Raw genomic sequence first — 72,089 nt, forward strand, 5'->3', positions numbered from 1 at the left:
TTCTGCCACAACTTCACCTACATCCAAGGTGCCCAGAGAAGGAAACTAACTCTGAGGAGATTAAAGCTCCAGAAACACTCACATACATTCATAGTAAACAAAACACCTTTATCCATTAACTTTATTCATTTCAGCTTCGTCAGTCCTGATCCACATGAGTTTGAGAGTCCTGGGTGGGGACCCAAACCTGATCTGTCACTAAACCTCTGGAGAGTAACAGAAGTCAAAGAAAATAAGTGAAATGATTGGTTCTGACATACTAAATAATGAATGACACACACCTCCAGCCTCCAACCCCGGACAGAGCACACGAGCCAACAAAAGAAAAGGTCTGGTTCAAACATTTTAAACTGAAAAGGTTAAATTCGTGTTTGGGAATCAGCAGGTGTGCCAGCCAGGTAAGCAATGCGAAGCAGAGGCTGAACACAGAAAGGCGGCGTTCAGCGTAGGCGTGGGGACCAGAAGTAGCACATGGAAGGTGAGCGTATCGTGAGAGAACGAGGTGCGGAGCGTGCTCAGTGCAGCCGTCAGATCATCTCCCAACACGCTGAGTCGTCCCGACACATGGCGTCCCCGTGCTGGCGGCGAGCCGTGTGTGAGTGGGTGCTGCACAGCATCAGTGGGACATGCACATGGGTGCACATGTGCTCTGCTGTAACAGCCCGGCATGGAAAGTCTCTGAGATGGGAGCGCCGACCTGCTGCGAGAAATTCTGCTTTGAATTTTTACACTTTTACTCTTGCTGACAGTTTTTAGCTTCTTTTATTTTCTCAGGTTGTCTCCTTGTTTCATTTCCTGTTTTACTTTTGCTGTACCTCCATATATGTTTCCCTTCTGTTTCTCAGTGCTTCAGGTTGATTCCTTTGAGCTTATTTGAACTTTCTGTGGGTTTCTGTGGGTTTCCAGGACAACCAGCATGCTTTGTGTATTTCCTTTTGCCTGACCTGATGTCATCTGCATTTGTATCCAGTTGTAGCACAGAAACATTTTTCAACAAAGGCCTTCGGACTGTTTTTCTAGATCTGATTAATAAACATGCTAAATAGTCAAATACCATCTTATGATTACGCGTCTAAGTAAAGTAAAGATAATCAGGCTTATCCTCCCAGGGTGTCATTTATTTCAGTGAGAGGTCTCAGTGAGAGCCAGAGAAACCTGAGAAATTCTTAGCTTGGATTTGGAGCAGGTTCATAAAATGGTCATATTAAGCTTTGGTAAAATTACTTTAATCCCCAAAACAATTGCAGTGAGTAATATCAGGAAACCACAGGCACGTGATCAATAAACTGCCTTCAGCTTCAAAGAGACCCTCACCACCTCACGATGTTTCAGTCCATCTGAATTTACACATAAAGTCAATGTAAATTTCCCCGAAGAACATTGATAACATCTGAATTCATGCAGGTTAAAGTATTTCAACTTTAAGCTACTGCAGAAAATGTCCTTCTTGCTGCCCTCATAAACCCATCAGCTGCAGGACGACCTTACTGACTCCATCGGCAGCACTCTTTGGTTCACTTTTAAACAGAGCTCAGAAAGCGTCCAGTGTGACGGGGCGTGGGGGGGCTGCAGCTGACACACCTGAGCTCAATCAGCTCATCACGCCTCCCCTGCATAAAAGGAGGGAACTGGGTCCGGAACTGTTGTTGTTGTTATGTGCAGGACGCCGCTGAAACGCTGCATCGCATGCATGTTAAGACGACAACCAGAAATAAAAGGAAACTGCTGAAAAGTGTTGAAACATGGTTGGATCTGCCATGCACCTTTTACATGCAGAAAACAGAAATCCTGGTAGCTTCTATAACTTCCAGCTGTGGGACTAATACAGGCTAAAGGCTATCTTCTCTTGTCACACTGGCTGCTAGGGAAAAATATTCATGGGCTTTCAACTCAAATGAATTCTCACGTTAGGCGTGAGGACGTCATAGCAACCAGTGAGAAAACCTTTTATTCCAGAGTCAGAATCTTTGAGATGGTTTAATTCTATCGAAGTATAAAGTTTTTCTTTCCACGTTTTTGACCTGTCTTTGGGTTTAGCTGAAGAGTCCAACAATGATCTGCTCCTTTTCCAGTATGCTTTTCCTCGATAAAAAAAAAAAAGTTGGATCGACTGGTTTTCCATTACAATCTGGTACTACCTAACATGTGTGGCTGTTGTCATAGCAACACGCCTGACATGTGTGGACGTCAAGGTGACGATATACCTGCTGCTCGGTCTGTGGCTTTTCGTCAGGTTTTTGTAGCATTTCCCTCGTTGTCGGATTTTAAAATGTTGGCTTTGATTTTCACAAACGAGACGCTCTCATGACTCATCGAATGACGCTACCGACCAGCCACTTGGTGGCATGCGGTCTGACGACGTCACATTTTAGTACCTGGTACCAGATACTATGGCCTAATGGAAAACCCTGAAAAGCATGGCGAACCGTGCCAAGTTGATCTGAGTAGGTACCACCACAGACTTTGTAGCTCTTTGAAAGAGGACTGGTGTCTGTCAGAGTCCAATAAAAATAGCGTGCGGGTCGTTTTTAGCTCCTAAACTGGGTTTCAGGTACTTTTTAGCAGCTAAATCTAAACAGTGGTGGAAAGCGACACAGAAGCCACAAAGGTGGAACCACAGCTATTAGCATCCTGCAGCTTTAAGATTTCATTGTTCAGACCCAGAAGATTCATTTATGTTTATACAGTCTATGGTTTACTTCCTGCTTTATTTTGAAAGTTTGTTGCTCGTGTGGTTTTCTTCCCTCCTTTCGTCTTCCTCCTGCTCTTATTAGCGTGTGATTATTATCCTTCCTTCTGATCTTCTCCTTTGGTCTGTTAGCTTACTGTTCCACCCTCTCTGCGGTTTCTAAAAATAATCAAACTGCTGCAGCTTTGGTTTGTCATAAATCAGGAGGCAACGTGACTGTCTGCAGTCAGTGTGAGGTTTCTGTAACTGTTTGATTAAACACACTTTAAATGTTTCCCGACCACTGGAGGCGTTTATATTCACCAGTGAGCCCGCCAGAGCTCTGAGCTGGAAACCCTCAGAGAGGAGGCCGAATGTTGGACAGATGGAGCTCCTGTCTGTGTCAGCCTGTCATGGCCACCCCACAGTAAGTATGTCATCCTACCTCATTTCCCAGCTCACAGCGGGGCGGGGGGGGGCAGCACCAGGCTCCTCAGAGGGGCTCTTTAGCCGTTAATGGGCACAGTGGTGAGAGCGCTTTTCTCCCCCTCTCACTGTGGGGCCCTGTTAAAAATGCTTTCACCCATTTTATGTGGTCACGGAGGATTCATCATGGCTTCACGGACAGGTCGCCTCGCCCCACATATTCAGGTGGCTGGGCTGCAGGAGGCTTCTGAGAGCCCCAAATACTGGAGCTGATAATTATGGCCTATATTGTGCAGTGACCTGGCACCATGCACTGAATGCACAGGTGTCATCCTGCTCATCGTCACATGATAAGATGTATGTAAACAAGCCCACACAGGCAGCAGACTGCAGCTGAAGTAGCTACCGATGTGCTGTAAGTACAGTTTATTAGAGGGTTATAGAGGCTGCCGTGCACACACCTGGGGCTTTATGCATTAGCCACAGGAATATTAATTCACGTGTCTCTTCAGGTCATGGTTTGAGTCCTGTTTCAACGTTTTGTCGTTCACTTTCACTCACAGTTTAGATTTAGAGAACAAATATGACCTGGTGAGAGTCAGGCACTAGGAGAGCTGCTCCTCTAAAGAAAGAGTGTGTGTGTGGTGGCGGTTTGTCAGCAGTGGCCTGAACACACGGTTAGGTTTAGGGTGAGACGGCCGAAATGATGTTTACCCGGTGCGTTTAAACGGGACACTATGGTGTGCTCTACACGCATCCATGTGGCATGTGTGTGTCGTTAATGCCATAAATCCGGATCATGCGACACGGATGCCACAGGGAATCTTTGAGTGCTTCTGAGAGACGAGCTGAGGACATGGAAATGTCTCAGTCAGTTAATAGATGCTGATTTTGCTTTTATCATGTTCTGAAAGATGGCGAGCACTCGCTGATTTCCACCTCTATTTGGAGCTTCGTTTCTTTACCCCCCAACAGATCAGATGATGACGTGCGGCCTGGCTCGCTGTGATGCTCGGAGGCAGCAGCGTGGGAGGTTTGCATCGGCCCGTGTGGGCAGGCTCGCTGAGCCCCCTCGCTCTTGTCATAGTTACATCCCAGAGAGGGAGGGATGGCGAGCCTGAGTCACGATCGAGGCCTGGCTTCAGTCCACAGGAACTCCCAAAGCAGCGTCTGTTCCTCGTCCTGTTTTCAGCACGCTTTTCCTCCGGTCTGCCGTCCTGACGGTATTCACGACTGTCACGACTCATAGCCGGTCAGGACCTGGCCTCAGATCTGAACATACTGGACTCCCCGCTGTGCTGCTTCTTAGTGAGCGGGCCCATTCCACAGACTTTGGCCCAGTTTTATTTATACAGCACCAGGACACTGGAGGTCTTCTCAGGAAGCTTTGCATTTTAAGGTAAAGATGCTGAAATATCAGACGATCCCCTACACGCAGCACAGGCAACAGCAGGAAGGAAGAACTCCTGACCAGCCCAGTGAGGTTGGTTTTCCAGTTCGTACGAAGCTCTGCGAGTGACGGTGAGGGTCCCTGCAGGTTACAAAGTGCTGGCTGAGCAAAGTTCTTCAGGCGGACTCTGAGAGGACTGAGAAAACACAAGACTCAAAAACTCTCTCTGCTGTCGAGCTTTTAGAAACTTCACCTTACTTTTATTCTGAACGTCTGAATCCTGCTGTGCTCTCGCGTTAGCCTTACCTGCACACAGGTTTTCAAATTATACCAGGGATATCAACTCATGTGGCTCAAAACATGCCAGTTAACCTAAATGACATATTTGTTACCCGTGATTCTAAGTTGTGCGTGAATGGTTTTCTGTGTGTCTTAGCCCTGTGATAGGCTGCCTACCTGTCCAGGTTGGAGGAGGTGGAGTTAAAATTCTGCCAACTCTGTAAAATCAATAACAGTACGACCATAAACGCTATAAAACATGTACGTAGCTTCTGCATCTGGAAAGTGTAATATGGAGTTGTATGTTCTTCTTAAAGGCCAGCAGGGGGCGATAGCTGCGGAGACCGTCTCTCTGCCCTGACCGCTGAATACTGAATGAAACATCAGCTGCTTTTAGGAAATGATGGTCAGAGTCAGGAGGGAGGATTATCCTGGGCGACAGTGGCTGTATCCCAATTCAGGGTCTGCAGCCTTAAAGGCCGCATTTTAAGGCCGATTACGTCACAGCGGTGCGCCGAAGGCTGTCCCAATTCAAAGGCTGCTCGAAATGCGGCCCTCAAATGCAGCCTTCATTTCCCTGAATTTTAAGGCTGTGGCGATGTAGACTTCGTGGCCCAACATATCCCACAATTCATAGCGCGGCAGTCACTGTGGATAATTTTGCCGCAGACGGCAGAAGCGTAAACTGTTAAACGTAAGTACTGAATATTATGTCACTTATTTATGTGCAAATGTTTAATAAGGAGGAACATTAAAACATGACTGTTGGCCACATGTCGGCAAAGTTGTGTGACATTAGTGATGTTTGTACTTTCAGCGTTAACTTGGTTTTAAAGCCTTTAAAATATAATAATACAATAGCTGACCTTAATCTGACAGAGAATGTGATGATTTTATGGATAATTAAAGTCAGTCATATATCCACAAACACAACAAGCTGAAAGTCAGTGATGCTGCTCGGTTTGCAGTCCTGAATATCACGGCACAAGCAGGATTCACTGCACTGTTAATGTTAGCTATGTTATATTGCTGCCTCTGTTCGGTGGTGTCGAGCCAAACGGACTTTAACGTGTGTTTGAACGAGCTGACGGTTCACTCGTTAAGCTGAAAGAAAGATGCTTTAATCACAGGAGTCACACATGTGTCCACTGTACCATCTGGGAACTCTTCTTGTTTAGCACTCGTAATAACACAAACACTAAATCCTCCTTCTCTTGTGCTGTTTTGTAGCAGTGTATACACCTGAGACTGTCACCTGTCTGTCTGTCCTGCACTCTCTCTCTGTTTCTTTCTCTCTGATTGTGGAATAAAAGTATGAACATGTATTTAGAAGTTACACTTGTGTTTGAATCCTGCAGCTTATCACACATTTGATTTCCATGTGTGACAACTGCAAGTGTCCAGAGTGAGGACAGACTGAGGGACCCACTGCTGCACATCATCTGTGAGGCTTTGCACCCCTGATGATCCACCAGGACAAACTCAGCAGTGTGTGAGGAAGAGGAGGAGGAAGAGCCAGCAGCAGCTGACAGATGGAGAGAATAGACAGACTGTTCCCTGTTTGTGAAGGACTGCTAGGAAAGTTTAAAATCACTAATTGTCTGTCCTGAATCAGTCTTATTAGGTAATGTTCAAATAATGTTATCATTCCAGTGTTTTCAGTGTGGGAGAAAGTACTCAGGGCCTTCAAGTTACACACTATGAAAGGCAGCAACAAGTTTAATATTCAGAAACCTAAAGTATGTATCAGCAGCAGAATGGAGCTAAAAATAAATGTTTGTTTCAGTTTATGAAGCTTTGAGTATTTTGGATTAGTAGCACTGCTGTGTTTGTTGCATCATATTGCTGTAATTGTTTATATGCTTTATATATTCTGAGGTAAGTTGATCTATAGTGTTACATCATATTCTATAAGGATGTTATGTGTTTGTTTACTTTCTGCCCAGTTTGACCCATTTAGCAGAAGTCAGCCTGTTTAAGGCTCTGATATCTATTCTGTATGACTTAAAGCAGTTATGACATGGTCTGATTTTCTCACCCAATAAAGGAATATTTCATATATCAGTCTACTCTTCATTCTATCAGAAACAGTTTTCACAGCTCGTACATTTTGTTTTTACACATATATGTAAGCATTGAGCCAAATTTAGTAATGCCAACATACTGAAGGAACAACATTTGTCTCTTATATATGATACATCTATATATACACTGTCAAAGAAACTTGTCTTTAAGTGATGATTTAAGGTGATAGGAAATATAAATAACTGCAACTTGAATCTTTACTGAAGCTCAGTATTTGACACAGAGTTCACTCACATGAATTTCACTCACATGTGCTGTACCAGTGTACCTGCACATGTGATGTGTCAATAGAAGTGATTTGATCTGAGAGTTCAAACTCACTGCTGTAATAACTTATAATGATTAATATAATAACTATAATATTGGCCATATTATATTTACACTGACTTTAGTCTCATGAACAACATTAACTAATTGTTATTTACTAGCTAATCTTAAATGACTGTTCAGTACAGAAATGAAGCCCAACAATCATGTTTTACTGTCCTGTGGTCTCAGCCTCAGATACTTATCAAATCACACAAAGCTCATGTAGAAACAAACAAATGACCAAAATATGTTCTCCTTCATTTCTGTCAACCACACGTTTCCAGCTATCATGGTTGCTAGGCAACCTGGGCAGCGCAACGGAGGCTGGACCGTCCCATTTCACAAGCCTCGCACTTCCGGCCTTAGCGGTCTTTGAGTACGCGGCCCTTGAGGATCGTTGAGGCTGCGTACTTTAAGGCTGCAGACCCTGAATTGGGATACAGCCAGTGAACGCACTCAGCTCGAGGCTTCAGGGCGCGACTCCCCAGTTGTGGGCGTGGTCAGTGTACTGGAGGTTCATTTCCTTTTGCAGGTAAAATTTAAACAGACCAGTAATTATATCCTCTGACCCGTCAGCACTTTTTATTACCACAGACACACAGTCATGTAGTTTTTATCACACACACTCCTTTCCCTCTTTGAAAGTTTCAGTGAAGGTTTTAATAACCACTCAGCCGCTCTACACCCACCACTGTGGCGTCTCACCTGAAGCTCTTATTACCTGTTATCATCGATGAGAAGGAGCTCTTACCCTGTGTGATGTGCAGAGATGGGCAGTAACGCATTATTTGTAACGCGTTACTGTAATCCGATTACTTTTTTCAAGTAACGAGTAAAGTAAGGGATTACTACTGCAAAAACGGTAATTAGATTACCGTTACTTTCCCGTAGGAACGCTGTGTTACTGCGTTACTAAAACCGTGATTTTTTTTGCGAGAATGTCTCATGACAATGACGTAAGCGAGTGCGACGTTCGTGGCAACAGCTGTGTGCAGATCAACAATGGATAATATATCGAGTGCGGGAGAGAGTATGAGCGTGCAGCGTTTAAAGCGTGGAAGTACTGACCTTACTTTGAGTTTGATTCCATAAAAAGTGACAAAAACATTAGCGTCCGCTGTGCGTGGGAAGAAAACTTCTTTTTACAGCGAAAAAACCCCTAAACTTCCAAGCAAGCAGCGAGTGCGCTACCACGTAATGGGAAATTCACAGAGAAACTCGCGGATTCTTCCACTGACCGCTGCGGCACACCTGCACCAGGGCAAACCTCCACCTGCCCCACTCCTGCTTTACAGGTGAAAATAGAGCAACAGGACCGCTGAGTCTTTGATTTTATTTATTTTCTGCTGTGTTTCACTTGCATCTATTTGAAAGACTGAGTGTAAACACAACAAAATATTTTATTTTATGTGCTGGAATGTGCAGAAAATAGGTTTAAATGTTAAACAAATTTCTTCCAGTCAGAGAATGTTGCATATAATTTAATTTTTGCTTGATGTATAAAGTTAAAAGATTAAAACTAATAAAACAAGTTTTAAAAAGAGACTTTTTCATTTGATAACATTTTGTATGATGGATTATGCAGAAAAAATAGAATTGGGCTGAAAGATCTATCGCTTTACCGCCTATTCAGGTTGTAAATCGTGTTTTTAAAAAGTAACTAAGTAACTAAGTAACTAAGTAATTAATTACTTTTGAAAATAAGTAATCAGTAAAGTAACGGGATTACTTTTTGGGGGAAGTAATCAGTAATTAGTTACTGATTACTTTTTTCTAGTAACTTGACCAACACTGGTGATGTGTCAGCTATAATGATTACTGACTGAAGAAAAATCACATATTTAGAAAACAGGGGTTGGGGTTAAAGGTTAAAGGCACTTGGACCTGACGGGGCTCCGCGAGGGCGCCATCTGCCCTGAGAAGCATAAAGAGACAAATCTGTCTGACTCACCATGAGGCTGAAACTGAATGAAGACACAACTTCTCTGGTGTTAACGCTGTAAAGACAGATGTGCTTTCAGCCTGCGGACCATGAAAGAAACAAAGCTTTATATAAGTGTCAGCTGTTGTATTTGACCCCTGACCTGACCGAGTAACACTGAGGCAGAACCTGCCAACACCTCGGTCCCCTCCAACCTCCATGTGACAGATTATCTCCACAGATAATGACGAAACAACTCATCCATATAGCATTATTCATATCTAGTTTTTTGATGTGCATGAACAGTCAATATGTGAGGATATCTTCAGGCCAGCACAGGGGGAGGGGGGTGTGGTCAAACCCAGACTGTCCAACTTCACTAACAGAGCTGCAGGAGGGCGGTGGTCCCTGCTGCCCCTGAAAGATCGCCTCTGTATGACCGGCCGGGTCACGCTCTTATCCAGGCAGGAAAATTCCAGCCTTTATTTGGCCCGAGTGAGCGCGCTGTGGGTCGATACTTGCTGTATTATTGGAATATCGGACACGGACTTCCTACATCTACCCCTCACGTCACAACAATAATAACAATAATAATAATAATAATAATAATAAAAATATGTAAAACTAACAGAGAAGCGAGAAACTAAACCTGAACTAAAGTGAGCTGAATCAGATAAACGCGAGCGGGGCTGTGGGTGCAGACACTGTGTGTTTATGAGTTTGTGATGTTCTCCTGTTGCTGGGTTCGCTTTGTTCGTGTTACTGATGTGTGTTAATATGAAACTGAATAATAACTCAGGGAAACACATTTTACACGTCACGAACACTATTTATGAATTCTTTTCTGTAACGTTGTGTTTCAGGCACATGCTGTTATTCTTTGTGTTACTACCTTATAACCAAAGTAAAGCGGGTACCACAATGGTGGTCATCAACTTTTTCTGGCTGGATCGCTGGCTCCGAGCGTGCTCACTTAAAGAGGGGGGGGGGGGGGGGTTGGCAGGTCACGTGACTTTTCTTCAGCACAAAATGACCCCTGTGAGCACCACCTGCTCCACCCAGAGACGTTATCAGCTGATGATGAGGATAAAATAGTGATTAAAAGGGAATGAGGGAATGAATGTGATTGGTTGAACAGGTGTCCAGGTGTGTCCTGTGTTTGCAGCAGTGTGTCTGACTCCGCAGGGTCATGTTCTGGATCAACACATGAACATGAACACATCATTCAGTGCTTTCAGGAAGCAGCTGCTAACACTGAAAACATGCTGCACATAGAAGCACCATCGAAAGCGTTTCCGCTGATCTCACACTCAAACTCTGGACATGACCCGCTCACCTGTTACCATGGTGATTCAGCAGGTAAAAGGAGAGCCACCTGTGTGACTCAGTTACTGTGCATTACACATTCTGATCGCAGACACGCTCGTGTTATCAGCACCGACTCACAGCAGGAGGCCGTCCGCTGACAGCCGATCTTTAGGCCCCGCCTGGAGGCTGCAGACCACCGCTGAGAGCCGCTCTCTGCTGCTGCTGGCTCTGAATGGACTTCCGGATCTCCACGCCTAATAAACGTGACTCGGCGTGGAGCACGTCACTGCTAACCAGCCACTGAGGAGGCCCGGATTTGGAGCACGTCAGCATGCACGTTCAACAGTGCTTGTGTTGCATTCTAGTGCCGTAGGAAAGAATAGCACGACAGCGTATTAGTGGAAATGTGGAGATGACAGCTGTGGTTTCAGGACGAGCTGCTGTGTCCTCCATAAACGCCTCGTGTGAAACTAACTGATGTGGTGTGTAATACAGCATCGTTATTGTACGAGGCTGGAACCGTCGATAACCTCGCACCTGTCCATCACAAGACAACAAGACACTCCTTTGTAGAAATCCACTCTCCTGAGTTTGAGTCTTTGAGTCTAGGCAGCTTCTGCAGCGTCTCTTCAGCTCCTCCTGCTGACCGCCCCTCATTTATTTTATGACTTTAATCATTTATTTTCTCGGTGCTCTTTTTTCCATCGGTCCATGAACGCAGCCTGAGCTGTGGGTAAGAGGGCGGAGCATGCGCACTGAGCCAAAGTGTTATGAAACAAAGTAGCGCAGCAGCGGCTCGAGGTGCAGACAGTCAGAGGGACCCAGCGCTCAAACACATATACCCCGGCACAGCTCCCCGCTCTGCCCGAAGACATGCTCCCGTCCCTGGGCCTCACATAGATGTCGCCTCCGGGGAGCCAGCACAAGGTGAGCGGGTGGGTGCGGGTTGGGGGGAGACGGAGGTCGGCGTAAACAGCGCCACCGGTTACATAAGCTCCGCTCCGGTGACCCCGTTTCTGGGGCCGTAACGGGTGTGCCGTCCCGGGCAGGTGTGTGGGGGGTCTCCCCGGTGTGTGAGAGGCAGGTGGATGTGGTTTGGATTCGCACCGGTTTTATTCAGCCGGAGCTGCGCTGAGGCGGAGAGCCCATTCACAAAAAACTCCGTGACCTAATTTCCATTTGGAGAGTCCGTGAACGCATCTCAGCCTGTTGGCGTGCCGAAAGCTTCAGCGTTTATGTTTTCATCTTCATCGCGTGGGCTGAGTGTGAGGATGAGAAGTTCAGGCTGGAGCCGCTGGACATCCTGAAGGTCAGAAACGTCTGAGATCCGCCGACTAATCACAAGAGCGGAGCTTTGACCGCAGGCATCACAACCTGGATCCCAGGATTCATCCCACAGCTGATCTCTGAACCAGCAGCTTCCTGTGCTGGATTGATCGGGGGTCTGTGTGCTGATCGGGGGTCTGTCTGCTAATGTTTGATTGAGTCGGGGGGAAAGTGGGTCAGTGGGAAGTTTGTGTTGTTGTTAGGAGGAAGTCGGAGCGGCGCTGCGGGTTGAAGAGAAGGTTCGTCCCAGAGATGATCCTTAAGCCGGACATAGTGCAGACCCGCAGCACAGCTGGAAAAGTTTACAGACCAGGCTCAGATTATAATCTTAGAGTGTCTGGGACATCTGGAGGAACGTCTCCTCTGCTGCTGAGGAGGAGCAGCAGGAGCTCCGACCTGCAGCCCAGCGGCACTGCCTCGCCCAGGTGCACCCTGGGATTGTCGTCATCATTGTTAATATTCTTGATATTGAAAGTGTGATGATGCTGCTTAAAGCTGGGGGAGGGGTCAGCTTGGATTAGTGTTTTATTTGATCTGACCTCAATAAGTTTCAGCAGTTAAAAACTCTGTTTTGTCTTTGTACGTTTATTTCAAATCAGCCTGCATGGAAGCAGTCTGGACTCACTGAGGGGTGATTGAGCTGCTCTGGTTTCCTGGTTTTGGTGTCGTCTGTATGTTTTTCATGCAGAACAGTAAAAAAAAAAAAAAAAAAAAATTCTGAGACGAGCTCAATGTAAAAAAAAAAAAAAAACACTCAAAATATTTATAAAACAAAGAAACACATCTTTGTAAAACTGTGCCCTCAGTGAAAATGAGCCCACCACACTCCGACTCCTCCTCTGAAGCGAGCCTCCAGCTTGTGATTGGCTGAAATATCTCCTCCACGCTGATGACACTGTTTACATCACAGGCGCCCCTCGTGTCTGTTTGCCGGCTGGCTGGCGGGCACTCGCTCGGTGCCAGGCAAACTGACTGTCGTTGCTATTTCAGACGCCGCAGGGCAGGCGTTGCCACAGAATGTGTCAGCGGACCTGATTGGCTGGTGACAAGTGCAACGAGCAGGTGCATCAAAGGTAACAGGAAGTCCTGAACGCCGTGGAGCTTTAGCAGCAAGCAGATAGCAGGAAGTGTCCTCCTCCCTTACCAGCACCAGCGTGTTTCTGTGACAGGTGAACATTTCAAAAGAATGAGCTCACCTCATGTTGGGTGGAGCTTTCTAACACCTGAGCCAAATACAAGCTGTTCTTCCCTAAACTGTCCACACAGACAGAAAGGTTTGGTCCGAGCACCAACCTGGGTCACCTGACTGAACACCTGACCCAGAGCCGCACCTGAAAGTTCATTCTAAATAATGTTGTGTGTGTGTGTGATAAACAGGTGTGCAGTGTTAGGCGTGCAGCAAACGTCCAGGTGTGGAGACAAACACCACACGCTAACCATGCGTCCATGTCTCACAGCTCTGTGTGCGCTCTGAGTCCGTCGTGAGTCTTCGAGGCTCTGAGTTGTTGTTGAGCGCGGCGAGTTCACCTTTGAAAACGAGCTGAGACGAAACAAAAGGCAGTAAAAGTTGTGGGCGCTGCAGGTAAAGCTCACCTGCTGCTTTGATGTTTCAGTGTCAGTAATCGGGTTAAGTTCTCAGCAGGTAAACACTCTGCTCACCGTTTCTCTCACAGCTGACGGATCCCTGCGAGCACCTGTGGGACAGGTGCGACAGAGGGGGTCGGTGCTGTCCGTCCTTCAGCTCTTTAGTCTGATTGCAGAACTCTGTGATGAGTTATCAAGATCAATATCAGATTATGAGGCGCGACAGGAAGTGAGGAAACAGGAAATGGTTTGAAGATTTTTTTAACCTTGTGCTTTGAGCTTGTTGTGACTGTTTCTACCCACAGTAGAAAATAAAAGCCTGCTTCTATTGTGGCCCCGTCCCACGCCACTGCTCGCCGAGCTGCGCCTTCCACCGCTCGGTTCAGTAGACTCACCGAAGCTTCTTCCTGTTTCCTCTCCTTTCAGAATAAAATGGCCCTAAATTCCATCCACTGGTTCCGGAAGGGCCTCCGTCTCCATGACAACCCAGCTCTGCGGGAGGCGGTCCAAGGGGCGGCCACGGTGCGCTGCGTTTACTTCCTGGACCCGTGGTTCGCGGGCTCATCCAACGTCGGGGTCAACAGGTGGAGGTAAGAGGATTTAAGTTACAATCAGATTATCAGTTATTAATCTGTTATTGAGTCCTATCAGGACGCTTGGTCGTGTTTGGTCATGTGATGCTCGGCTCTGCGTGAACCTGAGATTTTAACCATTAAAGTCAAGTTAACTGGACTTCAAATGATCTGATGCTGAAACTGAGTTTAAAATGGATGTTTTTAAATCGTTTCTGTTTTTCCATCATTCATGTCTTTACTGAGAAACACGGTGAGAGAGCGACGTGTTGTTTAGCAACACTTCATGCTTCTCATCATCTCGCTGAGTCTTCAGTAAAGACAGAAAATCATATCTTTATACTTCTAACTTCCTGATAACAGCACAAGTGTAGTAATCATGTTGCTCGTTGTTCCGCGTGCGTGTGACAAACTTGACGTGTTTCCATGACGATCTGGTGGTCCTGTCCTTATGCAGGAGGAAATGAGCAGACCGGTGCTGGGCGAAGCTGCAGTTCCTTAAGGGGCAGCATGATGTCAGCGTTTCTCTGATGTCAGTCACATGAGTTTTATTTAACGGCAGACGTTTTTTTTCTGTGGGTCGGTGGTCTCTCTGCGCCGGGTTTCACCCGGAGACGCCCACTCAGCTGCTTTCACAGCCGCTCACTCCTGCATAATCCCGGGAAAGGAGGTCAGCCGGCGCGATGAGCAGGTTACAGCAGAAGTAGGTTAGAGGATCGCTGTCCAGGCTGCGTGTGGTCAGACCAAGCGGCTTCACGTGCAGACCGGGGGGGGGGGGGGTTGAATTGCTATTTGTGGTCGCCGCGCAGCACGATCCACCCTGAAGGCAGTGACCCGCTCGTATCCAGCTGACTGCGATGCTAAAAGTGTAAACTGGTCAGCGGTGTCGGCATCGAGACAGGAAGTGCACATGGGTGACGCTCTGTGACTGATTTCCAGAAACTTTCCAGAAATTCCCAGACGGACATTTTTCATTCAAACTAATAAAAACGAATAAAGATTAATAAAAGATGGAGTTTAGAGTTCACGCAGAAACTGCTGGTAGTGTGTTTGATGCCAGTGAGACAAGTTTTATTCTTATTTGATGTTTTCAGACACGAGTTTTTAAAGCTGTCGTACTTTCCTGTGTTGGATATTCACTTTATGATCGCGTGGCATCAAAACCTGCCGTGAGTCTGAGACAGGATGCAGGGACCTGGGATGAAAACCTGGAGAATTTCCAAAGGATTCCCGGTGGGGCAGCAGAGGGAATAGCAGTGAGTTTGTGTTGTTACAGCTAAAATCTGCGTTTTCCTGCCGTTTCTGTTCATGTGACCAACAAACACATTTAAGGTTTTTCTGAGTCAGTCGTAAGCGGAGGAGAAGCAGAAGGACTCGCAGGTTTGTGCTGCAGCTGAGGGGATGTGGACTCTGAAGGGGGAAGCTTATTTTGTTGAGGTTTCGTTTTTGCGTCTTAAACTAAATCTGCAGACTGTGGCTTAGAAGTGTGCCGTCGCTGAAGCCCAGAAACCTGCTTTTATTATGAGTCAGCTGCTCTGAGCTTTAAAGTCCCGCTTTGGGAGCAGATGAATGAGAGCCAGCAGATGTCTGTTCAGCTGCTGTGACACCTGCAGCTCTGTGATGGCAGCCCATCATCCCATTAGCTTCGTTATCTTTACCTGAAACCTCGAGTCACGCCAGGATTAAATGGCTCCATCTCCTGAATGAGCAGAGTCACCTGAGGCTCCGCCCCCGAGCGATGTTTGAAAGTAAACTTGATGGAACAGAACCCTCTGAAGCTTTCTGTGTTCCCGACCCACATCCTCCGTGTGCTGCAGGACGTCGTATAGAGGTCAGAGACGATCACGTTGGATAACCATACGCTGAAACCAGAGAGCTGCCTGAGATGTAGGTTACTGTTAACCCAGATCTAATCTGTGCTGCAGGCTTCACTCAAACAAGCCAAACTAAGCTGAAACGTCCTAAGATTTGACAGAATAAACACTTAGTTCAGTTTTACAAACGACTTCTTTACAGATCATAAAGGTTTTTATATTTTCCACCAATAAACACAGATTATAACAAACATGTGTCAATCACATATTTAAGAGAAGAAGGATCCTGCGCTCATAATTATACATAGATTAGTGTGTAATTACTCTCCCAACAAACTGATTCATTCCCATCAACTTATATTTAATATATGCAAAATACTTGGCCGTTTGTGGAAGCCGCCATGTTCCCCCACCATATTTGAAGGACGTCTCCCTTCTCACTAATAATGTTGACGTATGTGGTTAGAGACCCTCCAGCAGAGGTGGAGGAGAAGAGAGGTCGTAGGCTTCGTGTGCCATCTTCAGACTGAAGGATCATATATTTTATTGTTGGATTAAACGTCTTCAAGAAACTTGAAGTCCAGTCGCTTTCTTTTGCAGCTCCTTAGACCCCCATGACCTGGATGACGAACCTGCACAGACATCTGGATAAAACATCATCCTCTTCACCTCAAGCCTCATGTCTTGAGCTGAAGTCAGGGCTCTAACACACAAAGACCAGTTCAAACCTGCTCATTTATTTTCCATATTGTCACAATTACTTATTGTCTGCAGATTAGACATGTGATCCTCCCGTCTCTAGAGAGCCAGTTCAACAACCACGGCTGGTTATAAGCTAACATTATAGCAGCTAATATTCGGCTGTAGTATCGTAGAAGTCACTTTTTCCCCCAATAAACCGTTTGATTATATTCTCAAATCATATGAAAGTTTATTCAGTAAGAGTTCGAGTCCAACAAAGTTGCATCCACTTCAAAGAAAGTTTCACTAAAGCCAGCTAACAGAGGCTAACGCCGGCTAACAGAGGCTAACGCCGGCTAACAGAGGCTAACGCTACCTAACAGAGGCTAAAGCCAGCAAACAGAGGCTAACGCTGGCTAACAGAGGCTAAAGCCGGCTAACAGAGGCTAACGCCGGCTAACAGAGGCTAACGCCGGCTAACAGAGGCTAACGCTACCTAACAGAGGCTAACGCTACCTAACAGAGGCTAAAGCCAGCGAACAGAGGCTAACGCTGGCTAACAATAGTGCTTACTGATTCAGCGAGTCCTCAAAAGCTCACCTCAGTATCGCTGTCATTGGTCAGAAGTGAGCTTGTGACTGTGTAAATAAAGATGGATGCTGCTCACGTGCATTGACAGCTGAGGTAAACAGCAGGCTGCCAGCCTACACAGCCGGGACAAACACTTGGGGGTGGATCCAGATTCAGAAGCACGCTGGTGGTCATTAAAGGGCCAAGTTTAATGTGTCAGACTAAAACATCTTTGTCCTGTAGCAGCCACCATAGCTTGAATTATGCACTTGAGCTGCTGAGAGGTTTTACACTCTGTATGTTTAAGTGCTGTAGAAGAAGAGTCTGGATGTTTTGGATAACTAAAATAAAGCAAGTGTAAAAACGGAGTTAACCGCTCAGCTGCTGCATTTTCAGAGGGACGTCACAGCTGTACAGAGAACCACTGGATTAAATTCACTTTTGTAAAACAGTGAACGTTTCTCGCAGTCTGCCTCCGCTTCACCAGCCTGCAGCGTCTCATTCACACTGCTCCTCCTCGGCTCCTTTCCTCCTTCTCTTCAGCTCGCTCCTGCTCAGCTCCTGCTCTGCTCCTCCTCGGCTCTATATTTCACTCTTTATTTGTTGGCAGTGGTTCTCTGGACTGTGTTCAGCTTTGCTTCCCCTGCTGCTGTGCTCAGCCAGAAACCCACCGGCACATCCACGACACGTTCTGCATCTTTCATTTAACTACAGTCCTCTTTGTGTTTATTAATCAGTCACAACTGGCTCATGTTAAAGTTCCCTTTATATCTAAATGTGTTTAAAAAGTCACGCCATCCCTAAAAGTCCAGGATGTAAGTGGACGTTGTCTTCCTAAGATTAAATCTATAAAGAGTAAATTGATGTCAAGAAAAGAAATTTGTCCCAAATGTGTAGGTCAGAATAGAAAGTGTCACATTTTGTATATGGCCTTATTTTTATGGAAACGTGCTCAAGTTCCCCACTCGGTTCTGGTTCTGCTTGGTTGGCGAAGGACCGAAGAGGCGGAGCAGTCAGCGTGCACCAGCGCCGTGTGAGTGCAGAGGCTGAGCAGTGGCCTGTTAATGTGGGACCAGATATTTTGCCGTTTTCAGGGAAATGTGAGAGTCTGTGCAGACATGTAGGTTAGTGTGCCAGTGCGGTAAACTTATGAGCGGTTATGTGATGGTGACCTACATGAGGGGAGGCTTTCCCACGTGGCTGTTATTCAATCGTTCACACAGCTGATCGATGCTGGAGGAGCAGGAAAAGATAAAGGAGCACCAAACTAAATAACAGTCTGTTAAACTACGTAAGCGTCGGGCATGCCGAGTGTTCCCTCTGAGTGAGGCTGGCGGCCTGAGTCTACCTCTCCCTGATGAAGAGCCAACGAGCTTGACTCGTCAAACACAGCTGCCATACTGTCAAACTGGACTTGCTGCTTATGGGCTGCGAAGCTTTCCGGAATGAGTCCTGATCTGTTTCAGGTCTGTGATGGTGCTCGTAGGGCTGGGCGATATGGCCTAAAATCCATATCATATCTTCTGTATAACGTAATTTACACACTATAAGGCGCACTTAAAATCTTTTAATTTTCTCAAAAATCGACAGTGTGCCTTATGTATGAATTCTGGTTGTGCTTACTGACCTCGAACCGATTTTATGTGCTACACGATGCGCAGAAATCTGTCAAAAATGTTTTAGTACAACTTTGCTAAGCTACGAAGCCGCACAGCTGGATGGATTGTTGGAGCATTACAGCTACCGTAGTCAGGAGCCTCGCGGAGTAATCTGGGTCCTAAACTCCGTCAGCTTCAGGTCCCAAAGTCAAACGAACACTGCGGCATCACTGAGAGTTACACACTGTCTAAGTTCTTTCATTTTTAATAAAATGATCAGCGTTGCTGCTTTACCAGGTGTAACAATTAAGTTTAACATCCAGGCATCCAAGAAAACAGGATTTATTAAATTTAACTGAGTTAGAAGTTAGCAGGAAGTTAGCTTGCTAGCTTCCACCTAAACATGATATAGCATGTTCTGACTGAGAGATTTCTGAAAAATTCAAACGTACAGCTCTGCTATCACTTCCAACATAAATGAAGACATGAAACTAAACAGCAGTGACGTTTGTACGGTTACTGAAGTTGGGCTAGCTGGTATATAATGATGTGCTACGTGGTAGCTAGCGACACAGCTATGTTAGCATAAACACAGTGAAGCTGGAGGATGAACGCTAACTTTTTTCCACTCGATAAAAGTTAACGTGAGGGTTCCTGATGGTTAGGGACAAATGCAATCTCATGGCAGGATGCTGTAAACGGACCAAACTTCAGTCAGGAGAACAACTGAGATCATCCATCCACAATACCAGGTTAGTCATTAATATACTGCAACAACATGGGAATAGAGCAGCTGCCAGAGAATTCAACATTAATGAATCAATGGTACGGAAGTGGAGGAAGCACAGTTTTTGGCTTTCCCCATCTTCCAAAAGTGCTTTGTCTCTTTGCTATTACTGCCGCCCGGCATAATTTGCAGATGATGTTTGCAGCCGCTGCAATGCTTTCGACCAAAACACGCGCAGCTTGATGAACCATCAACATGCGCTATCGCGGTAGAGCGGTATAGTCAAAATCTCTACCGTTGGCCAAATTTATACCGTTTATACCACCCACCCCTAGGTGCTCGCCATCTAACGTGGACCCAGGCTTACCGAACCAAGCCTGGAACTCCAACTAGAGCTGGAGATATACAGCGCATGAGCCCACCCAAACACAGTGGGAGGGTCTTTGTGCTCTTAAACGTGTTTGTGGCGTTGAGCCTATGGAGGATGAGAGTGATCAGGTCAGAGTTCACTCTGTCACCTGACTTCCTGTAGTGTCTGTGTTCCTGTTACTGCTGACAGAGAAACAAATGCTCTACAACTCACACCTCCTGGACGACAATGATGTAGTGTTACGCACAAAGCTCCAACACCTGATGGGGTTACTACAGTTTGTGAGCCGTTCAGGCCTCCAGCTGATCAGATCTTATGAATCGTCAGCTGAAGTGTTAAAGTGTGAGCCTGCAGAGTGACTCGTGCTGAAGGAATCAGGGAAAACACAACGTCTGGATTTATTTCATGATAATTATGCAGAAAGTTTTCCATGAAAGTGTCAAAGCACCAAATTCATCCAGTCAGGACAGTGTTTCTATTTGCTCTCGATTCAGCCTGTGACTCATTACAGGTGTGTGCGTGTGTGTGTGTGTGTGTGTGTGCGTGCGCGCGCACGCATGTCTGTGTGCACGTGTGTGTCTCTGTGTGCGCGCGTGTGTGTGCGCGTGTGTGTGCGCTCAGACAGGAATGAGGTTACTGGGCTAAGGGATTGTGTTGTGGAGCGGTCGAAGCTGAGTGTGTCTGCTCTGACAGATGTAGGCCAGAACAGTTATATAAGGATGGCTGTACACACACACGCATACAGTGTCACACACACACGCATACAGTGTCACACACACACACACACACACACACACACACACACACACACACACACACACACACACACACGCATACAGTGTCACACACACACACAGCACCTCCCTATACGTGAGCAGCAGTGCGAGCTTCCCCATCAAAGATGCCTGCCTGCTTGAGTGCACGTGGTCATACAGGTTCACTCTCTGCACGTGCACGCTCATGAGGGTGCTCACGTGCGCACACCTAACAGCTGATGGCACGAAGGGGCCGAGCGTCTGGCTGGTTTTCATCCAGTGAGATGGAAACGAGGATTTCCTCAGAACAGTCTTTTACTGTCAGCGTTCCTCCTCCAGGGGGCGCCGTTCTGCTGTTTGTCTTTGTGAATGCAGACGCGTGGCTCAGGGTCAGGATGTTCCCTGCGTGCGCAGGACTCGGGCTCGTAGCCTCTTCACTGTTTTGGTCGTTGTCCTCTTTATTCTCACCGTCTGAAAACGCAGAAACCTCAGTGATCAGAACGTGTTTCACTTCCATGGATTCAGGCACAGAATAACGGAGGCCACACTGAGGGCAGCACTGAGCCTCCTGTGACAGAAACACAGCTGCACACACGACTGCAGAGAAACCACAGCGCTGTGCTGTGTGAGCGCCGTCGTCTTTAGCTCGCTCACAGTCGTTCTTGGACATCAGGTCCGGTGGACTTTTGCGTTTGACTGACTGAATCTGATGACTGCGCTGGTTTTGCGGCCTTGGTCGAGCCGTTTCTGCGCTCGTCGTAAAGTCGACGTCGGGCCGGTTTATTCTCCTGAAATCAGACTTCATGTTGCTCGGAGGCCCGAGTGGCCGCAGACTGAACCGAGCTATAAAAAGAGCAGACGGTGGTTATAAAACCTCCTGGCTGAGTGTGTGCAGGCGCTCACGTGCCGCCGCACACAGATTGGGAGCAGGCAGAGCTTTGGCGGTTTAACGATGGGGTCAGACGGGGGGACGGAGCTGTAACGATCAGACTCTGTCTGGTCTGTTGGACCTGCAGTCACACCTGATCAGAACCTCAGCACGCCCTCAGAGCTCATCAGCTGTGACTGCATGGAGTTCAGACACTACACACATGAATGCACGCTTTCTTTTCCAAAAACCAAGAAACTTCTCAGGGTTTCGCTGTGGCGCCCCCTAGAGGGGGCAGCTGAGAGGATTTGTGGATCACAGCCTGGCTCATTACAGTGAAATGATTTTTATCTGGGTCGGGTTTTAAAAGCGCGAGTTTCACCTGTAGGATCCAACATCTTCCTGTGAGCTGTAATTATTACTAACGTGTTTTCGTAGTGGATAACTCTGAGAGGGCATTTCCAGCTTTGCGGCCCAGCGGGGGAGGGGGCAGGTGTTGGGAATCCCTGGGTTCCTGTCCTAGACGAGGGTCAATGATTTTCGCTTTCTCACGCATCCCGTTTCTGTCCTCCTGTCTCTCCTCAGGTTTCTTCTCCAGTGTTTGGAGGATCTGGACGCCAGCCTTCGCAAGCTCAACTCTCGCCTTTTCGTCATCAGGGGCCAACCAGCCAACGTGTTCCCGCGGCTCTTTAAGGTGAGACACAGGAAATCCTACTCCGGGGTTAGTGCAGTCATGTGACCAGGGCGCTCTGCTCTGCTGCTCCCGGAGCCTGTTGGGAATTCTCTCTCTCTGTTTCTCAGGAGTGGAAGATCTCCCGGCTGACCTTTGAATACGACTCAGAGCCTTTTGGGAAGGAGAGAGACGCCGCCATCAAGAAGCTGGCCATGGAGGCGGGCGTGGAGGTCATCGTCAAAATATCGCACACCCTGTATGACCTTGACAAGTGAGTGAACTTTATTTAACGACACCGTGGCGCGGACCCTTGAGAACACAGCGACGCTGTGAGGACATTCAGGGAGGGTTGTTTCAAACCGTCATGGAGCCTGAGGTCACATGATCACGGTCATGTGTCATGAGTTTCCTCTTTGCTTCTCCGCAGGATCATCGAGCTGAACGGCGGGCAGCCTCCGCTCACCTACAAGCGTTTCCAGACTCTGATCAGCCGGCTGGATCCTCCGGAGATGCCCGTGGAGATGCTGACGGACACGCTGATGGGGCGCTGCGTCACGCCCGTCTCTGAGGACCACGGGGACAAGTACGGCGTCCCCTCGCTGGAGGAGCTGGGTGAGAAAACAAACACACTCACGAGAGAACAACCACAAAGATGGCCGACAGCGTTTCTCGTAGTTGAAGCACCAATCAGAATCTCCGTGTGCTTATTCATCCACGCCCTAAAACCAAAATCCAACAACAAACAGGCGAAGATCGACCAATGATCAGGCTGTGTGTCTGACATCACACACACACACACACTCTCACAGACACACACACACACACACTCTCACACACAGACACACACACACACACACACACAGACAAACACAGACACACACAGACAAACACAGACACACACACACACACTCTCACAGACACACACACTCTCACAGACACACACACACACACACACTCTCACAGACACACACACACAGACAAACACAGACACACACACACACACACTCTCACAGACACACACACACAGACACACACACACAGACACACACACACTCTCACAGACACACACACACACACACTCTCACAGACACATACACACACACTCTCACAGACACACACTCTCACAGACACACACACACACACTCTCACAGACACACACACACACACACTCTCACAGACACACACACTCTCACAGACACACACACTCTCACAGACACACACACACACACTCACACAGACACACACACACACATACTCTCACAGACACACACACACAAACACAGACACACTCTCACACACACTCTCACAGACACACACACACACATACTCTCACAGACACACACACACACACACTCTCACAGACACACACACACAGACAAACACAGACACACACACACACACACACACACACACACACACACACACACACACAGACAGACAGACACACACTCTCACACAGACACAGACAGACAGACACACACACACTCTCACACAGACACACACAGACAGACAGACACACACACACTCTCACACAGACACACAGACACTCTCACAGACACACACAAACACACACACACTCTCACACACACACACAGACACACACACACAGACAAACACACACACACACTCTCACACAGACACACACACACACACACACTCTCACAGACACACACGCACACTCTGACACAGACACACTCTCACAGACAAACACACACTCTCACACACACACACACACACACAGACTCTCTCTCACACACACACACACAGACTCTCACAGACACAGACACACTCACACAGACAAACACACACACTCTCACACAGACACACACACTCTCACACAGACACACTCTCACAGACTCTCTCACAGACACAGACACACACTCTCACACACACACACACACACAGACTCTCACACAGACACACACAGACTCTCACACAGACACACACACTCTCACACTGAGTGTAGCTGAGCAGGGCCTGCAGCGCCCCCTGTGGCAGCTGTGTGCATCACAGCTCCAGTGCAGCTTGTTGGCGTTCCTGCACTGCGTCCGTCGGTCAGCTGCTGCTTTCACACCTGCAGGTTTTGTCCCTGAGAGTTTTAAAGGGCCAGGACGCATTAAACGTGGCTCCTGAGTGAAGCTGTGACGCTTGAAGCTCTTGAGTGTTGCACATTCATCCAAAGCTGATGTGTGTGTCTGGAGTGAAATAATATAAAAGATATTTGGCTGAAACTTTTTTCACTTTGAAACACTGATTTGTTTCTCAGACCTCAGGAACCAGCCCACCCCAAACAGGGCTTTGGCTTAGCTGTCCTCTCTGCGGAGTCCCTCGACTTCATTGTCATATTTTATTTGTTCCTGTCTGTGACTTGGGCACCGAGCCTGAGCGAAGCTCCACAAACAGACATGAAACGCTTGTTGCAGCGCCCTCTGCTGGAGCTGTCTTAAATGCAGGAAAAGAGCTTTCAGCCTGGTGGATCTGATTCTGGACTCATTCAGCTTTAAGGAGAGACTGCAGTCAGCTGATTGATGCCGACAGAAGAAGTCCTCCCATAATTAAACCCCAAAACTGTCACCTGCTCTCTAATTTAAAGCTCTGAGTCGAGTGAAGCCATCTGTCTCTGTCCATTCATGCAAGTACCTGCTGTGGAGCACCTGCTGTGGAGCACCTGACCCCGAGACATTTAAGGAGCTCTGTGCTCCTGAATGAACATGCTGATCCACAGTCTGCTCCCCATTCACAGAAACCTGCTGCTCCACAAAGCTCCGCCTCCATCTGCCACTCACAGCTGCCGCTCACTGACCTTATCAGGTCACGTGTAGAGTGATGCACACCTGCCCAATATATCGCTAATCTGATCCCAATTAAGTAACTTCTGGTGCTCGTTGATGGCTTCTCCTCACTCAGAGTTGAATCTGTCACGAGTCGTGGCGTCAGGCCCACGCCGCTCTCTCACTCCGAGTCGTCCTCGGGTTTGGCAGGTGGGGACACGGTGGGTTCGGTTTCTGCTTCATCCTACAGCAGGTTCACTGACGGGCCGCATCAGAGCAGATCTGATCAATACTTTCACTTCTGATCAATAATGTCAAAAAAGTCCAGAAATGAAATATTGAACTTTTTATTCTGGTGAAAAAACATGAAAATAATTCATCTTCAGTCTTTATTTTCAAACCAATCTGAGCTCGTTCTCGAGAGGTTACAGAAGTGAAATGACGGGGTCGTTTCCCCACGGGGTCGTGACGTGGTCGTTTCCCCACGGGGTCGTGACGGGGTCGTTTCCCCACGGGGTCGTTTCCCCACGGGGTCGTTTCCCCACGGGGTCGTGACGGGGTCGTTTCCCCACGGGGTCGTGACGGGGTCGTTTCCCCACGGGGTCGTGACGGGGTCGTTTCCCCACGGGGTCGTTTCCCCACGGGGTCGTGACGGGGTCGTTTCCCCACGGGGTCGTTTCCCCACGGGGTCGTTTCCCCACGGGGTCGTGACGGGGTCGTTTCCCCACGGGGTCGTTTCCCCACGGGGTCGTGACGGGGTCGTTTCCCCACGGGGTCGTGACGGGGTCGTTTCCCCACGGGGTCGTTTCCCCACGGGGTCGTGACGGGGTCGTTTCCCCACGGGGTCTTTTCCCCACGGGGTCGTGACGGGGTCGTTTCCCCACGGGGTCGTTTCCCCACGGGGTCGTGACGGGGTCGTTTCCCCACGGGGTCGTGACGGGGTCGTTTCCCCACGGGGTCGTTTCCCCACGGGGTCGTTTCCCCACGGGGTCGTGGCGGGGTCGTTTAATCACGGGGTCGTGACGGGGTCGTTTAATCACGGGGTCGTGACGGGGTCGTTTACCCACGGGATCGTTTAATCACGGGGTCGTGACGGGGTCGTTTACCCACGGGATCGTTTACCCACGGGGTCGTGACGGGGTCGTTTAATCACGGGGTCGTGACGGGGTCGTTTACCCACGGGATCGTTTACCCACGGGGTCGTGACGGGGTCGTTTAATCACGGGGTCGTGACGGGGTCGTTTACCCACGGGGTCGTGACGGGGTCGTTTAATCACGGGGTCATGACGGGGTCGTTTACCCACGGGATCGTTTACCCACGGGGTCGTTTAATCACGGGGTCGTGACGGGGTCGTTTACCGACGGGGTCGTTTAACCACGGGGTCGTGGAATAACGGAGCATCGCTCTTTTGTTCCTGAACTAGTCGAAGCTTCTTTCTGTGTCTCTGAGTACCTTGGGTTTAAATTTCACCTGTGCAGGTGTGACTTAAAGGCACAGCGAGCAGGTTCAGGTAATCCAACAGGTCTGGGATGGGAGACAGGTGGGTGGGGTGCTGAGTTCTGATTGGCTGCGTGTGTTTATGGAAGGTTGACCTGCTAAGGACGATGATGAAGGTGAACCGTCTCTTTCAGGCTTTGACACGGAGGGGCTGCCATCGGCCGTGTGGCCGGGAGGAGAGACCGAGGCTCTGACCAGGATAGAGCGCCACCTGGAGAGAAAGGTGGGTACTGCAGCTGATGGTGGCCTGTGGTCACAGAAAGCTCTGAGTGGATGACGTTAAGCAGAAGCGCTGTGGGAGGAGTTCTCAGTGACGCAGCTCCTGTTTTCATTGGCTGTTATCTTTGATGGGGCAGATTAAAGATCTTCAACATCACAGTAGAAGAAACGTGCACTCATCTGTTTCAGTAAACGCATTAGTAACAAATACTGTTCGCTTTCTTTTCTTCATGTTCTTGTCTGTCCGAAAATGTCTTTAGTTCAGGTTCACAGACGTGTGAAACCCTCCCTGCTGCTTTCCAAACCACCCGTCTGTGATTTGGTGAAAACCTTAACGAGGCCGTCTTACTTCCCCTCCTTTCTCTCTCCCTCTCTCTCTCCAGGCGTGGGTGGCGAATTTCGAGCGTCCGAGGATGAACGCCAACTCGCTGCTGGCCAGCCCAACAGGCCTCAGCCCGTACCTGCGCTTCGGCTGCCTCTCCTGCCGCCTCTTCTACTTCAAGCTCACCGACCTGTACCGCAAGGTCGGCCTCAGACTCGCATGTTGCATATTTGTGCTGCCTCAGTGCGACCGCACCGCAGCGATGATCTCATTTATCCACGTGTATGAAGCAGAGCCCATCTGCTGCTCTGCTTTTGTACGAACGAACTCCATATTTACGGCGCTGCAGGCTCGAGTAGGAAGACGAGACAACGCTGTGCAAAAGTCTTGAGCCACCCCTCATTTCTTCACAAACGTTCCTGTAATCTTTGAAGTGCTCTTGAGCAACAGTTGTCCAGAGGTCTTTATAATGTTAAACTCTGACCTCTGTTGTAGTGTGAGGTTGTGCCTGTTGTGTGCAGACACAACCTCACACTACAAACACATTTGAATCAGAAGCTAAAAATAAAGAAGGCTGTCACACAAACACGTTATCTGTGAATCTATGAAGCCAAAGATAACGCAGTTTGACATGAAATGGGATTTTTGGCCCAACAAGGCGATTCCCAAAGAGGGATAATATCATTTTACTATTTCCAGATCATTGCATATCAGTGCAGGTGTGAGCTATGAGTGCACTTGTTGCCAGGTGCAGTGATCTGATTGGTCAGATCTGAACCATCAGAGATGAAATATTGGCATGAAGGCCCCGCCAAAAGGGCGGTGACGTCACCGCTGGGCTCAGGTCGGTGCTGCTGAACCCACTGAGACGGTCGAACGGTGGCCGACTTCTGTGATCAACAGAACGTCGTTGAAGTGAAACACTTTTATAAAAACGATGGCTGAGGTTGAAAGAGTTAAACCCCCCCCCCCCCCGAACGCTTTTAACCCAATGCTTTTGTGATGTTTCTACTGATGCAGGTGAAGAAGAACAGCTCTCCTCCGCTCTCGCTCTACGGACAGCTACTGTGGCGCGAGTTCTTCTACACCGCCGCCACCAACAACCCACGCTTCGACAAGATGGAGGGAAACCCCATCTGCGTCCGCATTCCCTGGGACAAAAATCCTGAGGCGCTCGCCAAGTGGGCTGAGGCGAAGACGGGCTTTCCTTGGATCGATGCCATCATGACTCAGCTGAGGCAGGAGGGATGGATTCATCACTTGGCCCGACATGCCGTGGCCTGCTTCCTCACCAGAGGAGACCTATGGATCAGCTGGGAGGAAGGAATGAAGGTGAGCACATGGGAAGCGGTCATGGTGCAATGACGTGCAGATACTGAAACATGCCGATGAGTCAGAGGGGAACAGCTGACCGCATTACTGCCTTTATTTTTGTGCGTCAGGGTTTAATGTCGTAGGTGTTTTTCCTTCTTCGTGTCGGCCTTATTATTTTGGCACGTTTGCCAGTAACTGCCGTTCATGCTCGAGGAATAAAAACAACAGAGTTAAAACGAAGCGATGTTCCTCACTCAGGTGTCGGTTTATGTTCGCACTTCCTGTTTTAATGGGCTGTGGTTACCTGCTGCAGGTGTTTGAGGAGCTGCTGCTGGATGCAGACTGGAGCGTGAATGCGGGCAGCTGGATGTGGCTGTCCTGCAGTTCATTCTTCCAGCAGTTCTTCCACTGCTACTGCCCCGTGGGCTTCGGCCGGCGCACCGACCCCAACGGGGACTTCATCAGGTGGGTACCTTTCCTTCTATCGCCCCTTGGTGCCAACAGCTGAGCCCGCACCTGGATGGCGCCCTTCCTCCCTCTGTCTCTCAGGACTGCACAGATATTAGAGTGTTGAGGGTCATCAGAGGAGCGCAGTGAGTCACAGGGGAAGCACAGACAGATTTACCTGTTTTAAAAGTAACACCTGTTTCACCTGATGGAACCTGCCAGTTACTGATGACGTCAGTGTCTCACAGTCAGCTCAGGGACAGGTCAGCTGAAGACAGCAGAGGGGGAGAGAGAGATGGGGGGACAAAGGGGACGTCCAGATCTTTGGGTAAGTCAACAAACCAGCGTCCTTCCCTCCTCGTCTTTGTCTGTGTGTCATCAGCTGTTTGTAGCTGTCTGTTCACACCTCAGCACTTAGTCTGGGATCCAGGATGCTAACGACCTCACAGTGTGTGCGTGTGTGTGAGGGACTGTGAACATGTATGCATCAGTAGACGTGTACCTGCAGCAGCGTGTTCATTGCTGCTGCTTTCTCCCCCGTCCCCCCTCCTTCCACTCCCCCCTGTTTGTGATTTTTGGGGGTTGGGGGAAAAGTTCAGCGGTCCCTCTCCCCTTCGTAGATTGTAGCTGATTGCTTTTAAGGTGATTGGCCGTTCTCTTGCCCCTCCACCCAGGTGCAGCCTGCGCTTCCAGCCGGGGCTGCCGTGGATGGACGTTGTTGATGGCGGTTTGTTTCATGTACCTGTGCAGCCCTGAGGCACTCGCGCCCCAGCAGCACCCTCTGAGCAGGTTTATGACTAGGGATGGGTACCGGTATCGCACCGGTACTGACATAAACGGTAGTAACCAGACCGAAAAGCAGCGCACATTTCGGTGCTTTATTTCGGTGCTTTTTTTTTTTTTTTTTTTTTTTTTGAGACGTCATACACTTTGGATTCTAGCCAATCATTTTACCTTTACAAGGATAGTAGGCGGGCCCAGGTACGTACGTTCTTTTAGAGCAGAGCTACAGATTAAAAATGCCCAAGGCGAAGCGCTCAAAAGTCTGGCTGTACTTCACAGCAAAAGATGCAAACTCAGCAGCCTGCAACAAGTGCTTTAAGCCCCACGCCCCCGGTACCGCGAGCAAAAAGGAGGAGATCACGTTTAATCGGTTATAACACGGGGTGAGAAATATAAGTCCAGACATGTGTGGTATCCACAGAAACCTCTGAATCTCAGCTAAAATGTCATATAAATCATTTCTACAACCACCAAACTCAACAAAAACAAGCCATGATTAAACGAGCAGTTATGTAAATGCGCACAAGTCCGCTAAACAAACAAGGCGAACCAAAATTCTCCAGACTTCATGTAACCGGCTAAAGAAAAGCTGGTTATCTTCCAGAGCTATCACCAATTCCAAACACCAAGTTTCACCACACTCTGACCAAAATTCACTGAATGAGCCGCAAAAGAAGACCACAAAAACACACAGCGGCGCAAATGCGCTAAGACAGAAATTGGCTTACCGTCCAGATTTCCTCCGTTATTTTCGCCGGTAGCCGGTAGTCATGTGATTATCAGCAGTTACCACGCCTACCTAGCCGCATCAGAGTCGTTTTCCGTCAACAACCTCCATTTTAGAGCCACCTATAGACACGTGACTGGACAGACGTCAGATGCAGTAAATTTGGGCCCACGTGGGTTTTGGCCTTGGAACGTCTGATTGGTTGAATTAACGTGAACGTGGCATCGTTACTGTGACTCTATTGGCTCAAACAATTAAAAAGAGGTGTCAATCATGCAAATTGACCAAAAGAAACCAAAGTTACAGCCCCTCAGAGTTTAAAGGGCCAGAGGCCAATTAAACGCTCCATGGCAGAAAAGGCCCATTACCATGTAAATGTGTGGTTAATTCTTCAAAAACGTATTTCTAAAAAAAGCATTTTTAGGCATGTTAATAAAGTTAATTAATGTCTGCTCTTAAATACCTAAAAAAATCAACTGGCGTGGTGTCCAATTGTGTGCCAGAATTGGACATTTTTGTACAACGTCTGGATATTCATGTATTGACAGCGCTGTAATTTTTCACTGTTTCACTTTAAAAACATAAATCTTTGCACAGATGATGTTTATATGTTGTTACGGTTCTTATCATTTTGCAGAAAAAAAAGAGACTGCTAAAAATAACATGAGAGGTTTTTGGACGAAGTTTGTGTTCTCCATTCTTTAAGCACCGGTTCGAGCACCGTTTAAGCACCGGCACCGTTTCAAAAGTACCGATTTGGCACCGGTATCGGATAAAACCTAAACGATACCCATCCCTATTTATGACTCGGTGGCGTCTCATTTCGTCAAAAGGGATTCTGACCGCTTGGTAGGGAAATGCAAACGCCTCGCCTGCATTCGTTAGGTAGAGCGTTATGAAGCATTCCACGGAGGGTAGTGAGGAGAGGCGTTGGACCAGCTGTAGCTCTGCCATCGCAGTGAAGCACGATTGGCGCCGGTACTCGTTACCTGCGCCGTGCCACGCGAGCCGGTCCACTGTCCAGGCGCTGGACAAAGCCCCTCGTCAGGCCCTTTGTGAAATGTTCAGTGGCGCTCTGCTTTTGTGAATGCAGCCCTGCCGGCTCAGGTGGACCCGGAGCGGCGGCTGGCTCACTCAGATCACTAGTGCACATGTGCATCACGTAGGGTAAAAAACAGGCCGAGACCAAAGAAGATACAGATCTGACTGCAGAGGATAAACAGCCCTCGCATGGCTAGGCTTTTCCCCAACCATCATCACCGAGTCACATCCATCCAACATCCAACCACATGCAGCAGGGAGAGTCAGCCCCACCCTTTATGTTTAAAGATGTCTGCATATCTGCCAGTGTAGGTGTGAGGTGAAAATCCAAAGCCGTGACACTAAACGTGGGCAGCAGATTGAAGGTTACATCATCAAAGATTATAAACCAAAGATTAAAACACGGCAGGAAGAGAAAGCCCTTATTACCCACGCCACCCGCTGCCCTCCATCGGCCCGCGTGCTGCCGGCAGGTCGCGGATCTTCCTGGCAAAAGGGTTGTGGTCCCTTTTGGTGAAATGAGGGGGCTCCCTAGTGTGCCGGCCCAGAGTGTGGCGCTGTGGCTGTGGGAGAGGACAGTCAGCAGGGGCTTTGGGCCCAATGACCACTTAAAAGACAACCACCACAGTCTGAGGGGCAGAGGGGGCAGATTTGAGCTCTTTTCTCAGTCCACTGCTGTTTGAAGGGGATGGAGGTGGGGGAAGGTTGGGGGGAGGGTGGGGCCAGAGCAGGGAGGTACGGTGGAGGACTTCTGTCATCGACGGCGAGCTCTCAGGAGAACTTCAGCTTCCTCTTCTGTTCAGCTGTGAAGAATGAAACCGAAGAAGAGCTTTGAGCGACGGACGGGAAGCTCGATGGCAGATCTTTTCCACCGTACGCCGGCTCTGGTCCAGGTGGGGTGGGAGGGGTTGGGCGGGTGGGCTCAAAAGTTTGTGCTTTCTAACGGCGTGTTGCAGTAGACGTCTTCCTAGCGGCACCAATCAGCAGTGATGTCTCTAACGACACGGCGCTCTCCGTCCGTCGAGCACGCGTGCGTCCACACGGCCGCACCGCTGCCTGCCCCCACTGTGCCGCTTCCCACAGTTCCACTCGCCCCTCTCCTCCGCCCCGCCTGTGTCCCCTCCTCGGACTCGGTAAGGTCGGACCAAGCGCAGTAGGTAGGTGGCTCTCTTTCCACGACAGTCCAAGGAATCTTCTGCACGTTGTGAGATGTTGACCTCTTGCTGCAGTCTGATTGGCTCTCGCAGCGTCGCTCTGCGTGTGCGCGGCGTGGCTGCCGTCACACCAGCTCACAGTAAATGTTGTTGGGACCACAGCCCCTGGTTTTCCACCACGTTTGGCAGCATTAACGTCTCTCTGAGCGCCCTGCGATGGTTACTGCCCGCAGTGCTTCTCACTCATGTCCTGTAGCCTTACTGTGCAGTGTTGTGCTTGTTTGTAGCTTCGTTCTGCAGCAGCTGACTTCCTTAAAACTTGTAAGCACGAAGCGCTGCAGACCAGCGTGCTCCGGCTGCAGGCCTAAACCTCAGCCAGCTCTTCACACAGCAGCAGCTAAAGTTTTTTTAAACACACATTTCAGCTCATATCTGAGACGGTAGCTCTGAAACATTCAAACATGGCATTTTTTCCTCTTAACCCTTTGCCTCCCTGCATCACCCCCACCCCAATGCACTTTGTACCCCACCTATTGCTGACAGAAGCCAGCATGTCTAATGTCTCCATCTGCTTCCAGACGATACTTACCTGTCCTCCGAGGTTTTCCTGCAAAGTTCATCTACGACCCGTGGAACGCTCCAGAGTCCGTGCAGGCGGCGGCCAAGTGCATCATCGGAGTCCATTACCCAAAGCCCATGGTGCACCACGCAGAGGCGAGCCGGCTCAACATCGAGAGGATGAAGCAGATCTACCAGCAGCTGAGCCGATACAGAGGGCTGGGTACGAGATCAGAGAACATAAAACTTTAGCCTTAAACCACAGCACGCCCAGGTCGCTCCAGGAAGACCGATCGGCTGATTTTATCTACGGTGCTATCAGTAACTTTAGAATATTTAATGAGGCCAAGTTTTATCTTCATGCTGCGCAAACTTTCAGGTCCACACACTCATGTGATTCTTTCCAGAGTTTTGAGTCGTCGTAGCTTCAGGAGTTCAAGAGAGATCCGCATGAAAAACACTCATTCAAAGCCAAACCTGGTTTTTCCTCTGCAGGAGTGTTTTTCTCCTCCCAACAGGTTTTATGTGATGGAATAACCTGCAGTAGTTTGATGTCTGTGACGTGTAGCAGCAGTGTTCAGTTTTATTTATACTACAGTCCCCTCAAGCTGCTTTATATTGTAAAGACCCCACAATAATACAGAGGAACTCCATACGAGCAGCGCTTTGGTGACAGCAGGGAGGAAAACAGGAAGAAACCTCAATCAGGTAAAAGGGTGAGGGAGGGGCGGCCGTCTGAGAGAGCGGTCGGGTTAGTGGAGGAAGACAAAGGTCCAAGACACGAGCACAACCAGCGCTGGTGTCTGAGCCGTTTCTGATCTTCTGCTGGAGGAAACCAAGTGCATTCTGGGTAAACCTTTGGGCTCATATCAGCCTGTGGGAGAGTTGGATGGAAAGTCTCCTTTAAAGGTGACTGTGGAGGTAGAGCAGGTCATTGGAAAGTTGGGGGTTTGATCCTTGGCAGCTCCAGTCTGTATGCCAAAGTACCCTTTGGCAAGACGCTGACCCCTGCAGACAAAGAGCTTGTGTTGGAGTAGAAAGCTGCAGTACAGCGTCGTCTGGCATCTGTGAGTCCTGACTGAGTGCACTGCATTTATAAAACACAGCTGAGGCTTCCAGATGTAACTTCTGCTGCTGAGTACCTGAGGCTTTCCTGATTGGTTAGTGGTCCTGTCGGGGTCAGAAAGCAGCAGGAAGCAGGGAGGACGTGGGGCAAACTATCAAAGTTACGAGTAATATGTGTGTGTGTCTTTCAGGTCTGCTGGCATCAGTGCCGTCCACCAACGGGAACGGGAACGGCGGAATGATGGCCTATTCTCCTGGAGAGCAGCACCCAGGGACCAACAGTTCACACAGTAAGGCCTCCGGACACAGTCCCAGCTTCCAGCCGCTCTGGCAGCTCTGTTGTTGAGTCACGTCTTCTTCTGTGGTCTTCAGCGCCCGGAGTGTCGGGGAGCCCCGTTCCAACAGGAAATGGCAGCGGAAGCATCCTTCTCAACTTTGACAGCGAAGAACAGACCGGCCCCAGCGGCGTTGGACAGCAGCGCCTGCAGCAGCATGGTACATGACACGGACAGCGTCGCCATCAGGCGCCGCAGCTTCCTGTCTGAACTGAGGTCAGATTCACAGTTTAGTGGCACGATGTCGTATTTATAGTGTGTGTGTGTGTGTGTGTGTGTGTGTGTGTGTGTGTGTGTGTGAGATGCAGGATACCACTCAGTGCCAGACGCCAGCCAGAACACCAGCAGCCGACTCTACCACGAGTTTGCTGTGCCTCAGCACCCAGGTACGCCGCGGGCGGGAAGCATTTGAAGTGTTTCACATCAGCTTCGGCTCAGACCTTTATCTCCTCCTTTCCCTTCAGGACTCCTTCTGCACCCCCGGGGCGGCATCACAGGGAAACGGGAGCGCGAGTCGGAGCGTGAGGGGTCGGGGGAAGAAGAGCCGGCGTCCTGCTCCGTGCACAAAATGCAGCGGCAGAGCGCAGAGGTCAGCCCGCCACTCGGCAGAGCTTCCGTCCAAAAGCTGCCAAAACAGTCCTGACACGTAAAACCTGGCATCCCGTGTTTCAGGACTTATTCCTTGTTGAGGGAAATTTAGGCTGTGTGTGAAACAGGAAGAGAGAGCGGCATTCCACCCCGCAGATATGAAGAACTCCTGTGGCGTGCTGGGTTGCCTGCCAATAATCCAGGTGTGTCTCCTCTCCTGCAGGCTACCTAGAGCAGATGGAGAAGAGACCGTCCGGAGTCCATCGAGCCGGCAGAGAGAGGAAAGCCCGACACCACCGCCTGTCCTCCAATCACAGGCGCCTCCTCCTCTTCCTACTTTTCCTCACACACAGAAAACCCCAGCGAGCACACACAGAGGTGAAAATGTGTCGGTTGGCTCAAGTCGGTTGACCTCTGACCTCAGAGGAATGTGCAAAGAAACAAATGACCTCAAACTTTATTTCTAATAAAATAAATAAACCAATAAAAACTTTATTGTCTTAAACGGCTGCCACCGCCGCGCGGCTGCCAGGCTACAACGCGGAGCCTTCGTCACAGGCTTCGGAGAGTCTTCTTCTACTCAAACAGGTTTAAACAGGGAAACACAGCTAAAGCGCCGCCCGCGAGCCACGCCTCGAGTGACCCGAAGCACCAAACGCAGCCTGATAACTTCACTTCCTGAATGTGTAAATAAAGCCTTTTTTTAATACTGGAGGTGCAGCGGGTTAATAAACACGAAAACCTCCTACGTAAGGGCACTGGTTGTGATTCCCCCTTTCACCACCTGGGGCAGCATTTCACCAGCACGTGTCTTCACGCTGTAAATGAGCGCGGCTCACCGCTTCATACATGCGCACGCACGCTACGCCGGGGCTTTGGATGTGGAGTTCCTTCACATCCTGGTGATGCTCCAGTAAACTTTGAGCATTTTTAAAGCAGTTTAGAAAAACAGGATCTTACACGTACTACCTTTATCTCTGACGCTGGCTTCGTGGGAACGCCTTCGACTGCCTGGTTTGTGCTCGCTCGACTTGTATCGGCAGCTAACATCGAATCCAAGTGAAATTTGGACGCATTAAAGTCACGAGTGTCAGAGGTCTTTATATATTTATAGCAGATTAACAAGCCGCCGAGCCCGTTCATGGTCTTTGAGTCGTGTTTACAGTGACGTTCTTAGATTCGAGCCTTCGTGCCGTGGCGTCGTTTAGCCCTCTGTGTGACGCCGTCGTGCACGAGGAGGCGAAGCGTGGCTGAACACTCAGGTCCTGATCTGAGACTTGTTCTGTTTTTGTTGTTGGACCATCGTCCTCGCAGCTTTTCCCACAGTTTTACTGAGGTCGCTTTAGTGTTTGGTCCGACTTGGCCAGTCACATTTTCACCTCTCTGTTCCCCTCACACCTCCGCACATCGTCTCCGAGGTTTCCTTCTGCAGATGTGGTGGTTGAGCTAATGGCTGCGTTCAGTCTCCTCTCCAAGGCGTCACATTTTTCTAAGATTTCTTATAAAAACCAAAAACCTGCTAAACAAAAATGAAGGAAAAAAGACTAAAAACTAAGTTGAGTCAACGCGATGAGACGGGCGACCCAAACGAGCCTCATTCTGTCACAGACAACATTCCTCACACGGTTTCCTGCGGCGCTGCACGGAAGGACACGTGAAGCATGCACGGCTGTTCGGGATCATTAAAACCGTAAATCTGCGCACCATCGGCTTCATGGCCAACAAACAAAGGGTCGCTGGCGTCCACGGGAGGGGGGTGTGTAGGTGGCATCCTCCACCCACCACCAGCACCGCCACTCCCACTCAGAGAATGTACACACACACACACAAACAGACACAAAGATACACACACCTGTTATTACAGCGCAGTTTCAGTATAGTTACCCTGTTTTCTTTTGAGTTTACAGTGTGATTACCCGAGTATTTCTCATGTCAGTAAATATATACAGTAAATATGCTTTTTTCCCACAGGAAATGTAGTAATTATACAGAGTAAATACTTGTAAATATCTGGTAATTTCACTGTATTTGCGTACAGTTACATGAGTAAGGACCAGGCTCCATGTGAGTTTGAATCCAGGCTAATTTACCTGTGTTTAAACTGTAATCACACCCACAACTGTAAACTCAGATAACTCACTTCCTGCTGTTTCACAATAAAAGTCTTCTTCTACTGAACAGCCAGAGGCCTTTATTGTGAAAAGTGTTCATTAAAAAGTAGTAAAGTCCACATCTCTCTCTCTCTCTCTCTCTCTCACTCACACACACACACACACACACACACACACACACACACACACACACACACACACACACACACAGCCTTCATGATGATTAGCCAGGAGAGAACATCCCAGCCTCTGATATCAGCGCCCCCTTTTGTTTAAGCAGTGTAACTGCGATCGCTGACGAGCAAATCGGCTGTTTGGAACTTTGTGTCGCGTTTATGTGTGCGTTGTTGGCCAATCATACTAACAATAATAATAATAATAAAATATAGGTTTGACCTAAATGCCCAAACCGACCTCAGTATTGATGATATTTGACGTGTTAATAAAACAAGTGTGGGAAATGAGGCAGCGTTGCCCCGCCCTCACAGAGCCCAGGTGTTTGAGGTGTTTTACAGGTAAAATTAAAATTCTTTTCTGGCTATTACAGGAATATAAAGAATGTGTGAAATCATAATGTGGACTCGAGTCGGTTAAATGTCCAGCGCACAGGTGCAGAACTGAAGACGCAGCGGGGCTTCAGACTGAGCGGATCCTCACACATTACCGGACCCAGGGGAGGGGCGTGGGCAGGTGTACAGTAGTCGGCATTAGTGCGTCGTGGTCGTGCGCCCTCGCCTTGGGCAGTCACGTGGGGGGCTGATATCGGGCAGGGAGGGGGGCCTTTAGTATTGTAGTGTTTCTGTATTATAGCTCTGTCTGAACATTGTTAGGTTTGATCGCTTTTATCACTGTGGGGGAAAAGTTGATCCAAGTTTTTATTCTCGCTCTTTGTTATGTTTGGTTTCCCTTCACGAAGGCGAAGACGGACGCCATCCATCGTCTCTGTAACCTTCTGCTCTTTCTGTCTCCTCGTGATGTGAAAGGCTTTTTGTGATCAAGTTCATGGCAGGAAATTAAAATTGTTACAACCTGAAAACGTCTCGTCATTCTCCACACTGATCCCAAAGATCAGCCGCACTCGTGGCAGTGTCGTGATTTTAGAACGGTGAAGATCGTCTTTCCTGGTAAATCACCATGGTAACTGATGCTAAAGACCTAGCCTGCGAAGAAGGGGTAAATCTGTTATTTTCTCTGCCCTGTTGGCCCTGACGTTAGATCTGCACTCGCACTCATCCTCATTTCAAACACCTGAAGCACCTTCAGGCTGAAGATCTGAAGTAACCTGCAGCCGGGAGCCTCTTTGATGTGGACACACCTGTCTGTGATAAACATGTGACCCAGAGTTCACCTTTATTCAATTCAGTTTTATTTATATAGCGCCAAATCACAGCAACAATCGCCTCAAGGTGCTTTATATTGTAAGGTAGACCTACAATAATACATACAGAGAAAAACCCAGACCTTGCTCTGGGAGCTCTCACTGAGCTATTTCCAACAGAAACGCCTGCAGGTGTGAGTAATGTTCCTGACTAAAATCCAGTGTAAACACTCGTTTTTGTAAGTCACCTCACGCCGCAGCGTGGAGCTCCTCAGGCAGGACATCTACTGCACAAAGTGACTTGGCTCATACGCATCAGCCTTCCAGCTGCAGACGGTCTCAGCTTTCAGCCCGACTGTGTTTTGTTTCAGAGGTGGCTTTGTGCTAACAGGCAGACAGTGCTGTGGCTCTGGTTTGAAGGAAACACCGGGCAGAATGTTAAAGCTGTGTTTTGTAGAGTCAGTACAGGGTTGACGTTAGTCTCTGTGGGGTTTCTCCATGGCTGACCTCTGGTCAGTGATGTCCATGTGTGATGTGCCTCTGCCTGTCGCTGACACAGACGTGTGCGTATTCACTGGGAAGCGTCTCGTCCCTTCTGCAGGCGGGCAGCCTGGTTGTTCCTGTTTTCAGGGCCGCTGCCCCAGGGGGATTTTCTTTGTTCATGTTTTTCTTCTTTACATGTGAACCATAAACTGTGACACATGCAGGGAGGAAGTACACTGTTGATTAACAGCTCCATAAATGCTACAGACGTGTGGTCAGTGAGCCAGTTGGAGGAACTGACAGCATATCAGATCGTACGGCAACAATGAGGACAGCTGTGGCTTTACTGATATCACCACACGTGCGTGAATGGGAATGTGCACGGTGAGAGAGCAGCAATGAATAACAAACGGGAGGAATGTATGTGAAGAGGAGAAAGGTACACAATAGGACAAGTTCCAAAGGACTTGGTGTTGCTCTGTCATGGATGCTTTGATTTAAAAGAATCCGCTCACATAAAGAATTTCACTGAAACTGCGGTGGCTGAATCATTCGCTGTGAACAAGCTGAGACGGGTTGCACGGTTGCAGTAGATCTGATCTGCCTCCACTCACGATTTCAAAATCACGTTGGATCATAAGAAATGAGCCGCTTTCGTCAGCGCCTCATTACAATTCGCCGATGTCAGGATGTTATTGCGCCCGGAGCAGCACGCCAACTCGTTCAGCAGCTTGTAGTGTTAAATGACCTGAAACCAAATACAGAAGCTGTGGCTTCAAGCCGGTGTCAGATTGCACACATGTGCTTGCATAACTTTATTTATTTATTTATTTATTTTTTAAATATGTTTATTGAGATTTTTTGATATAAGAAAAAAAAAGAGACAAAAAACAACAGACAACACAACAGCAAGGGCTAAAACACACAAATAAGGCAAAAGATTACACTGCAACGACAAAAATACTACTTCAACACTGGCAGTAAACAGAAATAAAACGCTAAGGTGGTAGGCTGAGTTATTGGTGATCGATCAAACAGGACTTTGTTTTAATACATGGTCTAAAAATGGCTGCCACACATCAAAGAAATTGCTAAGTTTGTCCGCTAATGTGTACCTAATCCTCTCCATGTGCAGTAGAGCAGTCAGTTCTGTTAACCACATTTTGAATTGAGGTACAATATCCGACTTCCAGAGAGTCAAGATAATTTTCTTAGCAATTACCATTCCGAACAAAACTGTAGTTTGTGCAGCAGAGCTGAGGTGTAAAAGGGAAGAGGAAGATCCAAACAATGCAATTATTGGGTCCGGCTCTAATGTGCAATTATAGATACCAGAAAAACATTTAAAAATGTCCAACCAATAGTTATGCAATTTAGGACAAGTCCAAAATAAATGAGTGAGAGAGCCTTCTCCAAGTTTACAACGATCACATATCGGACTAATAGAAGGAAAAATCCTGTGCAGTTTAGTTTTTGAATAATGAAGTCTGTGAAGCACTTTGAATTGAATTAACTGATGCCTTGCATTTATAAAGCAAGAATGGATCCTACACAGACTCCTCTCCCACACCTCATCTCCAATTTGCAAACCAAGCTCCTCCTCCCATGCCATCTTCAAAAAGTCAGATTTAAGATTTAAACACTCAGAAAAAGCTGTACACAAAACCAGAAACCAACTTTTTAGAATCCGGGGAACTCAGAAGGACTGTAAAAACTGACCCCTCTTCCGGAAGAGATGGAAAATTAAGGATACTCTGACGAACATAGTTTCTTATCTGTAAATAATGAAAAAAATGTGACGTAGGGAGAGAGAACTTGTTCTGCAACTGAGTAAATTATGCAAACTGCCTGTCAATATATAAGTCTTTGAGAGTAATAATACCTTTCTGTGTCCAGACCTCAAACGAGGCGTCTAAACATGAGGGTGGAAATGCATGATTACAATATATTGGAGTATGGATCGAAGTGTCTGGTAGAGCACAGCCTTTTTTGATCTGACTAAAGATTTTAACACAGTTCGAAACTATAAAATTATTGACCTTGGTTCACGGATTAGAGGACGAAAAAAGAAGAGCAGGGAGGGAACTATTCTCAACCCCAACACTCTCTATGACCACCCACGGGGGGTATCGGCAGACATGACCTTTTTGTACCCTTCCTGCCAGTAAGCAAGAGTTCTAGCATTTGCAGCCCAATAACACAACTGAAACAGTGGCAGAGCAAATCCACCCTCAAGTTTAGACTTACATAGATGAACTTTTGATATCCTGTGAGTTTTAAAGCCCCAAACAAATGGTAATACTACTGAGTCGATCACTTTAAAAAACTGCTTATTCGAAAAAATAGGTAAGTTTAAAAATAAATATAGAAATTTAGGAAGGGAAACCATTTTGATGACATTAATGCGACCTACCATGGAAATAGGGATAGCCCTCCATTTCTCAATGTCCTTTTTCAATTTTTCAACTTGTTCAAGATAATTCAACTTAAAGATCAATTTAGGATCCTTAGGCAAAATAACACCCAAGTATTTCAATCTGTCTGTAATTTTAAAAGGCAAAACTTTCAAAAAATCAACATCCAAGTTTGCAGTTAAAGCCACAAACTCACTCTTCTGCCAATTAATTGTATAACCTGAGATTTCCCCAAACGAGCTCACCACAGCTAAAAGTACAGGAACAGATCGCTCAGGATTTGACAAGAACAAAACAACATCATCCGCATATAAAGAAATGTAGTGCTTGATATTCCCCAATCGGACAGGGTCAATAGAGGGCTCATTCCTAATGGCTACTGCAAGACGTTCAATAGAAATTGCGAAGAGCAAAGGGCTCAAAGGGCAGCCTTGTCGTGTCCCGCAGTGTAAAAAAAAGGCGCTGATCTATCTTGGTTAGTAAGAATGGAAGAAGAGGGATGCCTATATATCATATCAACCCATGATATAAACTGTTCGCCTCAACCAAACTTCTCCAGTACCCGAAGCATATAGGCCCACTCGACCTGGTCAAACGCCTTTTCAGCATCTAAGCTCAGTACTGCGATCTTGGAAGCCCCCCAGTGCCTATGATGCATAATATTCATCAATCTTCGAACATTAAAGAAGGAAAACCTCTGGGGGACAAACCCAGTTTGATCCGGGTGGATAATTGATCCAACATGTCCATTTAATCTGTTTGCCAAAATTTTAGTGAAAATTTTCATATCCAAATTCAACAAAGCAATAGGTCGATAAGAGGAACATTCTGTTTCATCCTTTCCTTCTTTCAATAACAGAGAAATATTAGCTTCATATAGCGTGCGGGGAAATGCTTGAGTATGGAAAGAATGCTTAAACATGCTCAATAAAAGCGGGGCCACCTTTTCAGAGTATTTTTTATACAATTCAATGCCAAACCCATCTGGGCCTGGGGACTTTCCATTGGGGAATGACTTAATAGCTTTCGAAACTTCTTCAATAGTAATATCTGAGTTTAAAGCCTCTCGTGCAGCGTCATTCATTTTCGGGAGATCCAGCTTCCCTAACCAATCAGAAATATTACCCCAAGATTTCGACATATAGAGCTCTTCATAATATTCTCTAAATCGCTCATTAATAGCTTTAGGGCTGATTCAAATTTCGCCTGATCTTGATTTAATTTTGTGTATAGCCCTACTGGCCTGTAGGCCTCTCAGCTGCCGAGAAAGAAGCTTATGGGGCTCATCTCCAAACTCAAAATGCTTCTGTCTGATCCTAAATAGCTGATCTGTTACTTGACTAGATAAAATTGTGTTATACTCAAACTTCCTTTTAATGATGTCTTGAAACAAAGAGGGACAAGAGGAGGCCTTATGGTCCTGTTCTAACTGTGTTAATTCAATTTCTATTTCTAACAGGCGTTTCCGGCGTTCTTTTTTTCACGAAGATTCAAAAGAAATAATTTCTCCTGGCATTACCACTTTAAATGTTTCCCATAAAATCGAATCAGAAACGTCTTGTTTATCATTAGTTTCCAAGAATTCTGATATTTTAGTTGTCATAAGTTGGCAAAAGGATGCCTCAGACAGGAGTGACGGGTGAAAACGCCAGTTACCCTGTTGTTTCGTACCACAGAAGTCCAGGACTAAAGAGGTTGGAGAATGATCCGAGATCAAGATGTTGTGATAAGTTGAGCATACAACTTTAGACATCAATTTAGAATCAAGCAAAAAATAATCTATTCTGGAGTACGATTTGTGCACTTGTGAAAAATATGAGTAATCTCTACCAGTTGTGTTACACAGTCTCCAAACATCAACTTGGTTAGTAGAACTCAACATATTATTCAGAACAGTCGAAGCGTTAAACAACTGGGAGATTTGAGTAGATCTATCCAAGTGTTTGTCAAGTACACAATTAAAATCGCCTCCTAAAATTACCCGAGTATCAGCGAGACTAGGTACTAAATTAAATATTTGTCGAAAGAAAGCTGGGCTATCAAAATTAGGACCATATAAATTCAATAAAGTAACATGGGTTGCATGAATATGGCCCGTCACCAGAACAAATCGACCATTCGGATCACTAACCGTGGACTCATGTCTGAATGGGACTGTTCTACGGATCAATATAGCCACTCCACGGGCTTTACTGGAGAATGTCGACTGAAAAATCTGATTAGCCCAGGAGCACCTGAGCAACCTCTCTTTAGTCGGTTTCATATGCGTTTCCTGAAGATACACAACATCAGCAGCTAGCGATTTTAAGTGAGAAAAAACCTGCGCTCGTTTGTGCACATGCCCAAGTCCTCGCACATTCCAGCTCACAAATCTAATGCCACCACTTAGCAATGATGAATTAGGATTCACTCCAGAAATAATAAATAGCAGTGAGCACATGAATTGCTCTTGTATAACATTAATAAGTACAACATACCGACAACACAAAAAACATAACCCTCTTCCCCCTCATCCCACTTTCCCAGACAAAGAAAAAACCCCGCATACTCACAGAGGGTCCGCATGACCATTGCGAAACAAACGGTCCAAGGTGACGAGCTTTCCAACCTCCCCCCACAAAAGGAAAAAAATATATACCCTCAATGTCAACGTAGTTGAGAGAAAAAATGAAATAGTCACATACATCCCGATGCAATGAGTTTCAAATGAGATGTCTGAGATTGTAAGTTAGTCACTGCCTTCCTGTATAGTTCCCAAAAAATCCTCAGCCTCGCGTGGCGTGGAAAACACTTTGACCATGGAGCCATGCGTTACTCGTAAACGCGCTGGATAGTAGAAACTACACCGAGCTCCAGCATCCATTAGGCGTTTACGCACGTCCTGGAAGACCTGCCGCTGTTTCACCACCTCCGTCGGGAAGTCAGGGAAGATGTGAATCGCCTTGCCATTATAGTTCAAGGGAAACTGCTCCCGAGCAAGCTGTAGTATCTTCTCTCTCACTTGAACGCGATGAATCCGCGCTATAGTTACCCGGGGATGATCTCTTTCCCCGGGAGTACGACCGCCCAAGCGGTGTGCTCGGTCAATGTCCAAAGGCTTGTCAAAATTGTCCGCGCCCAAAAGTTTCGGGAGAAACTTAGACAAAAATTCCACCATACCTCCATTTTCAATTTTTTCGGGCAGACCAACAATTTTAATATTCTGCCGTCTGGACCGAGATCCAGATCTAATACTTTTAGACGAAGCGCCTCGTTATCCGCTTGCAATTTTAAACATGTTTTCTCAACCAGAGAAAGACGATGGTCGTGATCAGAGCTAGCGTTTTCAACCTCCTGTAGCCGACCGCAGATACTCGTCAACGATGCCTGTGCTGTAGCCAGAGACGCTTCAAGACCGTCAAACCTTTCAGTCATCGTGATATTTATTTTCTGAATTTCAGAAAGAACCTTGGATAACTTTATTTTTGTACTCAGCTACAAACCATTGTGTTCATTTAAGCTGTGAGCTGATAAACCACGGCATCAACACTGTACACGCTGCTTAAAACAAACACAACTACTATGTGCTTTATATATGTTTATATACTGTATATAGAAAATAGCAGAACACAGTGCAGCTGATAAACAGATTGTACACAGAGTGAAAGTCTGGGGTGACTTTTCGTTCCCTAAACTGAATCACTCCTGTAGGTGTATATTTATATATTCTTCTGCTTTGAGTCGGTGATGGCCTGCAGTCACAGATCCTGAGAAACAAACAGCCAACAACATTCGTGTTCCTATTGGAGTCATAAAGTCCTGTGGTTTACTTTCCATGTGCGTGGGAGTGTTCGGAGGGATTCCCTGCCTGTGCACAGGCCTCATATCTGGACAACAACACAGAACAGCGCTGTGGAATATACTTTCCATGCTGCATGTGGGATCGCCTTTTGTCCGCTCTCCCATTGTCCAGTCCTCTCATGCTTCCTCCATCCACCCACCTGTTTACCTTTCATTATGCAAATACGACATTCGAGGTCTTCCCCAGGATTCCCGAACACAGAGAGCAGCGCGACATTTGAGGAACAGGATGGCAACAAAGGAAGGGAATACACAGAAAGATGTTTCCTTTATTTTATTCTTCCAACGAGAGGAATTATCAACATGTCAACATGTTCTTCAACACCTGAAGTGTTCAGAAAACACCAGCACTTAGAGCAAATTCAAATCCACAACATTCGTTTTTTATGAGAAGCTGAAATTCAATTTTTGTAGATTCAACTTTACAGATTCTTTATGTTAAATTAAAGGTATTTACCTGTGTATAAACAATGAACATGCTTAAGTACCTGATCAAATACTGCTGTATGACTGTTAATAGTTGGGTTTGTTATGAAATTTCATGCAAAAATAAAATGCTGAAAAACTAGTTCATGCATTTATTACTTCCAGGCTGGACGACTGTAATTCATTATTATCAGGAAGTCCTAAAAACTCCCTGAAAAGCCTTCAGTTAATCCAAAATGCTGCAGCAAGAGTCCTGACAGGGACTAGAAAGAGAGAGCAGATTTCTCCTGTATTGGCTTCCCTTCATTGGCTTCCTGTTAAATCCAGAATTCAAAGTCCTGCTCCTCACATACAAGGTCTTAAATAATCAGGCCCCATCTTATCTTAATGACCTTGTAGTACCATATCACCCTATTAGAGCACTTCGCTCTCGCTCTGCAGGCTTACTTGTTGTTCCTAGAGTATTTAAAAGTAGAATGGGAGGCAGAGCCTTCAGTTTTCAGGCCCCTCTTCTGTGGAACCAGCTTCCAGTTTGGATTCAGGAGACAGACACTATCTCTACTTTCAAGATTAGGCTTCAAACTTTCCTTTTTGCTAAAGCATATAGTTAGGGCTGGACCAGGTGACCCTGAATCCTCCCTTAGTTATGCTGCAATAGACGTAGGCTGCCGGGGGATTCCCATGATGCACTGGGTGTTTCTTCTTCACTCACTCAGTGTTAATAGACCTCTCTGCATTGAATCATACTTGTTATTAATCTCTGGCTCTCGTCTTTGAGCCTGGTTCTGTCGGAGGTTTCTTCCTCCCGTATGATTGTTGGGGTTTCTCTGTATTATTGTAGGGTCCTTACAATATAACGCAGCTTGAGGAAAATTATTCTGACTCCTGCAATAGATAATTACTTCAGTTTATGAGTTTGTGCAGGACAATAGAGTCGAGGTTGAGCTGAAATGTCAGAGAGAGTTGCTGTTGGAGTAATTCCAGGTGTGCTGTGGGGAAACCCAAAGAAAGGACTGATGTACAAACAGAGGGACTATTTCAGCATCAGGTGAATCAATGAAGCTAAAATTACAGAAGGGGGTGTGCTGTGAGGAGTGTGGCTGTTACTGTTGTTCAGATTTGGTAAGCATCTTGTACAAACGTGTGTTTATCCGTCTCCGTGTAAACTGGAACCATACAAGCTTTGATTTGGTCATTTCTTGTTTCCTTTGCCTGAGAAAATCATCCCTGGATCACTTCCAGATGGTCCAGGATGCTGCTGTGAGGCTGCAGAAGGCTTCGGCAGGTCCTCCTAAAGCTCCCACGTGACCCTGACTGTGTCCTCTTTACACCGGCTCCCCGTAAAGTTCAGGGTTACTGTCAGATTTTGGCGATCACTGTTACAGATCTTGGAGACATTTAATGAGGTCCTACATCCACTCCTAACTGCGAGGTCTCTGAGGTCTGCTCATCAGTACTTGCTCGCTCCAGGTGACTAAAGGAGACTGTGCTGTAGACCCGAAAGCACTTTGCCACTTTAGTTCTTGAATAAACTTTACTGACGTCCTAGAGAAGCACAGGTCACGCTGGCTGTTTGGAGACCGTGTGCATGTTAGTCAACGCACACTCACCTCCACTCGTCTGCACTGATGAAGCAATCGGTGACATTCAGGAGACACCAGAGCGATGAAAGTCATCAATACTGTGCTTCATACTAAGAAACGTCACAGCTATGACATCTTACAATAAATGTGTCCAAATACGAAACTATCGTGAAACCGTAATCACTCCGAGCTCACAGGACGATGAACACAAAGGTCTGATTACAAATACAAGTCGGATCGTTGCGCTTATTTTTATGACAATCCCAGTTAAACTGGGGATTCAAGTTAATCTGCACTATGAAAGTTCATTCACAGAAAACTGTTGCTTTCACTGTGAGGTGTGTGGGATAGTGATGAAACTGAGCGTGTGCAGCTTTGTTCATGAACACACACATTTCCTGAATCCAAAGCTGTTTGACTCCAAAGCCTGTATCTGCTTGCCCTCCAAGATTTCTATTTATAGCTTTGCCTGTTTGGAATTTCATTAGGTGAGTGCTTCAGGTGTTGTGAAAGTAGTGATAGTAGGCAGCAGGCTTGTTCCTACTTGTTCCAACCCACACTTGCATCAGGACTCCTATCGGTGTGTGGGTGTCCACAAATTCCAGGGAAGCTGCGCTTTGGTGATGTAGCAGAAGACGAGGAAATCCCTGTCATGATACCGTGAGGAAATCCCTGTCACGGTGTCCCGAGCCTGGGAATTTTGATCCTCGACTGGATAACGAGACATTCGAACACTGAGACTCAGTTTGGACATGAAACGAAACACAGGTCGTATAAATTGTAGCTACATCAGGTCAAATGTAGTTTCCCTTAAGCCGTGATGAATGTCAGTATTTATTCTGACTGAGGATCATCCCAAAGGCTGACTTGACAAAATAAGAGCCTGAAAACCAGAGAAGTCTGAAAGTGCTCAATAATCCAGGATAACTTCAAACTGATCAGCAGGTCAGGAAGTCAAAAGCCAACTAAAGGATGTTGTAACATATCTAAAAGAGCTCAATTAAATGAAATAATTAAATGTGTGTTTAATTTTGTTACAGTCTTTTTACCTTTTGAAATATCATGTTATGTTTTCACCTTTGATTTTCTCTCTTTGCTTTGAAACTTGAAAGTTTCCCTCGGGAACAATAAAGCTTAAAGCTGACTGAAAGCCTGCAGGTTCAGACTAAATTTAGCCCCGACACAAAACAAACTTCAACCACGTACACACTCGCTGACTACCAGAGCGTGACGATGACATCCCGCTGACACGGCTCCGCCACCTCTCCCACGCTATGCAAATGAGCTTTCATCAGCGAGTGACGGGATAAAACAGGTGTGCTCAGACAGGGAGACACCAGCAGCTCTGTGCCAGCAGAGAGTTTACACAGGTGAACAGGAGGAGACGCATTCCAGCTCAGCAGCTTCAGCATGAACTCCAGCGCTATTCTGGTGAGTACGAGCCGTCACCTGGAGAACAGGTGTGCAGATGCTTTGTACGCTCTGAGTTCACCTCACAGTGACAGCCTGGAAACAGCTTTGGACTGCACAGCTCATTACTACACAAACCTGTGTGATGTGTGTGTCCAGAGCAAAGCGTTTTCACTGAGCTTCTTTTGGAGGGACGTTGGAGACGGATCAGTCAAAGCCTCTGATCCGTGTCATTGTGTCAAAATGTGTGTTTGTCTTTCCAGCTCTTCCTGGGACTGATGGGGACGGCGTTCAGCAGCCCGGTTTGTCCTCAAAACTGCAACCATGCTCAGCACTATCACAGGCAGTACTTCACTCATGTGTCCGACCTCCAAAATTCTTCAGTCGCGCCCTGGAAACTACAGTGAGTTTACTTACTTAAAGCCAGGAAACAGAGGAGGAAGAAAGATTTAGGCTTTATTGATCATACAAATACAGCTGTATATATACGACTGATGCTTCATGAGTGTAAGGATGCACATAGCTTTCAGTGGGGGCCACTCTAAACTCTGTCCTCATGACTTCATGGTCTCAGTCGCTGGTTTCAGGTCTTACTGGATAAAACACAATGTTCATTTTGTAAATTATGATTTCATTACCGTCACAAATGAGCAGGAAGTCGGGGAGGATTACTGGGTAATGACCCGTCAGTCCAATCTTGCTGCAGACTTTATGCCACGTAGCCATAAAAACTGGATTTCAACATTGATTTTAGCAGAGGAAAGGTTGGACACAGTGCTGGGACAAGCACATGTGTTAGAGCTGAAATTCACAGGCTTTTGAGTCCAGCGTGAGCAGATCTTAATGTCTGACACTGTCACACCTGAACACTTCCGTTTATCCGTGGACTTTGTTTTCCTGTGTTTCAGAAAGAACTCTGATGCAGAGCGAGAACCACAGACGATCATGGAGGCCAAATGCATGCCTTGCAGTGTGGAGGACATGGTGGCCAAACCAATCTTCATACAGATTCAGGTGTACAAGAGGATAGACACGCATGGGTATTGCAGCTGTCCGTTCGATCTGGCGGTCGGATGCACCTGTGTGGCGAGAGAATGACGACCGGACGCCAGGCTGTGCTGAATGTGCCGTAACAATCTGCTTTTAATTACTGGCTGTGCCTGTATTGAATTTATTTATTTGTTACTAGTAAATACTGTTTATCAGGTTATATATGAGTGTGCATCTAAAATGCGACCAAGTCATCATTTTTTGAACTTACCTATATGTCAATGACATGTTTGTTTACATGAGATCAAACTTCATGACTTATTGAATTTTGTGGCAGTGTTGCTCGTTTCAAAGCAACCTGAATCCTTTTTTCTGGAAACATTCAGTGTACTGATCTGTTCAATGTGACTCAGCATCTGAACATCACATTTTATTCTTTACATGCATCATGTAATATGCAGTAACTTGATAATATCATAGTCATTTCAGAATATTTCTGGTCAGTACCAATGTGAAAATGTTTGTTTTGTATTATCAAAATGCTGGATTTTTATGTACCTCACTGAGCTTCAGTAAAACTATTAAAGCCTCGTATTCATCAAAGGATTTGCAGTAAATGTGTTTTAATTGCTGATCCCTGATTTTACATATAAGCACAGTGCTAATAGATAAAGCAATGAAAGTTTATCTAGTGTTTTATAATAACATTGCTTAGCAGAACCTAGTTAAATGTAAAAAAAATGTTGTTGTAGCACTGAACCCTGTGGAACTTGTAACAGTCACAATGGTGTGGTGTCTCTTTAATGTAATATAAGTCAAGGGGTTATGAGGTCATTAGTGTGCGCCACTGCCCTCTCTGTGATTTATGGGAGCAACGTGCTTGCACGCGAATACATGGAGAGAGACCGACTTTATATGTTTTACCCCTCCAGAAACCTTTTGCAACGTTATGGGTTGTATGAACACTGTCTGTCATGTTTGACAAGCAGCAGCCGTTCAACCGGGCCTTGTATAGTTGATGAAGAGAATGTGCATTAAAGGATCCGCTGTGGAATTCCCAGTACCAGTGTGATCATGTATTCTTCCTACTATCCTGCTTCTAACGCCTCCTCTCAACCACTGAACACAACCCAACGTTACAAACTCCATAATTAACCTCAGTGTGTGAAGAGGACTCTCCATTTACATGCACAAACTGGAGTCTATTAGATAGATATGATACAAACCACTGCAGTGCAGTACCTGTAATACCTACAGCGTGCTCTAATCGCTCTAATAGGATATTATGGTCGACAGTATCGAACGCTGCACTGAGGTCTAGCAGGACAAGCACAGAGATGAGTCCACTGTCAGAGGCCATAAGAAGATCATTTGTAACCTTCACTCAAGCTGTTTCTGTGCTGTGATGAGCTCTGAAACCTGACCAGAACCATCGCAATCTGCACGGGTGCAGGTGAAGCGGACAAGATCCTCTCTGAGAGTTAAACATTTGAAGCATGCGTATGGGCTCAAAATGTGGTCATAAATATTTTGTACTTGTAAATCAGTTTTTTATGTGTAAAAAGAATTTGTGTGTGCGTAAAAAAGATTTGTATGTGTAAAAAAGATTTGTATGTGTAAAAAAGATTTGTGTGTGCGTAAAAAAGATTTGTATGTGCGTAAAAAAGATTTGTATGTGCGTAAAAAAGATTTGTATGTGTAAAAAAGATTTGTGTGTGCGTAAAAAAGATTTGTATGTGCGTAAAAATGATTTGTGTGTGCGTAAAAAAGATTTGTATGTGCGTAAAAATGATTTGTGTGTGCGTAAAAAAGATTTGTATGTGCGTAAAAAAGATTTGTATGTGCGTAAAAATGATTTGTGTGTGTGTAAAAAAGATTTGTATGTGCGTAAAAAAGATTTGTATGTGCGTAAAAAAGATTTGTATGTGTAAAAAAGATTTGTGTGTGCATAAAAAAGATTTGTATGTGCGTAAAAAAGATTTGTATGTGCGTAAAAAAGATTTGTATGTGTAAAAAAGATTTGTGTGTGTGTAAAAAAGATTTGTATGTGCGTAAAAAAGATTTGTATGTGCGTAAAAAAGATTTGTATGTGTAAAAAAGATTTGTGTGTGTGTAAAAAAGATTTGTATGTGCGTAAAAAAGATTTGTATGTGCGTAAAAAAGATTTGTATGTGCGTAAAAATGATTTGTATGTGTAAAAAAGATTTGTGTGTGCGTAAAAAAGATTTGTATGTGCGTAAAAATGATTTGTGTGTGTGTAAAAAAGATTTGTATGTGCGTAAAAAAGATTTGTATGTGCGTAAAAAAAGATTTGTATGTGTGTAAAAAAGATTTGTATGTGTAAAAAAGATTTGTGTGTGGACTTAGCCAAAAAACCCTGCAAGTTACACGTACGGATTTTGACCCTATTTTTCTTCCTTTCATTTGATTGGTCAATGTCATGTCAATCACAAATGTAACAATCCAATCAGAGAACAGATGGGTTTGCCTGTCGGAGGGGCGCTTTTTTTGAACTGCAGGTCTTTGAAGGGAATAAATGCCCTTTTACATGCCAACCCAGCGTTTCCCTTCATCACCACGAAGGAAAACAGTCTGTGGTCGTCTGAGTTTGGTGATTTTTGTGTCACAGGTCTACGTGCTTAATACAGGGACTTCCACAGCCTTTTCAACAGCGCTGCGGACCGCGGGGGGGGGGGGGCAGTGTTTTGGAAATGACAGTCTTCATTACAAAGCTTTCTTCGTTATGAATTAGCATACATGTTTTTATTGAACATTTAAAGAACTAGCAAAAAAACCCGAAACTCTTGTAGAGGACATAAAGTCAGAGATAGAAACGACAAGGAGCAGGTGCATCTAGTACAGGTAGAGCTGCTGCAAAAACCCACAGAGCCCAGCAGCCAGCGCAACAAATTCTGGATCCTTTGCTTTTAGTTAGCAGTTAGCATTAGCAGCACATCCTGCGTCTGATGTGAAAGGACTTTTATGCTGCGCACTGTGACTCACAGCAATGGTCCCGGGTCAGCCCTGACTTTGTGTTAAACTAATCCTAAAGTAATGATGGTATTTCTAACCACTGACATACCACAACTTTATCCTTTCAACAGCTGCTGAAAGTTAGCGGACCTAGCTGCTATCGGATATTTATATAGAGATCCTCCAGCTTCAAACTGTATTACCCTTCAAGGACCTGCAGTTCAAAAAAGCGCCCCTCCGACAGGCAAACCCATCTGTTCTCTGATTGGATTGTTACATTTGTGATTGACATGACATTGACCAATCAGATGAAAGGAAGAAAAATAGAGTCAAAATGCGTACTTGTAACTTGCAGGGGGTTTTTGGCTAAGTCCACACACAAATCTTTTTTACACACATACAAATCTTTTTTACGCACACACAAATCTTTTTTACACATACAAATCTTTTTTACACATACAAATCTTTTTTACGCACACACAAATCTTTTTTACACATACAAATCTTTTTTACACACATACAAATCTTTTTTACGCACACACAAATTCTTTTTACACATACAAAACTGATTTACAAGTACAAAATATTTATGACCACATTTTGAGCCCATACATGCGGGCTGGTTTTTTTGTGGGATCGTGACACCTGGATTTCTTCCTGATGACGAAGATGGCGAGCCTTTCCCTTTGAACTGAACCATAGCCATTCCAAGTTGGCCTAGAGGGGCAGGTTGCTCTTCCCTTATGAACAATTGCAACAGTGCGGTAGGACGAAACTGCACCAATCACAGACTTTTGACCTTTTGGATTTGACTTGACTGAACACAGACTATGAAGCTGGCAGGACTAGGGATGGGTATCGTTTAGGTTTTATCCGATACCGGTGCCAAATCGGTACTTTTGAAACGGTGCCGGTGCTTAAACGGTGCTCGAACCGGTGCTTAAAGAATGGAGAACACAAACTTCGTCCAAAAACCTCTCATGTTATTTTTAGCAGTCTCTTTTTTTTCTGCAAAATGATAAGAACCGTAACAACATATAAACATCATCTGTGCAAAGATTTATGTTTTTAAAGTGAAACAGTGAAAAATTACAGCCCTGTCAATACATGAATATCCAGACGTTGTACAAAAATGTCCAATTCTGGCACACAATTGGACACCATGCCAGTTGATTTTTTTAGGTATTTAAGAGCAGACATTAATTAACTTTATTAACATGCCTATAAATGCTTTTTTTAGAAATACGTTTTTGAAGAATCAACCATACATTTACATGGTAATGGGCCTTTTCTGCCATGGAGCGCTTAATTGGCCTCTGGCCCTTTAAACTCTGAGGGGCTGTAACTTTGGTTTCTTTTGGTCAATTTGCATGATTGACACCTCTTTTTAATTGTTTGAGCCAATAGAATCACAGTAACGATGCCACGTTCACGTTACTTCAACCAATCAGACGTTCCAAGGCCAAAACCCACGTGGGCCCAAATTTACTGCATGTGACGTCTGTCCAGTCACGTGTCTATAGGTGGCTCTAAAATGGAGGTTGTTGACGGAAAACGACTCTGATGCGGCTAGGTAGGCGTGGTAACTGCTGATAATCACATGACTACCGGCTACCGGCGAAAATAACGGAGGAAATCGGGACGGTAAGCCAATTTCTGTCTTAGCGCATTTGCGCCGCTGTGTGTTTTTGTGGTCTTCTTTTGCGGCTCATTCAGTGAATTGTGGTCAGAGTGTGGTGAAACTTGGTGTTTGGAATTGGTGATAGCTCTGGAAGATAACCAGCTTTTCTTTGGCCGGTTACATGAAGTCTGGAGAATTTCTGGTTCGCCTTGTTTGTTTAGCGGACTTGTGCGCATTTACATAACTGCTCGTTTAATCACGGCTTGTTTTCGTTGAGTTTGGTGGTTGTAGAAATGGTTTATATGACATTTTAGCTGAGATTCAGAGGTTTCTGTCGATACCTCACATGTCTGGACTTATATTTCTCACCCTGTGTTATAACCGATTAAACGTGATCTCCTCCTTTTTGCTCGCGGTACCGGGGGCGTGGGGCTTAAAGCACTTGTTGCAGGCTGCTGAGTTTGCATCTTTTGCTGTGAAGTACAGCCAGACTTTTGACCGCTTCGCCTTGGGCATTTTTAATCTGTAGCTCTGCTCTAAAAGAACGTACGTACCTGGGCCCGCCTACTATCCTTGGAAAGGTAAAACGATTGGCTAGAATCCAAAGTGTATGACGTCTCAAAAAAAAAAAAAAAAAAAAAAAAAGCACCGAAATAAAGCACCGAAATGTGCGCTGCTTTTCGGTCTGGTTACTACGGTTTATGTCAGTACCGGTGCCATCATGGCACCGGATACCGGTACCCATCCCTAGGCAGGACTGACATATCTGAGCTCAGCTAGGATTCTGGGGTATTATTATTGCTGTTATTGTATTTTATTATAATATTTTCATTCCTGTTTATGAAGTGTTTTTTAACTGTTGCTACATAGTTCAATACAATTCAAAGCAACTTTACCTGTGACTCCAGTCATTCTTCTGCAAGCAACTCACCTTAGCCCTCCTACGAATTTAGCTATTGGACAATTCTCTCCTTTTTACTTCCCCTACCCTGTCCTGTACTTGGCTACATGTGGCTAAGCTACCTTCAGCTGCAACAGCTACAGGGGCCTGGCTGGCTATGGGTTTCTCAAGGGTGTCTCCAGTCCAGCTGCAAACAGCCTACATTTATCACAAGTATCGTTATTACTAAAGGAGGCCGAGGAGTAACTAAACATCTGACACAATAAGCAAGAGGAGTGCAGGAGGGACAGGTGAAGAGCCCATGCTGCTAGCGAGTCGACTACGAGCTAAGCTAAGCTAGTGAATCCCTAAAGACACAGTGAGTGAATATTGTGAATATGTTTAGCAACTGAATCAACAGTGTGCTTTGGACACATGAAGATTGCACTGTGAAACAGGACGGTTTCCAGGAGTTCCAACAGGAACAGGAAATGAAACTGTACTACAGAGAAAGAGGCTAAGACAAGGCTAAGAGTCAAGCTTTCAAATGAATTTTAACTCTGTCTAGGTCAGGGACATCAAACTTGTTTTACATGGTGGGTCGCAGGTCGGACCAGTGAAAGCCCCCTTTGTGTCAGTGTAAAGAAGTCACATATTTATGATCAAAAAGCTGAGAAATCTGTCACCATGACTCTTTGGACTGAAATTACAGAGAAGTTCTCATTGCCCACACTGTCCAGTTTTTTGTTCTTGTAGTTTTGTAGCTTTGGTCTTTTTCCCTGTAGTCATAAACAAACAGAAATATCTGAAGTAGAAAGTGAAAAACAGAAACTCTCCTGTTTTTCACAAAGTTACAGAGGTTTTATTAGAGACACCCTTGCAGCACAACTAGTGCAAAGGTGGCACCACAGAGCTGAGGTGGCCGTCAGCCCTGCTGCGTCACTGAGTGGAGAGAGGCAGTAGGATCTGGGGGTAAAATACATTGTAAATACTGTCTGAAGTGGGAATGAACACCACAACTGCCAGGATCTTTTGTCTGGTTGTGCAATAGTTTTTTATTTTCTTTTGCTAGCTGGCAGCTGCCTGCTCCCATAGGCCAGAATCCATTCTTCACCCCCTTGTCCTTGGAGAGGATCGGTCCGATCCCCCAAACTGTCATCGGTGTCAAGGAACAACTCACCCTTGTCCAGGAGTTAGCCTAGGCCAGGAGCTGCTGTAAGCCATTTTTCAGTTCCTCGAGTGCTTCCTGCCACTCAGCAGACCAGTTAAAACGGGCACACTTCATAGTGAGTTCATGGAGGGGTTTGGTTATTGTGGCCAAGTCACAGGAGGATTCACTCTTTGTGTTTACATGTTTTTGTGGAATCTGTTCTCCTGCTCTTTAATCGTTTGCAGTTTTAGCTGTTTGGTGGACGTTGAAATGGTTTCGTGAGCTTTTAGCTGAGATTCTGATGTTTCTGTGGATACCACACACGTCTATATTTAAATAACAGATTGGGCAGTACATCCTGTTCTCCCTCTCGCCTCCGATACTGGGGGCATTGGGGTTCAACAAGTTAACTGTTTATTGAATAACCATAAGGGAAGTTTTAATCTGTAGGAAAAGCTGTAAAACTAATGAAAATACATCTTGATGCATGCTCAATCATCCAGGTAAGTAAATCTCCAAAGGTTGAAAATACAGTTAAAAGTCCAAAATGTCTGCTTGTGCTTGTTTGTGGTGAGCAGCGGATCAAACATGTTAATAATTATGATGATGATTATAAATGGCTTCACTGAACCATGGCTCTATGCTACATGCACACATTTCTGCATCTGCATTCAAACACACTTTGTATACAGTTTATTTTATGTAACATTCAATCCTGAACGGTACATTCAGTCATTTTCAATTAAGCAATTTTTATTCAGTGTTTTCATTAAAGCCTTATTTTTATGGATTTTCTACTACTAGTGAGAAACATGAGGTTTAAGACCTGGACAAGTTTGAAACCAGCTGAAAATAAAAACAGGTATCACTTTATCCAGCAGCTAATCTTATAAATTCTGCTCTCAGCTTTGCACTGAAATGCAGCCAGATGCTCACTTCACGTTTTCACTTGTTTCTTCATTTTTTGCCAACACGCTTGCATTTAAACCTGGCTCCCAGTCTCTCAATTCAATTTCAATTGCATTTATATAACTCCAAATGCATGAAAGCTGGTGCAGCAACGGAACAATTATAAAAGTCACTGCTCCCCGAACCTCGAGTACATGTCAGTAAGATGCCGGCCTTTTTTTCTACCGAGAGAGTTAACAGTAGTGATCGTCACAGCTGTGTACATTCCACCCGACGCCAACGTAACCACGGCGCTCTCTATCCTGCTGAACACCATTAACGAACAGCAGCGGGTCCACCCGGACGGTGTTCACATAATTGCAGGTGACTTTAAGGCCGATATAAAGACTGTGCTCCCAAAGTTCTATCAGCATGTAAAAGGTCCCACCAGGGGAGAGAACACTCTAGATCATGTTTACTCCAACATTAAGCATGCATATGGAGCCATACCCCTCCCCCACCTCGGTCAGTCTGACCACCTCTCCCTCCTGCTCTCCCCAGCCTACACCCCCCTCAGACGCAGTGCCAGGCCCACCACAAAGACTGTTACAACCTGGCCTGAAAATGCTCTTTCCAAACTACAGGACTGCTTCACACAGACAGACTGGGACACCTATCCTGCCTGAATGCCCTGACCCCCATCATCATGAAGTGCTTCGAGAAACTTGTCATGGCACACATGAAGAGCAACCTCCCCTGCTCACTGGACCCTCTGCAGTTTGCATGCCGGCCGAACAGGTCGACCGAGGATGCTATTTCCACTGCACTTCACCTCTCCCTCTCCCACCTGGACAAGATAGACACCTATGTCAGAATGCTGTTCATAGACTTTAGCACCATCAACACCATTATCCCCCAAAGTCTGTTTGACTAACTCAGCAAGTTGGGACTGAGCACCTCTCTGCAAACTGGATACTAGACTTCCTGTCAGAGAGGCTTCAGTCGTCCGAATCGGCAACAACATCTCCAGCACCATCAGGCTGAGCACAGGCGCTCCTCAGGGCTGTGTTCTCAGCTCTCTGTTGTTCACCCTCCTGACACACTACTGCACCACCCTACACAGCTCTAACCACATCATCAAGTTCGCTGACGACACAACCGTGGTTGGACTCATCAGCAGCAACGAGATGAGGTTCAGCAGTTGGCGTTCTGGTGCACCGAAAACAACCTGTCACTGAATGTGGACAAAACCAAGGAGATGATCGTTTGTTTGTTTTTTGTTTGTGTTTTTGTTTGTTTTTTCCCTCCTGTCCCGTTTGGTTCTTTTGCCATCAGGATTATTGTCTAAAGGCAAAGAAAGATGCCCAACGGATTTACTTTACCAAATGGACCATCCCAGCCTTGCCGTATTGGTCTATTTGATTCACCTTTGCTTTTATTGTTTATTTTATTTTATTTTCACTTGCTACACACAGACATGAATGGGGGAAAGAAAAGGGAGAAAGAAAAACAACGGGGAAGAGGAACGGTGATAAAGGACAAAAAACAACAACAAAACAAACAGACAAAAAATACATATATCAATCACCTTTTCGGTTTTAGATGGGTTTATTTGTGGTGTATATAAAGTTTTATAGAAATCCCTGAAGATGTTGTTTATTTGTTTCGGGTCATATATTGTGTTCCCAGATGAATCTTGAACAGCACATAGAGTTGTTTTTTCTTTATTTATTTTTAGCTGGTTTGCTAGAAATTGACCGGATTTATTACTATGTTCATAATTTTGTAAGCGTAGTCTTTGTACTAAGAATTTTGTTTTTTTATCAATTATCTCATTTAATTCTAGTTTTGTTTTGCGTATTTTGTTCAGTGTTTCCTGATCTTGGTGGGACGCATAGGCTTCTTCTAGTGATTTGATGGTTTTTTCTAATTCCTGAATATTTTTGTTTTCTTCTTTCTTTTTATGTGATGAGAAAGAAATTATTTTACCTCTCATCACAGCTTTCCCTGCTTCCCATAGAACAGAAGCAGATGTTCCGGGAGTGTCATTAAAGTCTAAATATGAAGTCCACTCTTTTTTAAAATATTTAATAAAGTCTTCATCTTTAAGCAGTGATGTATTAAATCTCCAGTTTTTACTTGGTGTAGTATAATTCTTGTGCATTAGTGTTAAAGATACAGGAGCATGATCGCTGACAGCTATAGGGTGAATCTCAGTGTCTGAAATGTCCCTCAGCAGTGAGCTGCTGACCAAAAAATAATCCAGACGAGAGTAGGAGTGATGAACATGTGAGAAGAAAGTATATTCCTTACTGTTGGGGTGAAGGGAGCGCCATGCATCGCAAAGGCCATAGTCGCTCATATACTGTTTGATTATATTTGTGGACTGCCAATTACGCTGAGTTCCTGCTGTATTGAGCCTATCCATTTCTTCATTTAGTCCAAGGTTGAGGTCGCCTCCAAGAACAAGTGTGCCATCTAAGTGTTCAGAGAGTGCACTGAAAAAACTGTGAAAGAATGAGGGATCATCAACATTTGGACCATATACACTTACAATACATAGCTTTTTATCAAGTATAGATAGTTTAATGATTAAGAATCTGCCCTCTGGATCTATAACTGTATCGAGTACTGTGAAATTAATTTTTTTATGGATTAAAATTGCTACTCCCCTTTGTCTAGAATTATAACAAGCTGAGAACACATTAGGAAACTCAGGTGTTTTAAGTTCATTCGAACCTCTAAGAGGTCTGTGGGTCTCTTGTAAAAGGACAACATCTGCCTGTACTTTTTTGAGTTGGTTAAATATTTTTAACCTCTTAAACGAATCTTAGTGCACCCATAGATGTCTGTGTATAACTAGGGGTGTGCGCTGTGTGTGTCGCTTAGACAGGTGGAGAGAATACATCACTTGTTCGTAAATAAAAAGAGGGAGAGAGAGAAAAAATGTGTGGCGAGATGCTCCCTGAGTCTGACTATGTGTTTGCATATTTACTAATATGAGTACGCTTGACTTAAGTGTGTGTATCCTGTACGTCTGTGTGCGCTGTGTGATTGATGTAAATGTGCTGCCGTTGAGCGCATGGCTGTGCGTGATCGTGCTGTGCGTATGTGTCGAAATAAAGGATGTTGTTTGTGGATGAGTCTGGAAGCAGGTGATCGAAGCAGTGAAAGAAAATAAGAAGAAAGAAACCAAGGACAAGGGTGAGCAGCATAAAAAAAACAGAGGGGGGAAAAACGAGAAGGAAAAAAACCCCGGAAACATTCCAATTAAACCATTGACGGAGAGTGACGGTGTTCATTGTGCTATGAAATCACACTTAAGATGCGATTTGATATTGGTGAGTTAAACAGATGTTAATGCAAGTTAGTGTGAGTGGGTGGGGAAAGGGTGTAGCGGATTCTTATCTGGTGTGAAGTTAATACAGCCACGGAGTGATGTCGGGGTCGCGGTAAAGCTGTCCATCCACGTAGAGGAGATGATCGTTGACTTCAAGAAGACTCGCTCCACCCACACACCACTCAGCATCCACAGTCCCACAGTAGAGACTGTTAACAGCACCAAGTTCCTGGAAGTTCACATCTCAGATGACCTCACCTGGACGACTAACACCACCTCCATTACCAAAAAGGCCCAGCAGCGCCTCCACTTCCTGAGACACCTGAAGCGGGCCAACCTCCCTCCTCCCACCCTCACCATGTTCTACAGGGGCACCATAGAGAGCGTCCTGTCCAGCTGCATCCCCGTGTGGTTTGGAAACTGCAAATTCGGCGACCTCAGCCGACTACCTCGGATCGTCAAAGCAGCTGCCAACATCAACAGAACATCTCTGCCTCTGCTACAGGACATCTTTCACAAACGCTGCATCAGTAAGGCCTCTTGCATCGTGCTTGACCCCTCACACCCCTCACATGGACTTTTCTCCCTCCTCCCATCTGGCAGACGCTATCGCAGCATTGGAGTCCGATCCTCCAGACTGCGGGATAGCTTTTTCCCCACAAGCCATCGGACTCTTGGGAATACAAGACATCATAAACTACAGAGGCTGTGAAAACAGAAAACCTGAGTGAGCAGCTGGCAGAGGAAGTAAACAGCTTCTTCACCCGCTTTGAAACACCGCAACAGCAGTGCTCAACTGCTTCAGCCCTGCTCCCATCCTCATCCTCACCTGGTTCCTGCACCGCTCCATTCACTGTAACAGAGCACGATGTCAGACGTGTGCTCCTAGCAGTGGAACCCCCCCCCCCCCCCCCCCCCCGGTCCAGACGGAGTACCTGGCAAGGTGCTAAAAGCGTGTGGCCACCAGCTCACCCTCATCTTCACCAGACTCTTCAACCTCTCACTGGATCAGGCAGCCATCCCATCCTGTCTAAAATCAGCCACAATCATCCCAGTGCCGAAGAAGTCTCCCATCACCAGCCTGAACGATTCCCGCCCTGTGGCCCTCACGCAGGTAATCATAAGAATGCTTTGAGAGACTAGTCCTTCAGCACATCAAGGATTACCTCCCCCCAGAATTCGACCCCCACCAGTTTGCATACCGCGCAAACAGATCCACAGAAGACGCCATCGCCATGGCCCTCCACTCTGTGCTGAGTCACCTGGAACAGCGGCAGAGCTACGTCCGAATACTCTTTGTGGACTACAGCTCAGCCTTCAATCATCCCAGACATCCTCATCATCAAACTGGTCACTCTTGGCCTCCCCCCTCTCAAATGTGCCTGGATAAAGGACTTTCTCCCAAACCGGCCCCAGACTGTAAGACTCCGCCCTCATCTCTCCTCCACTCGCACACTGAGCACCGGCTCCCCACAGGGCTGTGTGCTGAGCCCCCTCCTGTATTCCCTCTACTCCCCACGACTGCAGTTTGATGCACAACAACAATCTTATCATCAAGTTTGCTGATGACACCACGGACTCATCTCAAAGGGAGACGAGGCAGACTACAGAGAGGAAGTCCTGAAGTTGGCAGCCTGGTGTTCAGAGAACAACCTGACACTGAACACCAAGAAAACCAAAGAGGTCATTGTCGACTTCAGGAGGCACAGCACTGACTTAGCCCCCCTTTACATCTTATTTTACTTTACTTTATTGATTTATATTTCACCTGTAAAGCAGGAGTGGGGCAGGCGGAGGTTTGCCCTGGTGCAGGTGTGCCGCAGCGGTCAGTGGAAGAATCCACGAGTTTCTCTGTGAATTTCCCATTACGCGGTAGCGCACTCGGTGCTTGCTTGGAAGTTTAGGGATTTTTTCACTGTAAAAAGAAGTTTTCTTCCCACGCACAATGGACACTAATGTTTTTGTCACTTTTTATGGAATCAAACTCAAAGTAAGGTCAGTACTTCCACGCTTTAAACGCTGCACGCTCATACTCTCTCCCGCACTCGATATATTATCACTGTTGATCTGCACACAGCTGTTGCCATGAACGTCGCACTCGCTTACGTCACTGTCATGAGACATTCTCGCAAAAAACTCACGGTTTTAGTAACGCAGTAACCCAGCGTTCCTACGGGAAAGTAACGGTAATCTAATTACCGTTTTTGCAGTAGTAATCCCTTACTTTACTCGTTACTTGAAAAAAGTAATCGGATTACAGTAACGCGTTACAAGTAACGCGTTACTGCCCATCTCTGCCGGCTGAGGACCATGGTTTCAGATTTGGAGGTGCTGATTCTCATTCCCACCACTTCACATTCGACTGCAAAACATTCCAGTGCGAGCTGGAGGCCATCACCCGATGAAGCCAACAGAACCACATCATCCGTGAAAAGCAGAGATGAGATTCTGAGACCACCTAAATGACAGCCTTGCACAACTTGGCTACGCCTAGAAATTCTGTCCACAAAAATTTTAAGCAGAATCGGTGACAAAGGGCAGCCCTGGCAGAGTCCATCACCCACCGGGAACGAGACAGACTTCTTGCTGGCTCTTGAACCAAGCTTTTGCAACGACGAATGGCCCGTAGCAATGGGCAAGACACCCCATTCTCCCAGAGCACCTCCCGCAGGACACCCCAAGGAACACGGTCGAATGCCTTCTCCAAGTCCACAAAACACATGTAGACTGGTTGGACAAACTCCCGTGCACCCTCAAGTATCCTTGAGAGGATAAAGAGCTGGTCCAGTGTTCCACGGCCAGGACGGAAATCGCATTGTTCCTCCTGTAGCTGATGTTCGACTAGCGGACAAACTCTCCTTTCCAGCACCCTGGCATAGACTTTCCCAGTGTGTCATTCCCCTGTAGCTGGAACACACCCTCTGGTCCCCTTTCTTAAAGATGGGAACCACCACCCCGGTCAGCCAATCCAGAGGTACCGCCCCTGAGCTCCACCCAATAAATTCAGAGGCGTGTCAAGCAAGACAGCCCTACAACATCCAGAGCCTTCAGGAACTTAGGGCGGACCTCATCCACCCCAGGGCCTCTGCCACCAAGGAGTTGTTTAACTGCCTCAGTGACCTCGCCCCCGGAGATGGGCAAGTCAGCCCCCTCGTCGCCAGACTCTGCTTCCTTCATGGAAGATGTGGGATTAGGGAGGACCTCAAAATATTCCTTTCACCGCCCGACAATTTTCTCAGTCGCAGTCAGCAGATCCTCACTATACACAGTGCAGGTAGAGCACTGCTTTCCCCTCCTGAGTCGCCTGACGGTTTGCCAGAATCTCTTGAAGGCCGTCCAAAAATCTTTTTCCATGTCCTCTCTGAACTCCTCCCAAACTCAAGTTTTTGCTTCAGTCACTGCCCGAGCCACGTTCCCCTTGGTCTGTCGGTACCTATCAGCTGCCTCTGGAGTCGCACAGGCTAACCAAGCCCGGTAGGACTCCTTCTTCAGCCTGGTGGCTCCCCTCACTGGGACTGGGGCCTCTGATAGGCGTTCCCAGCACACCCTCCCTATATGTTTAGGCGCGCCAGGTCTGTCCAGCATCCTCCCCCATCACCTGATCCAGCTCACCACCAGGTGGTGATCAGTTGACAGCTCAGCCCCTCTGTTCACGTGAGTGTCCAGAACACATCGCCGCAGGTCTGGCGATACAATTACAAAATCAATCATCGGCCTAGGGTGTCCTGGTGCCACGTGCACTTATGGACACTTTTATGGTCAGTGTTCGCTATGGACAAACTGTGGTTTGCACTTAAGTCCAACAACAAAACACCGCTCGGGTTCAGATCCGGGAGTCCGCTTCTTCCAATCGCGTTCCTCCTGGCCGCCGCCCGGCGCACAATGCACCCGACCCCTACAGCGCCTCCTGCAGGTGGGAGGCCTGCAGGAGACAGGGCCTCGGTAACCCTATCCCAGGCAGGGTGAACTGTTCCCTCGATTTTGTACTCATAGGGGTCTTCTTTGTCTGGTCCCTCACCCAGGACCAATTTGCCATGGGAGACCCTACCAGGGAGCAAAAGCCCCCAGACAAAAGAGCCCCTGGGATCCCTGGGACACACAAACCCCTCCACCACAATAAGTTAGCGGGGTTTTACATATCCACCTTTTAACTTTTCTATATATATGTAATTACTTGTTGTGTGTGAGAGAGAGAAACATTTCATTTTTGTTTCTGACTGGAAGTTCAATTTAGTTTTCTGGTGTTACTCTGTCATTGAATGTGGATGCTTTGATTTAAAAGAATCCGCTCACATAAACAATTTCACTGAAACTGCGGTGGCTGAATCATTCGCTGTGAACAAGCTGAGACGGGTTGCACGGTTGCAGTAGATCTGATCTGCCTCCACTCACGATTTCAAAATCACGTTGGATCATAAGAAATGAGCCGCTTTCGTCAGCGCCTCATTACAATTCGCCGATGTCAGGATGTTATTGCGCCCGGAGCAGCACACCAACTCGTTCAGCAGCTTGTAGTGTTAAATGACCTGAAACCAAATACAGAAGCTGTGGCTTCAAGCCGGTGTCAGATTGCACACATGTGCTTGCATAACTTTATTTATTTTTGTACTCAGCTACAAACCATTGTGTTCATTTAAGCTGTGAGCTGATAAACCACGGCATCAACACTGTACACGCTGCTTAAAACAAACACAACTACTATGTGCTTTATATATGTTTATATACTGTATATAGAAAATAGCAGAACACAGTGCAGCTGATAAACAGATTGTACACAGAGTGAAAGTCTGGGGTGACTTTTCGTTCCCTAAACTGAATCACTCCTGTAGGTGTATATTTATATATTCTTCTGCTTTGAGTCGGTGATGGCCTGCAGTCACAGATCCTGAGAAACAAACAGCCAACAACATTCGTGTTCCTATTGGAGTCATAAAGTCCTGTGGTTTACTTTCCATGTGCGTGGGAGTGTTCGGAGGGATTCCCTGCCTGTGCACAGGCCTCATATCTGGACAACAACACAGAACAGCGCTGTGGAATATACTTTCCATGCTGCATGTGGGATCGCCTTTTGTCCGCTCTCCCATTGTCCAGTCCTCTCATGCTTCCTCCATCCACCCACCTGTTTACCTTTCATTATGCAAATACGACATTCGAGGTCTTCCCCAGGATTCCCGAACACAGAGAGCAGCGCGACATTTGAGGAACAGGATGGCAACAAAGGAAGGGAATACACAGAAAGATGTTTCCTTTATTTTATTCTTCCAACGAGGGGAATTATCAACATGTCAACATGTTCTTCAACACCTGAAGTGTTCAGAAAACACCAGCACTTAGAGCAAATTCAAATCCACAACATTCGTTTTTTATGAGAAGCTGAAATTCAATTTTTGTAGATTCAACTTTACAGATTCTTTATGTTAAATTAAAGGTATTTACCTGTGTATAAACAATGAACATGCTTAAGTACCTGATCAAATACTGCTGTATGACTGTTAATAGTTGGGTTTGTTATGAAATTTCATGCAAAAATAAAATGCTGAAAAACTAGTTCATGCATTTATTACTTCCAGGCTGGACGACTGTAATTCATTATTATCAGGAAGTCCCAAAAACTCCCTGAAAAGCCTTCAGTTAATCCAAAATGCTGCAGCAAGAGTCCTGACAGGGACTAGAAAGAGAGAGCAGATTTCTCCTGTATTGGCTTCCCTTCATTGGCTTCCTGTTAAATCCAGAATTCAAAGTCCTGCTCCTCACATACAAGGTCTTAAATAATCAGGCCCCATCTTATCTTAATGACCTTGTAGTACCATATCACCCTATTAGAGCACTTGGCTCTCACACTGCAGGCTTACTTGTTGTTCCTAGAGTATTTAAAAGTAGAATGGGAGGCAGAGCCTTCAGTTTTCAGGCCCCTCTTCTGTGGAACCAGCTTCCAGTTTGGATTCAGGAGACAGACACTATCTCTACTTTTAAGATTAGGCTTCAAACTTTCCTTTTTGCTAAAGCATATAGTTAGGGCTGGACCAGGTGACCCTGAATCCTCCCTTAGTTATGCTGCAATAGGTGTAGGCTGCCGGGGGATTCCCATGATGCACTGGGTGTTTCTTCTTCACTCACTCAGTGTTAATAGACCTCTCTGCATTGAATCATACTTGTTATTAATCTCTGGCTCTCGTCTTTGAGCCTGGTTCTGTCGGAGGTTTCTTCCTCCCGTATGATTGTTGGGGTTTCTCTGTATTATTGTAGGGTCCTTACAATATAACGCAGCTTGAGGAAAATTATTCTGACTCCTGCAATAGATAATTACTTCAGTTTATGAGTTTGTGCAGGACAATAGAGTCGAGGTTGAGCTGAAATGTCAGAGAGAGTTGCTGTTGGAGTAATTCCAGGTGTGCTGTGGGGAAACCCAAAGAAAGGACTGATGTACAAACAGAGGGACTATTTCAGCATCAGGTGAATCAATGAAGCTAAAATTACAGAAGGGGGTGTGCTGTGAGGAGTGTGGCTGTTACTGTTGTTCAGATTTGGTAAGCATCTTGTACAAACGTGTGTTTATCCGTCTCCGTGTAAACTGGAACCATACAAGCTTTGATTTGGTCATTTCTTGTTTCCTTTGCCTGAGAAAATCATCCCTGGATCACTTCCAGATGGTCCAGGATGCTGCTGTGAGGCTGCAGAAGGCTTCGGCAGGTCCTCCTAAAGCTCCCACGTGACCCTGACTGTGTCCTCTTTACACCGGCTCCCCGTAAAGTTCAGGGTTACTGTCAGATTTTGGCGATCACTGTTACAGATCTTGGAGACATTTAATGAGGTCCTACATCCACTCCTAACTGCGAGGTCTCTGAGGTCTGCTCATCAGTACTTGCTCGCTCCAGGTGACTAAAGGAGACTGTGCTGTAGACCCGAAAGCACTTTGCCACTTTAGTTCTTGAATAAACTTTACTGACGTCCTAGAGAAGCACAGGTCACGCTGGCTGTTTGGAGACCGTGTGCATGTTAGTCAACGCACACTCACCTCCACTCGTCTGCACTGATGAAGCAATCGGTGACATTCAGGAGACACCAGAGCGATGAAAGTCATCAATACTGTGCTTCATACTAAGAAACGTCACAGCTATGACATCTTACAATAAATGTGTCCAAATACGAAACTATCGTGAAACCGTAATCACTCCGAGCTCACAGGACGATGAACACAAAGGTCTGATTACAAATACAAGTCGGATCGTTGCGCTTATTTTTATGACAATCCCAGTTAAACTGGGGATTCAAGTTAATCTGCACTATGAAAGTTCATTCACAGAAAACTGTTGCTTTCACTGTGAGGTGTGTGGGATAGTGATGAAACTGAGCGTGTGCAGCTTTGTTCATGAACACACACATTTCCTGAATCCAAAGCTGTTTGACTCCAAAGCCTGTATCTGCTTGCCCTCCAAGATTTCTATTTATAGCTTTGCCTGTTTGGAATTTCATTAGGTGAGTGCTTCAGGTGTTGTGAAAGTAGTGATAGTAGGCAGCAGGCTTGTTCCTACTTGTTCCAACCCACACTTGCATCAGGACTCCTATCGGTGTGTGGGTGTCCACAAATTCCAGGGAAGCTGCGCTTTGGTGATGTAGCAGAAGACGAGGAAATCCCTGTCATGATACCGTGAGGAAATCCCTGTCACGGTGTCCCGAGCCTGGGAATTTTGATCCTCGACTGGATAACGAGACATTCGAACACTGAGACTCAGTTTGGACATGAAACGAAACACAGGTCGTATAAATTGTAGCTACATCAGGTCAAATGTAGTTTCCCTTAAGCCGTGATGAATGTCAGTATTTATTCTGACTGAGGATCATCCCAAAGGCTGACTTGACAAAATAAGAGCCTGAAAACCAGAGAAGTCTGAAAGTGCTCAATAATCCAGGATAACTTCAAACTGATCAGCAGGTCAGGAAGTCAAAAGCCAACTAAAGGATGTTGTAACATATCTAAAAGAGCTCAATTAAATGAAATAATTAAATGTGTGTTTAATTTTGTTACAGTCTTTTTACCTTTTGAAATATCATGTTATGTTTTCACCTTTGATTTTCTCTCTTTGCTTTGAAACTTGAAAGTTTCCCTCGGGAACAATAAAGCTTAAAGCTGACTGAAAGCCTGCAGGTTCAGACTAAATTTAGCCCCGACACAAAACAAACTTCAACCACGTACACACTCGCTGACTACCAGAGCGTGACGATGACATCCCGCTGACACGGCTCCGCCACCTCTCCCACGCTATGCAAATGAGCTTTCATCAGCGAGTGACGGGATAAAACAGGTGTGCTCAGACAGGGAGACACCAGCAGCTCTGTGCCAGCAGAGAGTTTACACAGGTGAACAGGAGGAGACGCATTCCAGCTCAGCAGCTTCAGCATGAACTCCAGCGCTATTCTGGTGAGTACGAGCCGTCACCTGGAGAACAGGTGTGCAGATGCTTTGTACGCTCTGAGTTCACCTCACAGTGACAGCCTGGAAACAGCTTTGGACTGCACAGCTCATTACTACACAAACCTGTGTGATGTGTGTGTCCAGAGCAAAGCGTTTTCACTGAGCTTCTTTTGGAGGGACGTTGGAGACGGATCAGTCAAAGCCTCTGATCCGTGTCATTGTGTCAAAATGTGTGTTTGTCTTTCCAGCTCTTCCTGGGACTGATGGGGACGGCGTTCAGCAGCCCGGTTTGTCCTCAAAACTGCAACCATGCTCAGCACTATCACAGGCAGTACTTCACTCATGTGTCCGACCTCCAAAATTCTTCAGTCGCGCCCTGGAAACTACAGTGAGTTTACTTACTTAAAGCCAGGAAACAGAGGAGGAAGAAAGATTTAGGCTTTATTGATCATACAAATACAGCTGTATATATACGACTGATGCTTCATGAGTGTAAGGATGCACATAGCTTTCAGTGGGGGCCACTCTAAACTCTGTCCTCATGACTTCATGGTCTCAGTCGCTGGTTTCAGGTCTTACTGGATAAAACACAATGTTCATTTTGTAAATTATGATTTCATTACCGTCACAAATGAGCAGGAAGTCGGGGAGGATTACTGGGTAATGACCCGTCAGTCCAATCTTGCTGCAGACTTTATGCCACGTAGCCATAAAAACTGGATTTCAACATTGATTTTAGCAGAGGAAAGGTTGGACACAGTGCTGGGACAAGCACATGTGTTAGAGCTGAAATTCACAGGCTTTTGAGTCCAGCGTGAGCAGATCTTAATGTCTGACACTGTCACACCTGAACACTTCCGTTTATCCGTGGACTTTGTTTTCCTGTGTTTCAGAAAGAACTCTGATGCAGAGCGAGAACCACAGACGATCATGGAGGCCAAATGCATGCCTTGCAGTGTGGAGGACATGGTGGCCAAACCAATCTTCATACAGATTCAGGTGTACAAGAGGATAGACACGCATGGGTATTGCAGCTGTCCGTTCGATCTGGCGGTCGGATGCACCTGTGTGGCGAGAGAATGACGACCGGACGCCAGGCTGTGCTGAATGTGCCGTAACAATCTGCTTTTAATTACTGGCTGTGCCTGTATTGAATTTATTTATTTGTTACTAGTAAATACTGTTTATCAGGTTATATATGAGTGTGCATCTAAAATGCGACCAAGTCATCATTTTTTGAACTTACCTATATGTCAATGACATGTTTGTTTACATGAGATCAAACTTCATGACTTATTGAATTTTGTGGCAGTGTTGCTCGTTTCAAAGCAACCTGAATCCTTTTTTCTGGAAACATTCAGTGTACTGATCTGTTCAATGTGACTCAGCATCTGAACATCACATTTTATTCTTTACATGCATCATGTAATATGCAGTAACTTGATAATATCATAGTCATTTCAGAATATTTCTGGTCAGTACCAATGTGAAAATGTTTGTTTTGTATTATCAAAATGCTGGATTTTTATGTACCTCACTGAGCTTCAGTAAAACTATTAAAGCCTCGTATTCATCAAAGGATTTGCAGTAAATGTGTTTTAATTGCTGATCCCTGATTTTACATATAAGCACAGTGCTAATAGATAAAGCAATGAAAGTTTATCTAGTGTTTTATAATAACATTGGCAATATGAAATGCCTAGATTTGAACAAGATCAACAGGACTTCGGGTGGGTTTAAAATAATCGATTTTCTGATTCAAATTAATTTTAGTTTGAATAACGTGATATCAGTTCATTAAATCTTGAATTGGTTTTGATATAAAATATATTTTGCTCTCAAAAGTATTTCAACTGTGGCAAGATCTGGAAACTGCTGTTCACAAACGCTGTCCATCTAATCTGACTGAGCTGGAGCTGTTTTGCAAAGAAGAATGGGCAAGGATTTCAGTCTGTAGATGTGCAAAGCTGGTAGAGACATACCCTAAAAGACTGGCAGCTGGAATTGCAGCAAAAGGTGGTTCTACAAAGTTTGCAGTTATTTATTTGTAAAAAATGTTTGGAATCATGTATGATTTTCGTTCCACTTCTCACGTGTACACCACTTTGTATTGGTCTTTCACGTGGAATTCCAATAAAACTGATTCATGTTTGTGGCTGTAATGTGACAAAATGTGGGAAAGTTCAAGGGGGCCGAATACTTTTGTAAGCCACTGTAAATGTCTGTTACAAGCTTAAATATAAAGTTGAAAAAATAAATAAATAATTGCAACCAGGCTACTGATCAAGTAACTGTGATTAATCATGATTAATTGCAGAAAATTGTGAGATTAATTAGTTACTTTTCTCTATTGACAGCACTAATATATACATAAACAAAAATCCACTCTTGAACATAGTGGGTATCCGTAGCCAGTCTTGTCAATGATCTCACTGAGGGGGTTCAGGCCTATGCAGAACAGCAGTGGGGACAGAGCATCTCCTTGGTAGATCTCGCACTTGATGGTGACTTGTGCTATGGGCTTGGAGTTGGCCTCTAGTGTTGTACGCCACATCCCCATTGAGTTCCTGATGAAGGAACTTAGGGTCCTGTTGATCTTGTACAATTCTAGGCATTCCAGCATCCAGCTGTGGGGCATTGAGTCATAGGCCTTCTTGTAATCAATCCAGGCAGTGCACATGTTGGTCAGTCTGGTCTTGCAGTCTCGACTGACTGCTCTGTTTACCAGTAGCTGGTGTTTTGCGCCTCTGGTATTCTTGCCAATCCCTTTCTGTGCCCCGCTCATGTATTGACCCATGTGCCTGTTCATCGTAGCCACTATGATGCCTGACAGGAGCTTCCATGTGGTGCTGAGGCAGGTTATTGGCCGGTAGTTGGAGGGGACCGGTCCCTTCTTGGGGTCCTTGAGGATCAGGACTGTCCGGCCTTCAGTTAGCCATTCCGGGTGTCTCTCGTCAACTAGCAGCCGGTTCATTTGTGCTGCCAGACGCTCGTGGAGTGCAGTCAGCTTCTTCAGCCAGTAGGCGTGAACCATGTCGGGCCCTGGTGCTGTCCAACTCTTCATACTGGAGACCCTTTCTTGGATGTCTGCCACTGTGATGGTTACTGGACCCTGTTCAGGGAGGTCGCTATGGTCTGCCCTCAGATCCACTAGCCACTGAGCATTGCCGTTATGGTTGCGTCCTTCTCCCATATGCTCTTCCAGTATTGCTCTGTCTCCAGCCTTGGTGATACCATTCTCATATTGTTCCCCTGCCACTGAGAGTACACCTTGGCTGGTTCTGTGGAGAACCGCTGGTTTATTCTCCTGCTTTCGATCTCTCTGGTGTACCTCTTCAAGCGCATGGCGAAGGCTGTGAGTCTTTGCTCGGCAGTTTCCAAGGCCTCATTCTGGACAGCTTGCTGTACTTCTTAGGCACCTTCTTCATTACACCTTTCTGCAGCTCCATGATGGCATCCATGATATTCATGATGCCATACAGGAGGATTTCATGATTTACAAA

At 46.2% G+C, this 72,089-nt stretch overlaps 1 protein-coding gene across 3 annotated transcripts; it reads left to right on the top strand.

Moving 5' to 3' along the window:
• Positions 1–11,152: 11,152 nt before the first annotated feature.
• Positions 11,153–37,893, top strand: LOC134618232 (cryptochrome-1-like). 3 transcript variants are annotated; one of them, XM_063463532.1, is made up of 15 exons: positions 11,153–11,313; positions 13,723–13,886; positions 21,837–21,945; positions 22,053–22,195; positions 22,352–22,536; positions 26,328–26,416; positions 26,796–26,936; positions 27,755–28,066; positions 28,362–28,513; positions 32,779–32,981; positions 34,015–34,113; positions 34,196–34,318; positions 34,461–34,544; positions 34,623–34,747; positions 34,970–37,893. In XM_063463532.1, exons 1-15 carry the CDS (start codon positions 11,287–11,289, stop codon positions 34,976–34,978), a joined length of 1,965 nt encoding a protein of 654 aa, XP_063319602.1. In that variant the 5' UTR covers positions 11,153–11,286; the 3' UTR covers positions 34,979–37,893. The 3 variants fall into 3 exon arrangements, with proteins under 3 accessions (XP_063319602.1, XP_063319603.1, XP_063319604.1); XM_063463533.1 differs by having other exon boundaries at positions 11,154–11,313; positions 34,467–34,544; XM_063463534.2 differs by lacking the exons at positions 11,153–11,313; positions 13,723–13,886 and adding an exon at positions 21,332–21,655.
• The last annotated feature ends 34,196 nt before the right edge of the window (positions 37,894–72,089 follow it).

Source organism: Pelmatolapia mariae, linkage group LG20 (genome assembly GCF_036321145.2).
Source record: "Pelmatolapia mariae isolate MD_Pm_ZW linkage group LG20, Pm_UMD_F_2, whole genome shotgun sequence".
Taxonomy (NCBI): Eukaryota; Metazoa; Chordata; class Actinopteri; order Cichliformes; family Cichlidae; genus Pelmatolapia; species Pelmatolapia mariae.

Coding starts and splice junctions, on each gene's coding strand:
- LOC134618232 (XM_063463532.1), top strand. CDS start 11,287: ATGTCGCCTCCGGGGAGCCAGCACAAG. Junction 32,982..34,014: donor GAGCCGATACAGAGGGCTGG/GTACGAGATCAG, acceptor TGTGTCTTTCAG/GTCTGCTGGCATCAGTGCCG. Junction 34,319..34,460: donor GCAGCGCCTGCAGCAGCATG/GTACATGACACG, acceptor TGTGTGTGTGAG/ATGCAGGATACCACTCAGTG.